The 62,402-nt window shown below is 41.5% G+C and overlaps 1 protein-coding gene and 1 long non-coding RNA gene across 4 annotated transcripts; both read right to left on the minus strand.

The window, feature by feature from the left end:
- Window positions 1-16,251: 16,251 nt before the first annotated feature.
- Window positions 16,252-44,128, minus strand: b3gnt2b (UDP-GlcNAc:betaGal beta-1,3-N-acetylglucosaminyltransferase 2b). Of its 3 annotated transcripts, XM_037124032.1 has the most exons (4): window positions 43,796-44,128; window positions 42,803-42,875; window positions 28,843-29,004; window positions 16,252-21,617 (listed from the first exon to the last, which is right to left on the minus strand). In XM_037124032.1, exon 4 carries the CDS (start codon window positions 21,579-21,581, stop codon window positions 20,388-20,390), a length of 1,194 nt encoding a protein of 397 aa, XP_036979927.1. In that variant the 5' UTR covers window positions 21,582-21,617; window positions 28,843-29,004; window positions 42,803-42,875; window positions 43,796-44,128; the 3' UTR covers window positions 16,252-20,387. The 3 variants fall into 3 exon arrangements, with proteins under 3 accessions (XP_036979927.1, XP_036979926.1, XP_036979928.1); XM_037124031.1 differs by lacking the exon at window positions 42,803-42,875; XM_037124033.1 differs by lacking the exons at window positions 42,803-42,875; window positions 43,796-44,128 and adding an exon at window positions 32,327-32,458.
- Window positions 44,129-50,238: 6,110 nt separating this feature from the next.
- On the minus strand, window positions 50,239-52,239 carry LOC119033779. The gene is made up of 2 exons (XR_005079369.1): window positions 52,169-52,239; window positions 50,239-50,584 (listed from the first exon to the last, which is right to left on the minus strand). It is a non-coding gene; the product is annotated as an uncharacterized LOC119033779 (long non-coding RNA).
- Window positions 52,240-62,402: the final 10,163 nt, after the last annotated feature.

The following is a 62,402-nucleotide window of genomic DNA, read 5'->3' on the forward strand; positions in this document are numbered from 1 at the left end:
TCTGGGAATGTAAACGTCTTATCCATGAACAGGAAAACAGGACAGATCTTCTCTTCATCACTAACTCTTATAATCAGAGCATCTCAGATGGATTAACAGTTTAACAGTGGGTTAAAAACATCTCCATAGTTTTCCATTAAAGACACATTTTCATGTCTGTATCTACTAAGACAGTGTCTCTGCTACAGTTTATGGACACTGGGTCACAGAAGTCTTTGCGGCGGTGTCACACCACTCTGGTCAAAGCGCCTCGATCTGCTACATCACTCCGAAATGAGAATTGAATTAATCAGTTTTGCCTCTGCTGAGGAGCGGCTTTTCAGGGAGAGCAAATTACCCATTTACACTCATCTGGGCGGTAATCAGATCCTTGTCTGTGTGAAATTAAACCGGCATCCAACCAGAAAGAGCCTGGACTGTGCACAAACTGCTCAACGATCCCTGGTTTGAAGAATCACTTTTCCTCAGGAGAAACATGGTGCTGATTACATACGGCCTGCTAGCTGCTGATAGTGAAAGGCAATACATCACATTCTCATTTTTATGCTGACTGTGAGAGCGGTAGCGATATGCAGTGGCCGGTATTTCTTCACAATGATCACAAAATAAATGTTTACTCAAGCTGTCATGGTTTGAAATCCCATCATCTGCTGAGTGCAGCGGATCTGAAATGTGTGAGTGACCTGCAGTGAGGAGTTCAAGGTGCTTTTTCTTTCCCTCCAAAACTAGAAGTGACAAAAATCCATTAAAGGTCAACACAGTCAGATTAGTGAGTCTTCAAAATGGTTTTAAAGCATAAGTCAGTCATTTGTTTTCATTCAAAGTGGTCAGAGTATTTATGTATAAGCACAAAGCAAGCAACCAAATAATTGTTAGCAGCTAATCACTTTACATTTCTTTATGCTGAAACTTTACATTTATTTAGGTTCAGTTTCCAATTTTTTTCTTGTGACATCACTGCACTCATGGCTTAGTTAGTTTTAGGCACAAAAAACAATTTGTTAGGGTTGGAAAAAGATCATATTTCAGCTCGGAGTACCTGCTTTTGTCGCTAAAAACAAGGCTGGAGATGTCAGAAAAATAGCATTTTTTGTTACCACAAACATGGCTAGAAATTGTCCTGACTCCAGTAAAAAATATAAAATATTTGAGATGAAGTGTTTGTGGCTTTAAACACATCAGAAGCCCTCCACACTCTCCTGTTGGGAATCATGTAAGTGAAGGAGAAGGGTCAGAGAAACGCTAACGTGTTAAATCACAGCAGTATGACGGTGGAACAAGAACACGCCTGCACCGTTAACCTCCCCTGGCTCGGCGAGATGAAAGAGACTGAAAGGGAACAACCCGGAGAGATGTCAGTGGATCAGCACGCTGCTGCGAGATCATTAGCGAGCAAGCGTCAGCCACTATCAGCTCTCTGAATGAACAGTGACAGTCCAGCAGACAAGTCGCTCTCCAGTTACTCTCCCCGGGAGAGAGAGCCCTCCACTTCCATTCACACAACCTGAACAAAGGCTAAATTAGTCTCTGAATGGCTGTCTTGGGGCTTTTTCGGGAACCCGGTCAGGCGAGGTTGAGTGCAGAATGACTTCCCTGTGAGCTCGACCACCACCAGCCTGGATTAGACTCTTCTGTCTGCCTTAATAAATAGCTTGTTAATTAGCAGCAGGGCGACTGGATGAAGTCATTAAGACGTTCGCAGCGGGAAGTCATTTATCAACACCGCAGGGCTTGTTTCAGTGTGCTGAAATCAATAAAGCCTTCGCTTCTCACTGGTGTTCTTTATTGGTTTTGCTTCTATGTTAAGTGGAGCTGATCTGCTGCAGCGTTTGAGGCAGACTTTCAGGATTTTCACTGTGTATAAATGTGATAATGTTCAGGCAAGTCGTGTGGCTCCAGGGACGGCACTGTGAGTCGAGATCGTCCAAACTGAGGCATCGCAACAACTGCACAGGTTGCTTTGAAATCTCGTACAGACATTCATGGTCCCCAGAGGACGAAGCCGACTGTTGTTGGTGATCCCCTGACTGACTTCTAACGCCTCCAGGAGTCCAGCATTTAAAGTTATCACGTGAAATATCTCAACATCTTCTGGATTGACTGTCTGAACATTTTGTGCAGACAGTCATGGTCCCCAGAAGCACTGAAGCATGAACGCACAGTTTGTGGTTTTCAGGGTAAAAGTCTCAACAACTATTGAATTTGGCGAACACATTCATGAATTACACTGACATCAGGTCAAATATTTACTTTGTCTACTATTATGATTTATCACCCAAAAACCTGTAAAACTAACAACGTTCCCATCAGCCTCAGCTGGTCCCTTGAATACTGTTTGAAGGTAGAAAGGTGGCAGGGTCCGCCAAATATAAAGTCTGTTTTTCCAGTTTATTCAGCCATGAAAACAAAGAGAGGTTGTTTATTTAATTTGTTTCAGCATGAATAAAAAAAAGAATCAGTCAATGACAATCTGTCTCTTCCACAAAACGACAGCATGCAGCTTTAATCAGGACTTGCGAACGATATGATTGTGAGCATGTTAGCATGCTGACGTTAGCATTTAGCTCGTGCTACTGTAAAGTACTACATAGTGGCACAAAACTGCAGGAGTGGCTGCAGACAAAAAGCTTTAGTGTGTAAGTCGACATGGATTTTAATGAAAGCTGTCAGAATCTCACACAGATATCTGAGTCATGTTTGCAGCAGCAGGAGCACCAGTTCGTTAGGAAGAGCTGGATTGTTGGTGTGACTTGAAGAAAGACCGCAAAACACAGAAACACATGAATCATAGAAGAGAGGCAGCGTAGCAATGACTGACAAGAAATCTGATAAGAGTTCTTAGCGCTTAATGTTACCAAAGTGATGATAAAAAGCACAAAGTTCTTACTATAATTTAGACCGAAGACATTCAAAGAGGACAGTTTGTTTACTTCCACTTCCACGACAGGAAATAAAACTCAATTTGAAGGAGGGAAAATTTGACAGTTTGATGAATATCTTGCATTAACGATCAGCTATTAGGGGGCTGATCTGAAAATGCATCCAGATGTGAAGACGTTGGTTGACACTTCTGGGCTTTCAGTGCTTATTAATGGGTTTTTGTCTTAAACGTCTGACTGAGAACACATTCTTCTGCTGGAGGAGGACGTGCATTCATGTACCAGCACCCGGGGGCCCTGCAAGTAATTGTTTTGGGACGGGAGAGTGTCTTACATATATATTGGTTTCCGAGAGAAGAGGAAGAGTTACCTGTTTTATTTTCACTGATTTCTACACATTTGAAGAGGTCGGTCACGAGGCTGCTCCTCTGTTCTCTTGTTGTTCACACCAAAGTGCAGAAACCATTAAATTCTCAACACTGGGAGTCAGCTGTACTCATGTAATTACCTCCGACACTGCAGAGAGTTTGCCAACACAGACGTCGACTGCTGGAGGTGAAACAGAAACAGTTTTTGTCTAAGAACCCGTGAGAATGTCTGCACTTCAAAAAAATGGAGGCACAGAGTGGGTGAGAAACACAAGAATCAGATGTCAGTCGAGTTTATGTATTGCTTGGATGTCAGGCTCGGCGCGGCTGGCTGTGAATTCCCTTTTCTCTTGTTGAATTGGGCTGAATATTAGACTCCTGTCTCGTGTTTGTTCTCCACCCGGCTGGTTTTGTCAGAAAGCTGCACAGAGGGAGAGAAGTTAAACTGTCTCCTCGCTGTCAACAAGGAGATGAAGAGCACTTCCTGTCTGTGTAGTATTATCTGTAAAGCATTATTCAGGCATGCAGAGAGCAGACAGTGATTTACGATGTGCAGCGGAGGGAGTGGCAAACAAATTGTGTTTGAGCAGCAAATACAAAATCAGAGCAAAAAAAAGGTTTGAAGCAACAGATCGGAGCAAATCCTCCGTTTCCTCATTTCACTGCGGTTGTGAAATATGTCAGTTTGTGTTGCTGCAGCATCTTTGGAAAGGTCACCAGTTCACAAGTTCATGAAGAAAAATACGTCCGACAGTTTAATTTAATTTGTTTGGTTAAAGAAGAACTTTGCAGATTCTTCAGCCAGCTGCTGTTGGCAGCAATTATCCATGTTTCTGTTACAAAACAGACGACAAGAGAAGAAAACAATCACTTTCCAGCCGTCACCCATCAGTGTGTAAACTGGTCGCAGTGAAGGAGCTTTTTAAGCACCAGACATCTTAACTTTAGTTTTTATTTCAACCCAATTGCCAGAATAAATGTTGGCACTTATGGAGTCTTGGCGTTTCTGCAAAGCTCTGAAAACTTTGTGCTTCTGATCTGGTTGAGCTAGTTAAAGCACAAAAAAACACTTGGTTCAGGTCGGGACAAAGATAAAACAATATCTACAAAGATGTCTGGAAAATGTCCCGAAGTCTCACTAAGAATATCTGGTTTTGTTGGTTAAAGCTGGAAGCGAGGTCTCGAACTGTGGTCACCTGAGCTTTCACAGCACCACCATCCTCTAATTGATTATTGAACAACCAATTAAGCTTTTGATCGATAAAATGTCAGAAAATACAGAAAAAGCTCATGATCACTTGATTAAAGTCCAGAAACTAACGATAACACGCAGGTAAGAGCCACAAAAGACGTTTAAAAAGCTTCATCTGGAGAATGTTTTATATTTTGATTGATAAATGTCTGAAACAGTGAATCTAGATCTAGCTGATTTTCTGTCAGTGGAACATGTTTCACTGGTGCAGATTTCAACCTGTGAAACAAAAGTTGAATCCTGAGTTTGAATATATGATGATTCAGCAGTCATGGTCGCTAATAAGATATTTCGTAACGCCGCTCCTCATGAAAGCCTGCTTCTGTTGTGCACAGTCTGCAAAATCTGAAAAGTTGCTGATCTTCTGCAAAGAGCTCGCTCTGTTCTCTCACACAGTGAGACTGGCACTGGGATAATTGATTTGTTCTGGAGTTTATTATCAGGAGTTTTTTCTCTCTGGCTGTCCAAACATATTGAAGGCAGGACGGACGGGTGGAAGACTTAATGGTCTTGGCAGCGTTTCCACAAGGAATAAATGCAAGTAATTTAAGCAAAAACAGGGGGAGACTGAGAGGAAAAAAGAGAAGAAGGAGGATGCAACAAATATGAAGTGTGAGTTTATGTGTCTTCAAAAAAAGCCGAAGAGCAAAAATAAAAGCTGAAAAAAAAGATGCAACAGGGGAGCACCGAGTCCTCGTTACTGTCAGACTGCCCCGGAGTGAGACACTCAACCCAGAAACACAGCGTCCGGGCTCATCAGACCGCCTTTGATGAGATTTTATATAAAAAGCAGAAGCAGGAGAAAAAAAAGTAGCTGGATGAGAAAGAAAAAAAGAGGAGGATGAAGAGAGAGGGAGCGGCAGTGGGAAGCATAATATGCTCCTCGGTTGATCTCCAGTGTGCAGCGGATCTCGCTGGCCCACTCATTGCTTGCAGGTGTAATAACATGGACTGATCCAGTGCCGGGGTTGGGGGTTCAGCAGCTCACAGAGAAGATATTTCTACTCCCCTCTCCTCCCTCTCCGCTGGAAAACAGCAGCTCAGCTGTGGCCTGCAGTATTTGTAAGTCATTCCAGGCAGCTCAGCCAGTAAAACGCCTCATATCTCTGCTTCTCTCTGCCGCTATGAAGACAAAGACATCAGCCATTAGGAGATGAGCCCAGATACGGACTCCGCTCCAGTCCCGTTTTATCACCACTTTCACGGCTTATCTCCGATATTAAATCATGTTCAGTGGACTCGAGGCCACAAAACTGCAAGTGTAAGATCTTCTGTGGCGCTTTGATGGGCCGTGTTTAAAGAAACATTTTAGGATCTAATATTAGAGGAGAGCTTTTAAATCCTCAGTTTATTGTGGTTCCAGCTGCAGATATGAGGAAATTATTAATAATATGTTGACGTCCCATCGACCTCTGGAGGGGAATTCTCTCCCCCGCTGCAGGTCAGAGGTCAAAGGTCAGATCGAGGGGCTCTGGTTCTTATTATGAAACAATCCAGCTGCACGGATGCTTTCAGATTAGGATCTTGGTTTGTGCTTACGTCGTTCTCTGCTGCATGTTCAGGGTCTGTACTCTGCGTATCGTCTCCCGTCAATTATTAGCGACAGTGACATGCGAACGACACTGTGTCAGAGTCTACAGTTCACACAGAGGAAGAACATGTGGCATCATTTCACCAAATCTCAGGTTTAAGTTACCAGCTAGCAATAAGAAGCAGATGAGCAGATAACTAGTTCAAACTGAACTGAGGGAAATTTAAACCAGATGTTGGTTGACCCCGAAGTTAACGCACTTCACATCTGTAACCTGACGCGCCAGATGGTTCGTCACACAAAACCATCTGGGAAGTCAACCATGTTGAATATTTGCCACTGTTGATTTCATGTTTGTGTGACGACGCCCTGTTACCATCCATCCTCATCATCATCATCATCATCATCATCTTGGGTTCCAGTCTTCTAGTTCTGATATTACTGATGCTACAGCAGCGTCTCAGCTAACTCCTTCAGGAGCCGCCACTCTTGTTGTCTGGAAAACGTCTTCCCGAGTTCAGCTGATGTCTGACAGCTTGTACTTTGAGATGATGTAACTGGTTTCTGTTATCTGGTAAACATATTTACTTGACATTTGTTTGCTGATTTATGTGGCATCATCGTGCACGCGGGGTCACACGGCACGCTGCGCAGGACTGCAGGGAGTGTGTGCACTCTGATTTCACTGCAACAAGATTATTACACATGATGGAGGCTGGAAACAAGTTCCCCTGAGTTTAGGAGACTTCCCACAGATTTAGAGCCAAAAATACCACAGCGCGATCGCTCTGCTCTGGACTCGGATCATTAGTTCAGGGTGGCCGGACCGCTGCAGGCTTCAGCTGTCACACGGCGCTTCTCTTTGTTGCTTTTTCTGCATCACCACGTGTGTCTGAATGTGTCACTCTGTCATTATCATTCTGACAGAAACACATTAAATCAGCACTGAGTGAGAGATGTTGACTCCACCGGCTCACCTCGTGCTCCCTCGAGACGCGAGCTCCTGAAGTTCTGCAAAAACAACAAATCAGCACAATTATGCTGAGCGTGCAGTGGCGTCCTGGGTAACTCAATCAGAATAATTCAATTCATTACTTCTCCAAACAGAGGACCCCGCTGCTGTAAGTGAATTTACGACAGTTTACACAACATAAGTGACTGACAGCTGACACACAAGTTGACAAATCTGCATCAGCGTCACTCAGTGGCAGCAAATGTTACACCTGTACAACAGTTGTAAGCGCGACACCACTGGATATTTTCTAAGGAGACCTTGGCGGAAATTATTGCTTTTTTTTTTTTGCCCTTTTGTAACCCAACAAATAGATTTTGTCCCTTAATCTAACCGGAGCATAAACACAGTGTTGTGACGACATTAAATCCAAATTTGAACCACAAATGACGCAAGAAATATAAACAACCTGAAAACAGCTGAATCATCTCTCCTGAATCCTCTTTCAGACGGTTGGTGTTTTATGCTGCAACCCCCAAAAAACTACAGTTGTTTAGCTTCTTGTCAGAATATCTCTTTAACCCTAACTCCCAAAAATGAAAAATTCAGAAGCCCTGAGATCCCAAACTGATTCGAAAAGACGCTGATTCCTCCTTTTTAAAAGCCGAAACATTCACCGCAGCTGCTAAACTAATGACAGCCGCGGTGTGATCACAGAGAGGCTGAGGTGACAGTTTAGCATCGCAACACGTGACATTATTTTCACATTTATTCACTCTGGAGACCAGTTTCACCGAGAGACTCAGAGACGGAGTGACTCGTTCGAATAAGAGCAGCTGCAGCAGCCTGATTGATACCTGATACAGATCTGACGCAGGCCAAACTCTCCTCTCTGTGAGATCCATCAAACATTTCTCCTGTCAGGAGGAGGATTTAGAGGAGCAGTTTGGAGCATGTAACGCTGAAATGAAACACCGCAGGTAGGCTGAACGTGATCCTGTGAGATCCAGGAATAAGGATGAGCAGGCAGAGATGAAGGAGGAGAGACAAAGCACTGAAGGCTGAAGTCAGTTTTTCCATTTGGGATTCTGTGCCACCATTTTCCTCCACGACAGCGTAGACGCCACATCTGTTTTTGATGAGGGAAGATTAGGAGACAGCTCGCTTTACTGTGTTTGTTTGGTTTGATACGGAGGGAGGGCCGTCTAACGCAGGTGGAGAGGCCCGATGAGAGAGCGATGGTATGACAAACAGTCCTCACACCCTGCAGGTCGGATCATCTGAGGCCAGGAGGGGGAAGAGGAGAGGGGAGAAAACAAACACAGCGCGGGTAAAGTGGTTTAAAGAATTTCACTTGGTTTAAAAAGAGGAGGAGAGAGGGTGAGATAAGAGGTAAGAGGAGAGGAGGAGAAAGAGGAGGAGAGGGTTCATGCTGGCAGAGGACAAGATGAAAAAAAACATCCAGGGCATATTTCTCAAATCATCAATAAATACGACGGTGTAAAGGGGAAATTAAAGATGTTGCGATAAGGAAATACTATGAGTTCAAAGTTAAACTTAACCCCAAAATCCAAAAGGAAACACGTGATTGTTTCACAGAAGAAGTCCTGCACGTTCCACATGAGGAACTGATAATAATCGCTAAATACCAGCTGATCGATCATTGATCGTCCAGGTGCAGAGACGTCAGCTCTTGATATTTACTGCTCCGGAGCAAAAAGCTCCCTTCACAATCCGGCATATTCAGCTGCTCACTGATAAAAGACGTCACAGTGAGTCTGTCTGTCGCTCTGCTAACGCTCACACAGTGCAGCTTCTCTCATTGACTTGAATTCAAACAGCTGTGAACACAGGTCACTGTGGCTAACGAGCAAACGTCAGCTAACGAGTAGCTAACGTAGTGCGTGACCTGTAATCTAATTCAGATGATTATTGATGTGTTTTATTGAACTGGTGGTCGAGGTAAAGAAATGTGTGACACAACCTTTGAGGGAACTGGATCATGTGGATCAAACCATTGTGAGGTAAGCGGTGGGGGACGTGAACTTAAATTTAAAAACTTACTGTTTTAATTAACTGTCTTTAATTGGGAAACACATCCTGATTTTATCTGATTTGCCTGCATGTTTTATCGGTTTTGATTTGTTGTTTGTTATTTAATATTTAATATTTTAATTTTGCTCCTCTTGTGTCTTTTTTATCACACTTTTTAGTATTTTGTTTCACTCCATGTAAAGTGCTTTCAGAGTTTATATTTGTTCTTATTGGGGGGACAAGTCATAGTTTTTCCACACTTGGGGGTCGTGTCCCCTCTGTTCCCCCTGGGAGTTTTTCTCTGAGCAGCCAACAGCATTGTTAACATTTTATATGAAGGCCAGATTTCTTTTTTCCTGCAAGATTTCCAGATTAGAAAACATCCCATGAGACTGAAAATGAGCCTGAGGACTGGACCAAACAGCGAAGGAAACAGCTGGATCATTGTATAACTCTTAAATCTGATTTTTGTTTAGATTTGCGTCTATTTTCTGCAAAAGCACTGATTTCTCCAAGCGCTGGATAATTGGGCTTTGTTTGTTTCACACGGTTGTTTCGGGCGAATTTCTGCTCATCCTCGCCAGAAAATAAAAATAACAAAGCAGAATTTGTGGTTTGTGTTGAGCAGAAGTCAAAGATAACAAACACACAGTGATGTTCCTGCACACTTTCTCCTTTCTGTTTGAAAACCTCTGTATTATTTGAGTCTGTTCAAAGGGCCCGTGGCAGCAGCACCAGGCGCTTCGTCGTCCATTAGAGGTCACAGAGTTTTTAACATTTCACCTGTGAGCATCCTGGATCATGAGTCTCGTCTCCTGCTGTGCTGTTAACTTCAGTATAACGACAGAAAACTGATCTCCTGCAGTCTTTACATGTCGGTGAGGTTTGTCCTCTCCTGTGTGCAGCAGCAGGGTGGAGGCTTGTCAGCAGCACATCGTTAGCTGAGCTCTGGATTGCCAACTTTGCATTTTAATATCCTCTTCCTCAACCATTCAGGGTGAATGGTCTTCAGCTGCAGCTCTCCCAGGAGGCTCTGCTTATATCCTCATCCTTCCTCTCACCATCTCCTCTGACTGCGTTCTCCTTTTTTTCCCCCTCATCTTCATCACGCCACATCTCCCAGGCTCCATCACTGCTGCTTCTCTTTCCTCTGTATCTCCTCCCTCTTTTACTCCCTCCCCTTGTCTTTTCTCTTCTCCCCAAAGGACACAGAGAATTAGAGCACAGCATCCTTCCCCCCCCCCCAGAAACTCGGACTGGGAGAGCTGTGAGCTGTATGTTCATTAAAACCGGGCGGTACGTCATCCATCATAACTACCTCCACCTCCAGGACACTGTTTCAACACAGCGCCGCAGTAAATTGCCCTTCTTTCCCTCTCGGTGCCCTCCTGTGAGCAGAGGCGCTTCACGCTGACGCTCGGAGCAGTTAGCAGTAAACACCAAGGGTTTGTGTTCCAGCAGGTCATTATTTTTATTACTGGCAACACTGGATATTTAGTTAAGCGCTTCTTTATTTTGGCAATTATGTTTGTTTTGCATGAACACAGCAGATGTGTTATTATATATGTTTAATGTCTTTGTTTATAGGACGTAATGAATATTTCCACGGTGTATTTGTCTAAACTGCTGATTGCGTTTGGGTTTATCTGCAACTCTTTGCACACTAAGCACAAATTATCAATCACACAGACGCGTATTACCCCAGTAAACATTAATATATTGTTTGTGTATTTATAAATTATCACATAATGTTTATAAACCTGCTGATAAAGTTTTATTTTTCTCTCCTATTTCTGCTGCACTGTCACCAGCACTAAAACAAAGTCTCTGCACAAACGTACACGGGGAATAAATAAGTGGCATCTAGTGGTCAGCTTACAGATTGTATAACCAACTGAACACACCTCGTCTCACCTCGTCTTGGTTTGTCTGTTCGTGGCTACGGTGGGAACAGAAAACAGCGACCTTAATTTATCTTCTGCAGCATCACGTACGTGCACGCATCATTTCCTGTGAATCTCTTGGATGTGAGTCTGCAGTTTGAAACAGCAGAACAGCTTTTTTCATTTTGAGCCTGGGTCACTTTTGTTTACGAGGTTTGGTTTGATCCTAACCAGACAGTTTGACTACGTAAACAAACCAAACCTCGGAATACGAGAACTTTCCCAGGAACTGTATCTTTGGTATGAAAGCTGTTAACAGTCACACGTGATCGTGGAGAGACAAGTTGCTGCAGTTGAAACTAATCTCAAACACAGTATCTGTCGGCTGAAGCACTTCACCTGTCGCTCGGTGGCATTTAAACATCAACAAACAGACGATTCCTGCATTTTGGTGGTTTAACTGGAAAGAGGAGATTTGGATCAGAGCGGTGACTCACTCCCTCCATGTCACGTCCTTCACTGGGCACTGTGACCAACAGTTTCCTCCACTTCCACGCTTGTTCCAGCACGGAAAAAGAAAAAAATACTTGGATGTGTTTGTCCAGAGGAAACCAGGAATGAGACTCATATTGTTTTTTAGATACATTTTTTTAGATAAAAGTTCAAAACTTTGGGAATATTCACACACTCGTGTTGATTTCACAGCGTATAAAAGTGCAATCAGGCATGAAAATGTTCTTTTCTGCTCCTTTTGTTTCCTCTGAGTGCTGCTGGACTAATGGAGGAGTCTGAAGTGTGAATAATGACGGATCCACTTCCCCCAACAAGGTGCAGCAGGAAACAGAACCACTGAGCCTGAAGGACCCACTGAGTCCTCTTCATTTTTTTATCTGCAGGCAGCAGTTGTTGCTAAAAGCTTCTCCAGCCTCCACACGCTTTAAAATGTATGCTGTGTTTGCATATGTGTGTATGTGTGTGTGTATTTCTGTGTGTGTGTGTGTGTGTGTGTGTGTGTGTGTGTGTGTGTGTGTGTGTGTGTGGGCTCATGGTTGACATCAAGCTATAGGTGGTGCTTCTTTCATCCCAGAGAGATTACATTCATTTAGATGACAAATGAGGCCTTCCGGGACCATGAAGTACAGATCAGCTCATCAGAGAGAGAGAGTTTGTGTGTGTGTGTGTGTGTGTGTGTGTGTGTGTGAGAGAGAGAGAGAGAGAGAGAATTGCTGCTCCCATCAGTTTCCCAGAACTTTAGCTCCAGTTTATCATCCTGGCTTCCCGGCAGCGTGCTCATGATGTCATTTGTGAGTCAGGATGTGGTCGGTTCTCCTCCGTTTAGTCTCGTCCGTCACCTGCTGCAGCCTCCGATTTTCAGATAGTCGCCCCGTCACATCCGGTCAGAGTGAAACAAACACTTGTGCAACTCTGAGTATTTTATATAAAACTCACTGCAATTTTCAATTATTTGCCTCATTATAATGAAAATGAGGTTTTCATGTCCCCGATCAGGTTATAATCTGTCTGATGCTCTTCTGTTTGTTTAGTCTCTTTCATAGTGGAACAATAAGTGCAACATAATCAAATTACATATACACAAATGCACATACATGCACTGTCTATATGCAAGTCACTGAGCTGTGAGCATCCTGTGATCCTTTCTGTTAGCCTTGTTCATATTTTTGGGTTTTTTCTTTTCTTCTTTATCAAAGATTTTATACTTGCACCTCTGATTATTTATATTTTGCTCTATTTTCATCTTTGTACTGTAACTGCTGCACAACAAAGTGTCAAACTTGTCCCGACACTTTCCCCCCCATGACCTTTTACTGTAAAACAGTAGACAGAACCAGGGAGAGCCAGAATGAAGCTCAAAGTGGGCGGTTGACTCTGCTAATCACAATGACTGAACCAAGCTAGTTAAACAAGTCCACCGAGCTGCCTGTGTTCACAGTTAAAGAAAAAAGCCACTCACGAGAGTTTGAGCAGGTTTACTTGCCTAAGATGCTGTTTAATCTCAGATTCTGACTGATTTAAGAACAGTTTAAACCGATGAGTAAATCAAATCAAAGACAACCCACTGAGGAGGAGAGCAGAGCGAGAGAGGCCTCACTAACTGGACCGAGCTCAAGAACAAATACCGAGCTTTCAGAAAATGTTAAATGTTCTGAAAATCGTGGCGCTGGAACAGAAAGTGGAAAAGAGCTCAGCGGTCAGAATGACTCAGCTGTCGCCGTCTCATCCAGACCCGGATCAGACCTGGATCAGACCCGGATCAGAGAGCAGCTCCAAATGATTCTGGTGCTTGTTGGTTTTTTTATCCTGCAGACAGAAGCAGGTGGGTGGAGTTCGTCCTGATCCAGAAGCTTCAGGTGCTTTAAGTAACGAGTAACGAGGAACTTTCTGCCGCTGCGTGTCTGGAACATCATTTATACTCCTGCTGGTTCTAACATACGTACGGTGAACAGGAATGGAGCTTTTTGTTCTCTCAGGTTTAAACACATGAAGAACATCTGAACATCAGCAGCAGTGAAACTGAATCTGCACTCACTCTCTGTTTAACACTCGCCACAGCTGCTTTTGTTTTTAAAGTTTGTCTGAATCCTTATTGCTTCAGTTGGCACACTTTAGTCTTTTGGATCTGAAACAAAGAATCGTTGTGTTTTTGTCACCTTATATATCAACAGAGGGTATAAATTCTGCCATGTTTAAGACCCATGTTTCTACGGTAGCCCAACAAGGACACACTAAATATATTAACCACCGTGAGGCCGGGGGAGATGAGGAGTGTCCAGTCGGATGCGATCTACAACTTGGATCCTACACATGGATGCTTTAAGATCTTGAACAACTCCATCTTTCTTTTTATCATTTTTTTTTTTTTTTTCAAAAAAAGAAACATGTTGTCTACATCATTGTCTATTGATTTAGTTTTGCTGTTTGCATGTTTTGCTTCTTCTTGACCTCTCCTGACACATCTGTTTACTGATCTGATTTTATCTAACCTTATGTGTGTGTACATGAAGTGAAGTAAATCAGGGTTGGGGTTCTTTGTCAGGACAGGATGTGGCACAAGGAGGGAAGGAGGGACGGTTCAAATGTGTCAGAAGTTTTAAAAATACTGAGAAGACACATGTCGGCCAACAGGATGCAACCGTGGAGTCCAAAAGGAAAAGGAAACAGTTTGAAGGTTGGAGGCATAAAAATACACAAAGACACCAAGATGCCTCTGGAGTCACTGAGTCAGCTGTGAAGACTTCAATCATCTCGTCACCTTATTAAGTTTTAATACAGTGAAGCAGATCCAGGCAGAGAGTCCTGCTGTGTGAGGTTCATCCTGAAATAATCAGTAAAATGTGCTCTGACGTAACAGAGTTTGTTGCGTACTTGTTAAATAGTTCCACACACTTCTACAATAAGTTGACTTTATAACAATCACAGTCTGGATGTGATCTTTCTCCTGTGTGACGCAGAGTCTTACAGGTACAGACGCTTTGTTTCTTCTGGCTGACAAACTTTCACTCAGACTCAGTTTCTCTGCTGGCAAAGAACGAGATCTATGAAAACTGAGCTGGAGCCCAAAAAACATGAATCTTTTCAGATGGTCTTCTCCTTAAAAGGGCGTTGGAACATTTTCAGTGAGATGACAGGACGCTGTGAACACACACACACACACACACACACACACACACACACACACACACACACACACACACACACACACTGTATATCCCTCTCGAGAACCTGTCTGCACTCCCACACCTGCACCAGAGGACGACCTCCACCACCATAGGAATACGGTCGTCATGACAACAATGTCCCATCTCTCCCGTGTGAACACTCAGGAGATGAGAGGGCAACGAGTTTGTCCCCAGCAAAAATAGACAAATAAATAGATAAATAGATAAATAAATAAATAAATAAATACATTTTAAAAAAAGCTGCTGACGTCCTGTTTATGTCTGATCATATACATACAGTCACATGTCGTCTACGTACGTGTACTCACTAAGAAATGTCCTTTCTCTGTGTGTATCAGTCATGTGTATGTATGTAAATGATTAAATAACCTTAACAATAACCTCGCATTCTAGTTAAACCTGCAAAATCTGCTCTGCTGAAGGGATGTTGAGCAAGGCACTGAATCTTACTAAAGCTAGTCCAAGCTCTCGATGGTCAAAAGATGGTCAAAGAACACTTTCTCCTCTTGACGATCGACTCTACAATAAATCCTAAATCACATTTTTTATAGTTACTCTGCATTTCCCAGCAAACTGTGATCATGTTCTAGCGTAACAGATGAAGACATTGAGGAATGAATTACATTTTATCTTTGTTTTTGATTAATTCTGCAGCCTGTTATTTTATGGAACACTGAAACAGCTGGTGTCATTATTGAGATTTTCAAAATAAAGTGTTCACCATGCACACATTTGTATTTATAAATCTGAACATCCTGGTTTCCAAATGCAGTGAGACCAAATGAAGTGTCTTATATGTTATATACACTATCTACAGTATATTAACATTCTATAATGTCACAATGTGCTGTTTTAGCAGCTGGTACACACAAAAATCTGCATATCGACGGCCGAAGAGCAAAACCTTGTTTTCTTGCAGAATGCTATTTGTTAAGGATACCCAATACATAACATAATACACTGTTTTTATATTATATTACTGTGTCATGTATTAAAAAGACCAACACTTGTAAAGTGCAGATAGGAGGTTTTGGGACTCAGTGTCGTGTCAGTGCTCTTTATTCAGGTGACAGAGGCAGCTGCTGCCCTCTGCTGTTCAGATACGTTCACTGCACAGGCTGATATGAACGATGGCTTGCAGATTTCAGTTTACATGTGACTTAATACTCAATTGTTTTGTTCACACCCGTGTCTGTGTGTCGGTTGGTTTGTGAGCAGGATTACACAGATACTACTGAACAGATTTCCACAAGACTTGGCTGGAGGACGAGTTTCAGCGCAGAATAGACACATTAACTCTTGGTGTGGCTCCAGATAGAGATGAAACGTTGGAAATCACTCGTCTAGTTGCTGCTAAGTGACCTGACACGTGGAAAATATGAATAATGGTCAAATCTTTGTAGTGTTTTATATTAACCTAACGCTAGCTGAATGGTACCAATAGAGTCTTTTTCATCCTATCGAGTCAAAAACAATGTGAAATACAGTCTTATTTTGAAAATACACGGGCCATCAGAGGTGAATTGGGGGTTTAAAGCTGCGTTCAGCACCAAAATTACAACTGTTCAGATGATTGTTATAAAAAAGTAAAAAGCAAAACAGAACAAATAAGAAATAAAGTGAATGAAACATGTATTTAATTGATGGCAACAGATTTGATACTTCACATAATTTATTTGTTTGTATTACAATATGCATAGAACAGATATACAAAAACAGCAAAATATAACTTTATTGAAACAATCAAGTCATTCTCGGTATTAAAAAAAAAAGCAATCGCGCTGAACGTGGTTGAAGGAGAATCTTGAACATACGATACAAACAAACATCAGGCATACATTTGGTAATAATCTCTGACTAGTGCAGGTGTGTGTAACACAGTAATGACAGGTTTATTAAATACAAGTTAACAGAAGGTTAACATCAAAATGTAGAGTGAAAAAAAAAAGAAAAGTGGATTCATTTGTAAATAATTAGTTTGAAATATTTCTCTCCGGGTGATAAAAGATAATCTGACAGACAGCGATGAAACAACACTGAGCTGTTTGTTTTCAGGGTGACTTCAAGAGAAGAATATGTCCAGAAACTCAAGTATTAATCACGTAAAAACTGGGAAATGAATTAATATTCATCGCCCCTTTACATTGTCCTGTGTCTTACAATCCTGGAGCTGGAACAACAGACACTTCACTGCATTTGGATGGTGATATGAAGTCTTTCTATAACTCTCTTCCTGTTCTGCCTTGAAAAACAACACCAGCATCTAAATAAGCTCCAAAAAAAAACAAAACAAAACAAAACAAAACAAAACTGACACATCCTGGCTACCGAGACCAGAGCAACACTGACTGTCAACACACAGCTACGTTGTGCGCCTGAAACAAAAACAGGAAAAAGTCCTTCAAAGGAAAACTGTGACCAAAAAAATGCAAAAATCCCAAACATTTTGACAGAATCAAGCACAGTGACGGATAAAAGGTTCAATTTAAAACAGACGAAGCAAGAAGACAGAAACGTCGGACAGTCACCAAACATAGGTAACAATTATAGAAATAAGTCATGACTTTTTAAAGCATGTAAACATTTCAAGTAGCCACAAACTGTGTGCAGCGAGGACAGAATGCAACCTGTTATTGTGTGAGTGAGCGGCGAGGATGATGAGGACACGTGACCTCAAGAGAAAAGGCGACACTTGGACTTAAATGTTTCAAGATAAAACAACCTCCACTTGGTCCTCAGCTCACATTTGGTCTCCGTTTTAAACGTGTTTGTTTAATCCTACATGGAAACAGATGGCGTCCACCACAGGAGGGGAAGTGAAATAGCATCCAGCGGGTTTGTAATCCCAAATAAAAAAAGAACAAACTCAACCTTTAGGCGCTTCTCTGTGATTGTCTCAAGTGTGTTTTGTTGTGTGGCGCGAGTCCCAAACTATCTGACACCAATGTAGGCAAAAAAAACAACAACAACAACAACAAAAAAAAGCAGTGAAACAGAGAGATAAGTCGCCATAAGTGAGGATTTGGAGTATCTGTAGACTGAAAGACAGAGATAATGAATGGATGGTTAAAATATTTAAAAAACAAATGAGGTCTTTGACTACAGTTTTTGTCAGTGTCTGTCTCAAAGCTCTGAGTCTTACAAGCTAAAAGATCACCGTCCTGACCAGCAGGGGGAGCTCTAACAGAGGCAAAGGAACATCGCCTCTCTTCTCTCAGATTAGGAGTGTAACAACCAGGTTCAGGGTCAGTCCAAACAGCCGACTGGAGTCAACTTACGTTCAGTATCGATTTAACGGACTCCTGCGACATTCTGTGAATACTGAAGACTTCCTGGACTTGATATCTGTGAAAACAATGGACGTGGATTGACCCTAAACCCGAGCAAAGATACATTCAAGAAACACACTCCTCCGACCTTTTCTATCTGTCGACAGAAACACAGAGCGTCTCCTCGTCTGTAGTCGTTTAACTCTCTGAGACTTGAAATATCACACAGGTGCATCTGAAACCTCTCCACATGTTTCAAGTGTCTGACTGAGTCTCACATATAGATGAACATTATGTAACATACACGCAAAGTAAATATGTGCAGGAGTAAAGAGACTTAGCGTTTGTGCTAAAGCCATGAGCCGAGCGGTGACCTTCAAATAATAAGAAGAACTTCATTTCTAAACGAAAGAAGGTTAAATAAACGCCTGAATGTGGCCGGAGCTACGAACTATCATGAGTCATCTTCCCTCTTATCTGAAATACTGTTTATTTATCTAGACTGTTTTGGAACAGCGAATGGCGAGATCAGCTGTAGTGATGTCTGCCCTCTCTGGAATACAATACAACTACATGGAACTCGACTTGTGGTGTTAAAAGCATCACAAGGGACATCACAATTCAACTGGACCACTGATTTTAAAGGTCACAATTTGATTTTCTTTTTAGGAACTGAAATTGTAACACCCCTCGCTACAAGTACGAAAAAAAGATTAAATATAAAAACTCAACAGAAGCGTCTCTTCTTAGAAATCCTGACCCGGTTACTGCAAGATAATCTGCAGACCTCGTCGTGAGCAGAGCAGGAAGGAATTATTTTCATTCACTTCTGTTGAGTTTTATTGATGTATTATTGAGTGCCATGAATTTGAGAGAAGGCCGACATCTCTACAGATGATGAGTCCATAACTTGGCAGCCCGCACCTGAACTATATAGAGGGATAAATAGCAGTTCAAGTAAAAGAAAAAATATGTATTCAGGTTGAACTCTCCCTTTAATGGTTCTTATGGCTGCATCATCCCAAAACAGGAAGCTCAGGCAAAAAGAAAACTCATCTCCTCCAGAAATGGATGTGTAACATTTTGAAATGAAGCCTTCAAGATGATCAGTGAAGATTTCAGAGCCAAGTAATGTGTCAAGTATGGAAAGCTGAGACATGATGTTTCACCATGTTCCACCTGTGTTTTAAAGCATTTTTTTCAACTCTGACCCACTGATATCACAGTAAAGCAACATTAAACAGCATTCAACACTTCCACACAACAGCTGCACACACTCATGAGGCAAGTTATAGCAAGTATTTAAAATAGAAGCTCTACTCTGGCAGCTGGAGATAAAATATTTCTCTGGAAATGCACTTGAAAGTTTATATGAGCAGTTTTTTTTTCAGAACCTGAAGCAGAATTAGACAGCATTTGGATTCCTCTATTCATGTCAAAACCAAGCCCAGACCTGCTGAGCTGTACAAAGCCGGAAAGCAAAGTGTGTATTCACTCCGCCAAACACTCCATTTCAACGCTGTATCATGAGCCGTGTCGTTACGAGATACGTCTACCAGTTAAAGAAATGACACAGCAAAAATTTTGGTAAAACAGAGAAACTTGGAAGAAAAGGAGCAGAACCTGTGGATTTTAGGTGAAACAAACTCCTTCTGAAGGTTGCATAAATGGTTTGTATGTAAATGATAAATTAATGTAAATCAACAAATGCAAACGGTGAACAAAACACCAGTTTCCCCAAAGTCTTTATCAGGAGAAACTGGTTTAAGTTTGAGTTGGAGCGAGTCACAAGTAAATACTTCAGGGAGTGTGGTTGGGAATAGCAGCACAAACTAAGCCTCCAGCAACAATTACTAGGAAGTGTTCACCAGGAAGCACTTTTAAAGATCGCAGCAATAAATGGCTGCATGTGGGAACCACTGGGTGTTACAAAGAAGTGAAGTTCAAGAGCTTCACTCTTTTGTTTTCGTTTGAAATTTTAGACACTCGCAAGCGCTGAAAACGTTACGTTTTCATCGGTGTCAATAACCCGAAACATTTTCATTTCCCTTGATACAACAAAGAGAGTCCCAAGTGGACACATCCCAGTTCTTTCTTATTTATATAATACAGCATTGACACGCTCCATCACAGAGCTGACACACAGTGTTAAAGCATTACAAAGGCCATATAAATAGACGTGATATAAATATGTGCACGCAAAGACAAAGACACAGACACGTCACTTTGGGTGAAGCTCGTCCGACAGTAAAGCAGGGTTAGCTCGTCTATGGAAGTCTGACATCAAGTCAAAATACTATGGTGGCCATTTTGAACAAAGCGTCCTTCCTCTATTTTAGAGGTACAATGAATCAGTTCCTCCAAGCTGAGGCACGGACTGACCATTACAATAATATCTTAACTTAAAGCTGCCAACTTTTATGTCATAACCCTGTTCAAAATAAAATATTTGTCACATTTGACCATTAGAGAACAACATCAAGGTATCTTCAGTCAGTCCCAGACTGCTCGCTGTAGAGTCTCACTGGCAATTCAGGGTAGGACTACTGAGCCACGCCCAGATCTGGATCATCTCCTGCGGGGTCCTCGGGTGAACAAGCATTAAACTCTTGTAGGCACAAGGGTTAGACCTGTACTTCTCCTCTATGTTAAAGGTCCTGAAGCCTTTGTGCTTCTCGGGGGCTAACCCTAGCTTCCTAAGACACATACCTGTGTACACATCATCTATCGGGTAGAGCGTTACATGCTGCGACACGTTGTGTAAGCGAGCAGCAATGTTGCCGGAGTAAAGGTACCCTCCTCCTCCTGCGTACGGAGGGTACGTCCCGACGTACATGCTCTCTGGGATGAAATATTTGACCTTCTTGTCTCGGTGAGGCCCAGCGTTGGTGATCACGTCGCCTACAAACAGGTCCCTGGCTTTGGGCTCCGAGAGGCCCTTGAGGAAGTCCAGGATGCGGTAGGTATTGACGAAGACGTCGTCGTCGCCTTTGAAGATGAAGCGAGCACCCGGGCAACGAGTCTGGATCCATTCCAGGAACAGAACTTCCTTGACAGTCAAGTTGAAGAATGAATCCCGGTAATCCCACTTGATGATGTCTTTATGACGGGCGCTTTCATAGTGCAGCATCTCCGACAGATCCGGGTGGTGGTCCCCAGGTGTGGCGTTGCCGAGAAGGAAGATAGTAACAACTGTCTGATTGGCTATAACTCCCGCCCGCCCCCAAGATTGACGGATGGCCTGGCGGCGGTCGAAGTGTGGCGCCAGGGATTTGACAGCCAGGAGCAGAAACGGTGGCTGCTTACAGATGTCAGGCTGGTCCACCATGATCGGGTAGGAGCGGCAGTGCATGTACAGCAGAAAGTCCTTGAAGCGATGCGGTAGGGAGTTGTAGTCTTTCACCTGAGTTGTTACCCTGTTGTTAGGCTGGCAGGGGTCAGAGTTTAAACTGGTGTCGTTGAGCCAGTCTGGCATGTCTGCGGAGCTGTAGTTAGCCACTAAGATGGGATTGTTCTGAAGGTCCAGAATCTGCTGCTTGAGGTTCCAGTAAGCCGCGCTGGGAACCACTTTGGACCAAAAGGGTTTGGAGGGGATTTGGACCTTGTGATGTCCATTTTTGTCTTGGCTGCTGTGTCGGGAGATGATGATGAAGATGAAGAGGTTGACCATCATCACAGTCACCACAAGCTTCAGCCTCCGCCGCGGCAGCGCCATGACAGTGTCCTGCACCGGTCACCACCGGAGCAGAAACTAAGGAAAAGAAATAAGAATATTAGAGACAAGAAAACACCTTATTTCACTAGTTGCATTCAATATCTAATTTCTAGTTTCTGGTGGACAAGATGGACTTTCATTTGAAAGAAGGCATTAATGTTGGGGGAGCTCGTGAAGGGACATCAGGACTTCCCACCAGGGCTTCTGTCCTCTGTTCTGTCAGGAGAGTTGCTGGGATTTTCCACTCATAAGTCAACATAAATAACTAACTATCTGTTCCTGTGCATCTGATTCCAACATTAACACACAGTCACTTTGATCCCTCTGTAACTTCGAACCGCACTGTTCCACAAATAAATACAATAACAAATAAGGCATTCCAATAACCCTGTCAGCCTCAGTTATAGATTTCTACTGTAGTAAACATGTTTGCAATACATCTTCAACGCAACGGCGCCTTTTAAAAGCTTTGTCAGTCTCGATAAGCAGCCCTGGTGAAAAAAAATCAATTGATTTTTCATGGTAATGCTCATGTGCTTTCCATTTCAGAGGAAAAACAAGATTGCTATCTCTGTTTTTATGGCCGGTTACAGGCGGCACAATGGTGAGGTTGTCTTCTTCTACCATATCTATCTCTTTAAAAGAATTGACTGCTGAAAATGAGTAGAAAGTGATAAATATCAGCCACAAGACTACTGTAACACAAAGTCACATGAAGTTGTGTTTTTTTTAAGTGTTTTATTTACAGCTGCTGGAAACTACTGAAGAAATGAAAAAGGTAGAAATCTAAATCACATTTCTACTTGAACCTTGTTACACCAATGCAGAACAAAGAACTACTTAAGTCAGAGCTGGGGGCGGAGTTATCATGACCAAAGACCAACTCAAACCACTTCTGATTGCTATTTTTAAAAAACAGAGCTACTGTAGTGTGTTCTCAAACATCCACGGGACAGCAAACTCAAGCTTTTCACTCTGGACACCAAAGGACAACACAGTTTGTTTTACTTGTTTATATATTGTTTATCTTTCTAGCTCCAAATAGTTAAGTTCTAGGGAACTTATTTTCCTCTGAGAACAGTTACATACGGCTCCTTAAAGTACCTCCAGTGGTTAAAACAGTCTTCTAATGGAAAATTGACCAACATATTCCTTAAATTCTTAATGTTGAACCGATAATCTGACTGTCAATTAAAGATAAATGCTTAAAATTAGCATCTCCACACAGGACTCGGTTGTTATGACTCTGTGATGGCTGTATTTCTGTTTGCTGTAAGATCAGAGGTCAATGTCAGCTAACAAACTGCATTGCAGGAAGTGAGATATTGCTCAAAACTAGAGCTGTTGTCTGTAAAATCCTGCTTCAGGCGGGTGGTGCTAAGCAAGAAGGCTTAAACCTGTTAATCACAAAACAACATCACAACTGCCCTGCTACTATCCCCTGAAATCACTCATCACACAAGACAGATAATCATTCTGAAAACTCTGAAAATCAACAACCAACAGATGTTATTCAGGTTTCCCAGCAGGTTGTGTGTGTGTGTGTGAGTGTGTGTGTGTGTGTGTGTGCGCACGCTCTGGCAGTTATCACAATCAATAAGCTGCATGCGCAGATAAACTGGAAGTTCAGGCCTCAGTCCAAACTAAATACAATAAAACTGTTACACAATTATCCACCATAAAACGGTTCACGTGGGGTCAGGCTGTGAGATTATCCTTTAATAAACTAAGATAGCATGCTTCGTTAAGCCTGATTAGATTAGTCAGTCGAGCTGCAGCAAACAGCTACGTGTCTTTTGTTTGCTGATGATGTGATATAATTGAAGCATTATAATGTCAGAGGACAAGTTATTAGATTACTGATGGTTAGTTTGGATTTGGTTCCATTTAGCTGGCGTCAATTAACCCAAAAAAAAAAGGAAAGAAATGAGCACAGCATGGGAGTAGAGGGTTTGAACAGACAATACTGCCATTCAGGAAGTTTGAGAGTGCCTCAGGTTTCTTCTTTGGCAGCCTCACACATCCTTGCTGATAACATCTTCTTTGCCATGTCTCACTTTCTTTTTCTTCTTACTAAAAACGTCTGCGTTGAAAATGTCTTCCACACTCTTTCTGGGCCTCTCAATCCCTGTTATTTCCTCCTTTTGGTGCTTGCCAAGCGAGGCAGCCACATCCACTCTGCTGGAACCACGGTACGGTTTTAATTAAGTAATTGATGAGCTGTTGATTGAAATCCTTGTGGTACTTTGAGCAGATTTTGGGCATATTTTTCCTTTATTTAGATTGCAGGCAGTATATGTGCAACAGGAAACAGGAGGAGAAAGAGGAGGGATGACATACATAATGATCCACAGCCAACTGGTGACTATATGGTCATTGTCTTAAACCCTGAGGCTATCAGGACACGTCCTTTGAAACAAGTACAGCAAACCAGATGAATAGATGATAACATAAATGTAAGTAAACACGCAGCTTTTGCTCTGAAACTGAGCCAACAGGCCAGAGGGGGAGCTCTGAAAGCCAAAAGTCTCAGCATCTGGGAGATATTATGGTCATTTGGGGACAGTGCGTGGTTTTATACTTTTACTAGAGTCTTTTTGGAAATAGAAGGAAAAAAAGGGGACGACAGACATGCCAACAGCTCTGCAACACAGGATGTAAACATACTCACAATTATGATACCAACTTAAGTTTAGCAGCATTAAATGTTAGCATATTAGCCATCTGAGTGTAGCATGTGTTTGATAAATGTTGCCATGCTTACATGAGATAATTAGTACTTAACATGCAGCTGATAGCAGCGTCATTAGTTTTGCAGACTGCTGATGGCACTATATGAAAACTGAAGCAAGCATCAAAGTTTGTGCAGTTCATCCTGAGACATGACTGCGAGCACACAATTTCATGGCAACCCATCCACTGAGATATTTCACTTGAACACGGGAAGAAAAAAAACCACTAGGCTTCATCCTCTGGGGGCAATTTCTCACACTACTTACATCATCATCAAACTTCATCTTTTGTTTGTTTAGTACTGTGTGTCTCAAGTTTTTGCTCTCTGACACTATATACAAGTAATATAATTAATATAAATATATACATATAATATACATGAAAACATTTGCTTGCGTGGATCCAAGATGTCTCCAGGGATGACACCTCAGTGCTGCAATCTCTGGTACATTCACATGTCTGTTTTTTGATATGCTTGAGGCTCTCCCATCTCATTCACAGCGAACAATCCACTGAAGACAGACTTGGTTTACATTTTATGCCGATGGCCAACGGTGATTTGTTCACGCTCCTGCACCACCATTATTTAACCTCTACCTTTACTATTACTGTTCAGCTTTTGTCTTATTTTTAGATGCATGTCTATTTCTGCTACGCTCACACAGGAATATAAATTAGAGTCGGATTCTTGGCCAGTAAAGCTGATTCTGAGTCTAAACTTGAACACTTTAAAAGGTGAGCCATCTCTCCCTTACAAGTTAAAATGGATAACCGACTCGTGCTTCAGTGGGTTTGTCTTCCTCTCCACCGCTCCCTGTATCATTCCTGCCTCTGTATCATGTTGCTCTCCTGGCCTCCTAGCAACAACTCTGCACTGCTGCGCCTCTGTTTGCTCTCCTTTCCTTTCCTATCCTTTCCTATCCTTGATCCCTTGTTCACCCCACCTTTTTCCCTCACCCTCTCTGCTTGTATTCTTCTGTCCTTGCTCTCTTTCCACCTATAACCTTTCTCTTTACATTTTGCTCACATGAAAACGGGGGGAGAAAGGCAGGCCACATCCCCACAGGATCATGTAACATAATCCTGAAGGAATATAAGTGTTATATTACTAACAAGGACAAGCACAGACATAGACTTTTCTCTTCAGAGCTCCTCCTTTCTCTCCCTTTTTCTCATGGATAATTGAGCTTTCCTGTTCTCTGCCATCGCCATACAAAACAAGGAGACTTCTGGGAAATGAGTGGGTGGGGGAAGGGGGGGAATCTAAAGAAGGAAGCTAAACAACATGTTGACTTCAGACCTCAGCTTCCGGACGTCTAATTAACCATCAGCAACGCCAATCTAAGCACAAATGTACCTGAGCACGCCTGTAGGATTTCCCCCACCTCTATATTCAAATGCAAAGTACGTCTTTCAGCTTTGTTGCTGCTGTGGTTCATTCTTCTTTGACGATGTTACAAATACACAGTACATAAAAATAGATGAAGATGCGGCTCTCACGTGGTCACACAGAGAGCACAGCATGTTTTTACTTAGGAGTAGTAAACATGCTCGTAAACTGCAAAACAATAGAGGAGGGAGATTCGTCTGCTGGTTCGTCTGCTCACAGGAACATCTTGGCTGACTTTTCATGGTGAAGAATTGTTTGATCTGTACGTGGTAATGCATGATAACACAGACAGTTGACTTAAATGTTTAACTTGCAGACTAAACAGAAACAACAATTTCCTGTGGCCATGGAATACATGTATGTGTTTAAATGTCCTTTACCAAAATCATAGTGAGACTCTTCCACATATGTTAATTTGACTGTGCCTACTCTGACGATGATTATTAGCTATTTGAGTGATGGCAACAAGTAACAGCTGTATATGTCAGTCACAAAGCTAAATAACTGCACGTGGTTGTTCCTCTGACTGTACGTGATGACCAGGGTTGTGGGTTATGCAGAGATCAAAACTAAGCCCTTCAGGTAACAAGTAGACTCAGAGTCATTTCTTCTTGGTAAGTAAAATCCTTAGTTAAGACAAATAAAGTCCCAGGACGAGTAACTTACTTCACCCCATGTTACTGCAGAAACTGATAAAGAAACAACACAAATAGTCGGGGCTCCTGACTGCGACCATTTTTGGAAGCCGTCCGACTAAATTCTATACCTACCAGTACACCTTGCAGATACTGTGGCCCCGTACACACGAACACAAAGCTTGTTTTGTGTTTTTCGTTGGCCTTTCGTAACAATGTAAATGAGGTCAGTGAAACAGGACATTTCAGTAGAATAAATGCCAGCAAAGAACTAAACTAAAAAAACTAAAAAACTAAACTGAAATATACAATTCAAGTCTTTAACTTCCAAATCCAAGTTGAGTCTCAAGTCCTTTAGTTTGGTCAAGTGAAGTTGCAAGTAATCCAAACAGCGACTCTGGTTACAGTGGATGCAGTACGGCCATACATCTACAGTGTCTCTTGTTGTGCAGCATCTATGGTTTCTTTCACTTTAAATCCACAGGGCTCACAGCTCAGTGAGTAAATCATATTAAATACTAATGTTGTAAACAATTCAATCACAAGCAACATCCTCCATTAAAGGTGAATTAGTTTAACCTAATTTTAATTCAGTTATGAATCAGCAGCCTCCTCTTGAGTTATTGTGTGACACATTGATCAGTCAATAAACTGTCTTCTGTCAGAGTCCTGAACTTCCTCACTCTATTTTAAACAATGCCTACAAACAACGCAAGTTCAGACTAAAGTAAATGTATGAACAGTTGATGTTGACAACGTAGATCAGGGGTGTACAAGTACATTTGTCCAAGGGCCAGCATGTTTCATGCCATGGTCACACTATGCAACCATTTACTTACAACTGTGAGTCTTGCAGTTGAGGTTTTCACCGTACATGACTGAACAGACAACACAGGAAGGAAGTTGCCCAAGCAGTCCACGTTGTTTGTGCGCCGATTTGTAGCACAAAAAAGGAAAAAAAGAAAACGAATGTGTGTGAGAGGATGGATTATGATGCTCAGGGAGCGAGGGCTGTTTTTACACCAAAAACATGTAACTTCCTGCTGGTATTGTGGTTCAGGGAGGACACATGGTAACACGTATGGACTGCAACCCTGTGTCTAAATTCTGACATGAACTACATAAACTAGCTATTATCAGGCGCCTGTTAACTTCATATTCAAAACAGACAGCTGGCAGCATATCACAAGAGTGCTGATAATAGTGGCTGCCTTTTCTCATTAGCTCAGTTAGCCATGCAGCTAGCGGTTCAAACTGGGAGTTGCTGGGGCGTGTTAGTGTGTACACTGCTAATACTGGAGCTTTGGACAGGGATGGGCTGGGGCTAGCTGGTTAGCATGCTAATGTTAGTATACGTCTGTACAACACAACACATACATCATTATGTCAAAACTGCTGTTTATTCACATTCTGTAGATAATCTTAGTTAATTTCTGAATCTGTAATAACATTTTGTAACAGATACAAAATTAGAAGATGTTCTCAGACAAGCCAAGGAGACTGATCACTGAGGAGCTAATTAGACTAGTTTTCCTCTTTCTTTCTTTGAGGAGTTTCAGTTGTTAACATGAGTCAACGTGATTGAACATGGCTGCCAACTGACCATGAGACTCACGCTGTTGATACTTTTCAGACTCTCTGACGCCATGTGTGCATTTTCTCATGCAGCGGCAAACTAATTTATGAATGGTATCAACATGAAAACAGGATGCTGTGGGTGTAAAAAGGGTACATATTGTGAAAGGAAGTATGTTTCTATATTCTCCTAGTTTTAGTTGAGGCTCTGTCTTTGCACCTCGAGCATCAACCCTGAACATTTTGCAAAAAACAACCCGAGATTCTGGTATGTTTTTACAATAAACTGATCTCAAATTAATCTGGAGACAACACTTTGAGGTTAACATTTTGCACATTATCCAAAATCTAACAAAAGAGTTGATAATCCTTTTAACCCAGCAGTATTTGCAGCTACCTGTTGGCGCTTTTAAGTATGACAAAATATTTAGTTAGATCCTGGCAACAATAGCGTGCCAGATGGACTTTGATGCCGTTTTCAGTTTCATTGATCAGGACAGAAAGCAGCTCTGTGGCATAACGATTAAATCTGGCAGTAATCTACTGGACAATGCCAGGCTGTGTTTGACCACTGTGGTTTCCATCTGATAAAAAGGTTCAGTGAGGTGAGGAGTCTCACCTGTGAGGGGGGATGGGTTAGAGACAACAGAAAACAATGGTAACAGCGATCAGTTGTAAATGAGTTTCAGTGTGTGGTGAAATCTGAATACCTCACTGTGGAGTCAGGTGGAGTCACATAAGCAGAAATCTAGTGAGATTTAGACATTTTCTTGAACACACAGATTGAATGTCATCAAAAATTCCCCACTTCTAAAAACCATTGCAGACTAAAAGGTGAATGTGACCAGTGACAAATGTAACACGACCTCTATGTGTCAGCTCTTTAAATGCTGTGTGTAAGACGTGAGTACACATTGTGCGATCTTACCTGTGCAGGTCCGAGGGCCTCCTTAGCTCGTGTTGTCTTGATGTCTCCTCTCAGCGCTCTTACCCCATAGTTAGCTCCGCCTTCAGTGGAACAGCAGCCAACAGGGAGAGAGGATCCAGAGGGGAAGAAATTGTGAGGGAGGGTAGTATGTGAGGGTTGACCCTGCAAATATAGGAAGAAAAACAGTGTGTCAGCAGCTGTGAGGATCAGTTTCACCTGAAGAAAATGACTAGACGAATATCACGGGGAGCTCCAAAAACAGCTTCTGTCGGTAAACACATAGCTTCTTTGTGCTAACAAAGCTAACAAATACCAACAAAGGAGAGAAATGTTCTCTCTGAGAAACAAAAAGGAAATGCAAATGAGCAACTACTTCTGTGTTTGTTGGCGATCGTCTCTATTTTAGGTCATTGATCGATGGTACCAGATATGATCTGGCGATGCGGCTCACATGTGGTGTCAGTGCACTCCCACAGCTGAGCTTCAAGTCTGTTAGAGAGACCTAACTGTGCAGCGCTTAACATGTACTGTACATACTGTCTACCTGCGATGCATAATCAGTTGACATCAAATGTATCTACACTGATTTTGACAGCTGGTTCCAGCTTCTCAAATGTGAGGATTTCATGCTTTTCTTTGTCATACAAAACTTTCAAGGTTTTCCTGTATTTATCACATGAACAAGACAGACAGGCAACCTGAAAACATAGAGCCTCCAGCCACGGCTATCACCAGCGCGGTGTCATAAAAAACACAAAAACATCAGCTTGTTAAAGCGTGAGGAACGCATGCTGCAGACAGTTTTGTGTGGCAGGTCTGGATAGGCTCAGTCTGATGACAGAGTTACAACACAAAACTCAAGGATCAGTTTCAGTTTCAGTTTATAATCTGAAGTTGAGCCGTTACATGACTTAAACACTGCACTCCTCTGTATTTCAGCCTGGTTAGTTATCCAACTCCAAAAACACAACTTCACAACAGTCTGTAAAGAAGCAAGCACACATCAGAATTGCACATGTACTAAAATACAGAGTTACACATTGCATTCTATGACTAGTGTAGGAAAACAGGTTTCTTATATACATTATATCAAGCAAATCCGATTACTGCAGAAACTAGACTGGAGCCTGGTTACCTGTACACCCAGACAGAGTCACATACTATGTCCTTCTCACCACAGATCCCAGAGTCTGCTCTAACTGTTGTTTTCAGGGATTGTCATTAGTTTACATAGATTTGTAATGGCCCATGTCATTTTCCCTCCCCAGGCTTAGAGATTTGTGCTTGAGCTTCTCGTACTCATGTCGACATGCTGCTGCATGCACGTCTGCTGTGCTTCAGATCCATCAGAGAGCTGAAAGATCCCAGCATTTGTTCTGGCATCACCGTTGTCCATTTTCTGTGAAGCAGCCCAAAAAACGGCCGTATTACTAGCAAGTGTACAAGATCCTGTTTAAACCTAGTGTTGTCAAAATTACCAAAAAGTGATCTAATGTAATATACTGATAAAGTAAAGATATTGTGTTAAAATAATACTATGGTAAAAGTAAAGTTCACCAATGCCTTATGATTAGTACTTAAATAAAGTATTTATAGATATATTTACATGCATGTTCACACTGTATACTATGAATCGACTTATTACTGCCCGACTGATCATCAGATCTGATACTCAACATTTTTATGATTATTGGAATTGTTATTTTACAATTATATTATTTTAGGAATAATTATTTCAGCTTTAAATTGCCATTTCCAATGAAATACATATATTCAAAAACACTACATATCCTATTTGAAAGTTGACTTTATTTTTAAAAGTCGGGATGTGATTACTTAAAACAAACCATTAAGTTTAAATTTAACAAGCTAAATTGTTTTAACAAGGACATATTATTAGTCTACTTTAATTGGCAATTTTGAAGTAATTGTTTCTTTTACTTCACTTTGTAGCTGACAAGCAGAATCAAAGCCCACTGTAAAATCTCAAATACATTTAGTGGAGTAAAAATGACAATATTTGCTTCCAAAATCGCATTGAGTGAACATGCAAAGTAGCAGAAAATGAAAAGGTAAAGCACAAGTTCCTCTAAATTATACTAAAATACAGCACTAAAGTAAATTTACTTAGTTCCCTTGTATTATATTCAGATCTATCTAGGTTGTGTACATCTGTGTTGGAGTTGTTTGCATGTCAAAAATTCAACTGGTCTTCTGCAAAAGCAATATTCAGTTTTTCACATTGATAAAAAAAACAAACTGTAATCTTTAGCTTGATGCAAAAAGCTCAGCTTCAACATCGGCCTGGATTGTGTTAATCATTAACAAACTAGTGTGGCTGGTGAGATATTAGAGGTCAGCAGGTAATAAGGATGGATCACCTTTCACTGTGAGCTGTTAATGTACAAACTGCCTGAAAAACTCACTGAGAGATTATCCAACACCCAAAAATGTTCAATATGAGCAGAAGAGTTAATCAACACAAGGAATGTGTCTAAAGCTTCAACACGCACTCAGTGACTCTAATGTAAATATGACCTGTGTACTCTTCCTCTGTTTGTGCTTCTTTCTTTACAGAGGCAAAGTATTCCTCAGACTCAGACTGTTTGACTTGCTCAGTGACTCTCCATCTTTAATTCCACGCTTATATTTCTAACTGTTAATCAGAATTAAATGCCACAGGCGTCTTTCTACACATTAATGATTGGAAGGTCGCTGGTTCGAATCCCGGCTCCCCTGGGGCGGAGCTGAAGATACTGAACCCCAAAATTGCTCCTGATGTGCAGATGGCACCTTGTGTGGCAGCCTCTGCCATCAACAAGGGCCCTGCGATGAGCTGGTGACTTGTCCAGGGTGTACCCTGCCTTCGCCCAGTGAGATAACTGGGATTGGCTCCAGTAACCGCCGCGACCCCTTGAAAAAGGAGGGATAAAGCGGTTACATCCCCGCAACCCTCACGGATAAGCGGTTGATAATGAGACGAGATGAGACGAGACGAGACGAGATTCTTTCTACACTTTCTTTTATATACTGCTTAATGTAAGTGTTTGTAGAGGCTAGATAAAAACAAACAAACAAAAAAACAACATAAAATGTCTCCATGCAGCTCGCCCAGCGTAACCCAACTCTCTGGAAGCCCTGAGATCCCAAATCGATTCACTCAAACTCACACATCACAACCTGCCACAAAGAATTAAAAAGATATGTTCAAGGTGTGTGAGGTTGCCTGACATCTCTAATAATTTCTGGCTTGTTTCACTGCCACGGCACATTCAGCATAACTGATCAGCTACAAGCTGCAGGTAAAGAAATACAGCACAACTGGAAATTATATTCAGGTTCATAGTCACACTAACTGCCATTTCTGTTTGCAGCTGAGAATGAAACTAGTCGAGCTGAACTGACCAGTACAAACCTGCATTTCTGTATGGACAAACTGTGAAAATAGGCTCAAAAATTATAGAGGTGTATCATCTTCACTAACCTGTTAATATCTGAGAGCCAAGTGTGCGGAGTTTATGGTCAGCTCTTGAGTAAATGCAGTTGGTGCGGCATTAATCCTCCATAAAGTCCTAAATTTACGAGTGTTAAAGAGGTCACTAGAACAGAGCAAGAGATGTCAGCACAGACTCGTATTCCTGAGTTCTGTGAGAGTGTGATAGCAGATAAGGAGAGTGTGTCTACCAATGAGGGCACATCAGGTCTCAACACAGACAAGAAGCCTGACTAATCAGGGAAGAGCAAATAACGATCTAGAAGCCATTTTAGTTGCGTGCTGAACATTAAGGCAAAATGTTCGTGGCACTTTGGTTTAAGCATTTATGTGTGGGCGGTTACACGAGACAGAAAGTCTTAACTACGGTTGAGTTTTAAGGTCTGGCTCTGATTATAACAGGTTACCGTTACCTGCCAGCTATCTGACACAAAATGGTTCTCCCATGTTCTACTTCTTAAATTCCCCAGTGGAGTTGTGATGTGACACAATCAGCCATGCTGACAAATACTGTCAGCATGAATGTCCTACAAGTGGTTTAAATATATATCATTATTATATATATATAGTTTTTGTACAAATAAAGAAGAATCGTTATTAATATCTTTCATCAATGAGCATCAGCATATCAGCCTAATAAGGTGTTTCACTTTCTGTTTACTATTGTGAATCTAGAAGTCAAATCTGTTTTAACTTTTTAAAGCAACATTGTGTAACTATTTAATCTTAAAACTCTCTAGTTCTGTTCAAAAGCCCAGTCAGACCATTTCAGCAGAGGTTTATCTGGTATCTTGGTCCAGCCAGGTATTGTTCTGTCTGGTTCAGGTTATGTTAGCTGTCTGTTCCAAGCTGTGTGCAATGCTTGAGCTGACTTTGACTGCTGCATAACAAACATTCCTGAGCATGAATGTTCATCTCAAGACATTGCAGCATTGTTTTGATTTGCTAAGTTTTGTTTGTGGTCAGCATGTAACGCTACATTACATCTGACAAATTGTTATGCAAACCTGGAATTGGTACAGACAGTTGTGTTGCACTAAGGAACAGTTGGTGGGCGCCAAATCACACTAATAACACATATTATTTTCTACATCTTAAATCATCATTTTCTTAAATGGATTATGTAAAGGACTTTGAACAGACTCTGAGTTAGGGCTGGAAATATGGTCTTTAAACTGTCTCAAACAAAATCTCTTTACGAGGTACTTTCACAAAGTATGAACACAACTGATAAATAACATTCTGTCACACCCATATAATGACTAGGTGTATATAGGAAAGTATTAGAGCAAGAGAGCAGTCTGGTAAGTTCAGAAAAATGACACCACTTTACTGTACTGCAGCCATTAAAACCAGGAATAGACAACACTCATGTCATATCACAATCTAACAAAGTTATGCTATAAAAATAAACTTTCCCTTTCCTTGTGTTGTAATGTGTTGCAGACAGTCCTCCAACCTACACCTGTCTAGATTACAACTACCAGTGAGATATTTTTGAGCACCACTTGGCCCGGGTCAGAAGAATATAAGAGGATGTTACGGCATGAGGGAACGTGGGCCTAATAGCACCATCGTGCAAAGACAGAGCGCCATAAATAGCCTGAGGGCTGGAGTGGAGAGAGCTAGAGTCTGCCCACTAAATATCGACAGTCAACACAAGTATTCACAAAGGGCTAAAGGTTGCACGTCAGCTATAACAGACACGTGGGCTTGACTGATTATATCTTTAGCTTCTGAGACCACTTCTGTCATTTTAGTGCTCATTATTAGTCAGCAAACTACAAGATAAAAGCACAAGAGGGTCTGTCTGAACATTTAATGTATGAGGATCCACAGCAACTTTTAACAGGGGCATAATTTATTTGATGAGTTTTTTGTATAAATTTACATAATTTTCTCCTTTTTCTTGATAATGGATTTCTTTGAAACCTAAATATTCAGTTGCTTTGACAGACCACTGACTGATTGTGGAGGTCTGCTTTGCAGTGACTCAGTGTGCCTACAGCTGATTGTGTCTGGCTCAGCCTTCAGCACGTGACAGAATCCCAAACATAACAGGAGAGTTTGAACATGTGTCCTTCTCACTCGATCTTCTAAATAAACACAGATCTTTAAAGTCAAAATGACAAAACGGTGGTGCAAAAAAAAAAAATCTTCCATCCTATGACACACTCGCACACACACGCTTTAAAATAGAAAGGAATTTCTAATTATCAACAAATACTTGTCACTCTGACTCTGCAAGCTAAAGGTCAGCTCTCTCTCTGGCACGACTCGTTCACTCACACTCAACGTAATCTAAACGTAAAGCTGTGTGTACACACACACGTGTAACTGTCTGTTCATGTCAATGCTCAGCTAATGCATTACACAAACATGCCGAGTGTATTTCTGTCACATGACTCACAGTGTGACATGATGAGCAAAGACAGCGTGCAGATATCTCAGGCTGCAGAAATAATGTACTGTATAATGTCATGATTATATAGTAAAAATAGTTTCGAAGATCATAACTTGAGCAGTACCCAAAAAATGGTCAGGATTACCATTCATGGTATTAGCAAAGCAGCATTACACTGATGACAGCAGTCGCATTACTGAAAATCAGTTTATAATGTACAACCAGCCTGTATGAGACATGATATGAGATATGAATAGATATTAAAGCTGCTTAGAATAAAGTTTAGCTCTCGCTGTGGTCACCACAAACTAAACTCCCCTCCACTGTGGTGGCTGGATTTTGGTGCTACTTTGGTTAAGTAACCTCTTAACATGCAACAGGTCCATTACTGGGGTATTATAATCAAACAATCAGTGATGTAGAAGTTTAAACTTAATGTGGAAAATATATACTACAGTACTAAACCGACCTGATAAATTTATGACGAACTTGTGCTCCCAATGAAAATCTCTGGTCACTCTTGACAAATTTATGGGTTGTGACCGAAATAGTTGCACCCTGGAGCCTGTAGAAGCCCGTAGAGCTGACAGGAAATGCAGATTCTGGTGTCAACTGGATGTCCTTTCCCACAAAAATAATATCAAAATGCAATCAATTTGAAAACAAGCACAACTGTGGTAAAAATGCAATCTGATCTTAGGGTGTCAACATTTATGCAGCCTTTCTATGTGCTGTTCGGGGCAATAAAACACATATCTACAAGTAAAAAAATAGAAATTTCTGGCTTTACTCTTGCTGATTTTTCCGCTGTCATTAATTTTATCCATTAAAGACAGACTGACAGAGAGCCTCACTGCAGCTGTGGTGGCAGCGGTTGTCTGCCTTTGGAAAATGGCAACTAATGACAGCAGTTAATACAGGAAGGAAAACAGACTACCAGAGAAATACAGTCTCTGGGTAATATGGAGTACATCTTGAGGAAAAACAAAGCAGAAGTGCTGGAAAAATCAGAGAGCTTATAAGATAATGCGCGGCAGTATATGAAGTGAGCGTCAGGGAAATAACACACAGTGCTCATATTAATGCAACTAACACTAATCGATTGAGGGAGGCAACAGTCTCATTAAGCTTTTGAAGGGATGGAGCATTTGGACAACTCCCCGGTTAATTCCAGTTCAGTAAACATCAAACAAGTCAGTAACACCTGAAGATTTGTCAGCTATTGTTAAAAATCTGCCCTTCTTCACTTTTCCAGATAATAATCTATTTTTACTCCATCACACTGAGTGAGACACCCCCCCCAGCACACTTCCCTTCTTCTGACACGACACAATGTGCTGCACACATGACCGCATTTCAAAACAGGATACTGAAATGTCTATATGTTGAACAGTTTGTTTCTACCCCATTGTGTTGCTGCCACTGCACAAAAAATCAAAATCACATCAGGATGATCAGATTATGGTTTTCCTGTACATAAAGAAGGTACTTAAATACAGGACACAGTCGCCATAAGTCAGACATAATGACACTGGAGCCTTGGATAACCTTTCAGTATTCGGAAGCTATGGAGTTCTTAATGGTTCCTGTGCAACCATCAGAAAACTTGTATATCTGTCATCACATCTGGATTATGAACTGTAAACAGATAAGTATGTTGCACATCCTTAGGGACTGAGGGCAGGAAGAGTGTACTGGACAGGGGGAGGAAGAGCGCAGACAATGGTACAGACAAGGTTGCAACCTAACGGGGAACTGGCGTGTCCTACTTTCTGGTACGAGCAGCAAGAACCTATTTCTGTACATGTTTAACCTTGATTTCTACATCTGTAAATTCACTGTAAAGAAAAAACTTTAAAGAGTCCGTTATTTCATTGCAAAAGTTTCAAAGACAAACTGTGCTTGTGACATCGTTGGATGTAAAACTAGTTCCTCTGTGACTGTGCTTCATCCTTGTGCGTTCTGCCTAACTCTCAGCAGTCACATCCTGTTGCCCAAGCATGGTATGCTGCCTCATCAACCAAACTGTGTCACCCCTGACAAACAGTGAACAGACAGGAGAGACAGAACCACGAGCCTCCCAACAAACAGCTGACAAATCTTTAGTCTCATGAGGCATGTTTCCTCTTTATTTAACGGAATTTTATATTAAATCTAGAGCTGCCTATAACCTAAACTTATGACCTTCACATCAAACTCAAGTGTCAGTCCGAAATCCCTCAATATCCAGTTAAGATTAAAAAAAAACAAAACAAGAAAATATTCACATTTAAGAAGCTGGGATCAGAGATTTTTGTTTTTCTTAGATAATCACTTAAACCAATTAAACAATTATTAAAAAAAGTCTTTGCAGCTCCAAACTATAGGCAAGAAAAATAATGTTGCAGTTGGTTCAACAGACATTGTGATAGGAGTCACTGTTTTAGTAGGAATGGTACTTTTTGCCATCATTTTCACTGATAAAAATATAAAACTGATGATGATAAATAGGGTCTGTCCCAAACAATCATATCCCCTTTATGTCTGGAGAACATGGTTGGTGGAATAAGGTCTCTAACATCAAAATGTTTCTCATATAATACACTTCTGTCAAAAACTGCCCTCTCGAAATCCAAATCTTCATATCATCTAACAGCTATACGACGGCAACCATACGCATGTCCTGCATTATTAATTGCGGTGCTGTGTACAAGATGTTGCATGTACGCCCTCCTTTCAATGGGAGGATGGAAGTTAGATTTAGTATTGTTTCCCGAGCAGAGCTGAAATATAATTCCAGAAAAGTGTCCCCAAAGACAGCAGAGAACAGTGGAGACAAAAAGCGGAACAGGTGACAATGGCTACACTTGAGGTTACAGGTTCTTTAGTTCTCCCATTGGACTGTGACCAATTCTGCAAACTTGCAGCACAGCAGAGAGTATGTTCCTTCAGTGTCCTATAGACATGGTCATTATTTCGTTCAGGGCTGCACTGCTGAGTGACCTCTTGTTGTCATATTCATGTCACACTGTGCAAAATACCCCTACAGTTTATCATCCCTCCTCAAACGTTCCGACTCCCCGAGATAATCTGCCGGAGGTCCATTTCCTCATTTCCTTTCCACTCGTTCCACTCGTGTGCTGGAAAGTGACTACACACATATGCACACAGAAGACAGAAGTATCACGGACACTCATCAGGAAGATACCAGCTGCATACTGGTGACATCCAAGAACTTATCTGATACAACAACTATGATGAGTTAGAATAGTGATATCAGATCTTCACTTGAATTATCCAACATTGGGTCATAAAAGCCAGAGATAGAGAAGGTAGACATCCTGTTTGATGAGTAAAACTTAGGGAGGCATTCCACCACAGGGTGAGTAAATACTGGACCATATAAGTCACGGTATAAAAACTATGCCAACAGTCTGTGTGACCTGCTCTCTGTGTAACACTAACAGGGGCAGGCTTCATGGTGCATTCAGGTACATCTTGTAAATTCAGAAATCTATATTTGTATGCCTTGAAGGCTGTCTTATATGTTAACGTTTCTATACATTTCTTTCTCTTCTTAGAAATGTATAGGCCACAATCTGTCATTTCTTTTTGTTTGTACACAGCACCATTTTTGATAATTAGCTTCTAAAATCATTACAGTATCTATTCATTTTTCAGATATGTACCATTATGCCCTAAATCTATTGATTCAATTCTCACTGTAAACATTAATATTCTCAATAATGTGACCTGCTCGAGGGTTACTTGTACATAGGGCTTGGTGACACAACACTTTTGTCAATATCAATTTTAGGAAATACACTCTAAGAAAAGAGTCACACAACCACGTGGTGAGCTGCGTCTCTGGGCGTAGCCTAGTGTTTTTCCTGTATGCCTCCAGACTGCCAGTCACCAGTACTATTAGACCTTCGCACAACAAGCACGCTGCATGTTTATTGGCCCCATGATGCTGATGAGATTAACTCCTTAGGTATTGAAATGTTGTATTAAAAGACATTTTTCAATACTTTTAAAGGCAATTCAGTTCAAGTTCGATATCCACTCATGCTTGTACAATTTACAGCTGCTTTTTCAGAATGTACATAATTTTCGAGCAAAATTGTTACTCAACCTGAAAGAACCCAAAACAAATCAAAATCGAATCAAACTAAAACTGTAAATCAGTGGCGATACTCACGTCTAGTTTATTATTGTTTTGAGCTGATTTCAACACATGTGAACTGTAAAAATATCGACAAAGTGCTGCCCACTTAGTCCATACACAGTGATCACATCCAAATTGGTTGAGTAATGTAGGACTTTGGCCAGTTTCACACACACTGCCCAGCAGGACAATTATCTCAAAAGGTACAATTAATGGAAAATGTGGAAAATTTGCAACAAGCAAGAAGTGAAGGTAGTTTCCAGTGTCGAGTTGGCAGAGTCTGTGTGTTGAAGACCTTTACCCACAGAAAAGCATACACCCAAACTTTAAAACCACTCTAACCTCTGGGGCACAGAGCAAACACAACAAACACAAACAAACAAACAAGTGTCACTGTCCTAAATGCACTTAGCTGTGCTGAATACATGCAGTAAAAGTTTTTCCCCCCTTGTCATTAATGCCTACACAGAGTTTAAACCCACTGATGAATTCGCCATAGTCAGGAGCTACTGCTGTCGGCAAAATTACTGCAACATTACTGTTTAGTTGTGTCTATACAGCAGTATATCCCTGTAAGCCCTTTTTAATGGATCTCGGAAAACAGTGGCAGCCAAGCACTTTAACAGCAGCAGCTGCCTTCGACTTTGGGAAACACACACTTGGGTTTAGACTCCGTGAGGGCACTATTAGCAATCTAGAAGAAACAAAAACTGCCCTCTCTGGCCTGGCTCTCTACTCAGGATTAACTTTTATCTTATTTTGATATGTCTTTCTCTGAGATCACAGTGGCCAAAGTCTATCAGAAGAGACAGTACTGAATTCTGTATCCTTCTTAGGTAAACTTTAGCCAGAAGAGATGTTAATGAATGGAGTTGAAGGGGTAGAGTGTGGGTGAGATTATGAATAAGCCTGTTTCAAATCGTGACAGGCAGCAGGGTAGTAGTGCATCCTGAAGTATTGCTCCAGATCTCTGTCAAGTTTATCTGCTGCTATAAGGGGTAGGGAAAAAAATCTAAGACTGGGTTATATGTTCCTTACAGCAGAAATAATTTAAATGTAGCAGACGTAATGTGCCTCATGTTTACGTTCCAGGCTAGGCTGCATCAACAAACATAAGGGAAGTAAACTCATCTGCTTCTCTAACTTATAGATCAATACAAATACAAGTAAACAGTAAAGGCCTTTGCACATCAAGCCTTTTTTTTCAGTTCGTCAACCCTTTAAATACGTTACACAGTATCTCTGTTTTCACAAAATTCAACCAGGTCCATCCAACCTGCCAACAAGACAAGATAAAGAGAGTTAAACCTGCTAAAAAAGGAGCTGCCAGGTGTATTTCATGATGTCAGTGGTACAGTTTTATATGCTGCGAGCTACATAATTGAACCCCACATTATTATGTATATTGGTGACCAACTTAAGGTCTAAAATGATAAAAGATCTAAATAAAAACAGCTTTAAAGTTACTGATAGATTAAAAAAAAAAATGCAGCAAAGAATGATCAGTGCCTCACACCATTGCTGGTTGTGTTACCTCCTGATTGTTGGTGTGCTGGTGTCATAGCAGCATTTACACAAGCTGGACAAACTCAGTGAGCCAAATAAGAGTATCTCTGCTCTGGATGTCCACTACTATTAGATGAAACTAAGTTATTGTGCTGAGTTTCATCGACAAATAGATAATGTTGGTGGGAAACAGGAAATGAAAGATTCCTTCAAAGATTAACCAAAGGAGACAGCCAACACCCAGAGGAACATTAGAGCTGGTTAACTGCTGAGTGTTTCTGTAAACCAGTGCTGTATCTGTACACAGCCGGCTATGCAATAACTTTTCATTTGCTCATGTTATTGCTCAATGTAATACAATGCAGATGGAGTTAACAAGGGGAAGTTCATTATATTACTGTAGCTTTCCCATCTGCTCAACTGTCAACATTTTTTTGTTGTTCTGCACTAAAAATGTGCAGACAAAGACTTTCTTGTTTGCAGATTTGTTAGGTAATCTTACTGAAAGGTGGAAGTGATAAGGAGCTCGGGCTGCCAGCCAGTAAAACACATTCACCACATAACGTACAATTCAACCTACTATTAGGGAGTGGGTGACAGGCTATTCAAACGGGACAGTGTAGTTTTCTGTGTCAACATGAATGATGACAGTACGGTTACTGGTTATAGTACAGACCTAATGGGATGTCACCATAATTAGCAGAACCCCTGGGAATCTCCACATCTCCTGTTTGGGATGTGCTACTTTTAATGACCTTGAATTGAAACAAAGCGTAGTGAAGAGACTGATCGTTACAAGCTGTGCTGGGGTATTCAAACCAAATGAGCCACTACAGCAACTGACAGAGTATCATCGTTTGGTCCTTGAACTCCTCCTAGAAAGCAACCGGTATCTGGCTGAAGAGCAACAACACCTTCAGAGAGGCATTGTCCATCTTCAACAAGTTTGCAGAGTTTGTTTACCCCTCCCTATTGGTGCAGTCTCCTGGCAGCTCATTGTGTTTTGGGGTAACATGACAGAAACTCAGGGCCATTTCTCTAAATGTTTCAGCGTGTGGTTTGTTTTGGCCTGTATGTGTTAAGTCATGTCACTAGAGCCTGACCAATACTCCATCAGTATCTCCAGGGCAGATACTGATGTTAGGGAGTTAAAAAAAACCCAAAAACCTTATATTATATACACATCGACACTCCAAATGAATGGGAGGACTGATTTCATCTGAATGGGACCTTGTCCATTCTTCTGAAGATTGTGTATTTTACAAGTTACTCCTTTAAAGACTTACAAGACAACCGTGTTGTTTAAACAAAGTCTCTCTTTACATGGAGCCATTTCCAAAATTAATTGGACTGAACGCCCAAACAGACTCAAAATGCTCATATATGCTCACCATATAACCTTGTTATTTTTTTTTTCACCCACTTTCTATGCATGTCCTCCATCTAGACATAGATGTGTAGTGGTGTACGTTCCTCCATATCCCAAAGGTAGAGGCTTCTAATGTGAACTCTTGGAGAACTTAAAATAGTCGATGCTAGATATCCATCTTCAGGACATGGAGCTGATCAAACACTTGCCAAAAGAGATAAAATATCCAACGAGGAAGAGGAATGCATGACGTGACACCACTTTCGTGCATGTCTCAGAGCTGTACCAATTAAATTTAGTGTCGCGTGAAAGCACCAGACGCTATTAATCCCCTCCCATGTTAAATGTTGGCCTGAAATCTTCAGTAAGATTTGATTTTACTCTTGGCGAGTGTGGTACACCAGCACGAAACTTGCCTCTCTGCAGAAAGAATGTTTGGAATACTAATGAGGAGAGACATACATGAGACTGGATAGAGAAAATGGCCGGTGTGTAAAAAGGTTGCTGGTTTGATTTAATCAACAGGTGAATGCACATGCTGTGACAGTCAAAGTGTCCTTGAGCTGGAAATTGGAGCTGCTCACTGAGTGCCACTGAGCTAGAGAGACCATCAGCAAATATCTAAAAGTAAGCACTCTTTATACACTGTGGAAGAAATAACTGGGAATTTATGCAGAGTGCTGAATGTGAATGGCTTGGCTTGGCTGTTAAACCATTTGACCAACTCTGTCTGAATTAAAATGGAAAAGAAATATCACACAATACAACACAGCTCTGGCTGCTATTGTTTGTTCTTGGTGATAATGACATAAAAACATGATTATCTCTACCACAGCAACTTGATACTGCAAACATGCTATTCCCTGAAACATCTTTCTTGCAGTCACAAAAGGTCTCCATGTATGTACGACTCTGTATCTGTCGACTTGCATCCCAGCCACTAACCATGCAGGGCAGGGATTAGATGCAGAGTAAACAGATTAGCCACATCTGAGAGTCAAAGGAAAATACCGGTAATGGAGTCATTATCATGTCTACAACCTGGCGAGCAGAAGAGGAAGCTTGAAAATGCGCCGACTTATGAATCCAAGACGATATATAGATGATTGCAGACCTAAATAGGAGACAGACCAGCAAAGAGGCCAATCATTTAATCCAGAAAATTAGTATTTTTCTTTACTAAGTCTCTGGTGTCTGGTTATGATTTAGCTACAGTCAAACAGAAACGTACCCCACACTAGATGAGGACGACTCATCCAAAGTGTGGTTTGGACTCTTCAGTCTAAACATAGCAAGCTACTTGACACACACACACACACACACACACACGTACATCTGTTCACCAAACCTCTGGAAAATGTTGCTCATATGATCAAAAACTTTATCATGGCTTCTGTGAGAGAGAAGAGGATAGACAGAGGAAGAGGAGTTGACGAAAATACATTTATTCAGACCCTATGAAAAGGCAGCAGACAAAGGCTCAATTCAGAATTTACTCTGTGTTATCTCACTCAAATATTGGATTAGCGTCACCATGTGTTGATGTTTGCGTCTCTAAGGTTTCAGGGACGCTTTGTGTGCAATAAGTCGGTCCTGTATTCATTCATTTACCACGAATAGCCTGATAAAAACTCTGCCATCCAGTTTTTGTGTCCCAATAACCTTAAGACTATCACTTCACCTCTAAACGTAATCACACAAAAACAGAGAAAAGTCGCTGGTATTTAGCTGAAAGAACCCTAAAGCAGTGAATGTTTGGTGTTTTCGTGCCTTTAATCGATCACCAGAACTGCTGATTAACTTTCTATCGACCCTTTAATCCGTTTTCCACCTCTAGACTTCAGGACAGGTTTGGATAATGCTGTAAACATCGCTCCAACGTATCATGTTTCTCCCTCAGGAGTTTAGCAGCCACTTACTCCTGACTTTTGCTAGTCTTCCTAATGGAAAACATACACGTTTTAACCACACATCCCCTGCTTTTATACACACATGTAGCCTGTTTGCAGATTTAACGGTAGCTCGGTAACTCACGTCTGAGAGCTGTTAGATGGTCGCCTCGGATATGCAGTCACCCCTGACAGGAAAACTCCTCCAGACCGGGTAAAACTCACTCGTCCGCCCAAAGTCGCTCCAACAAACCTGGGGCTAAGTTATTTAATCCATGCGTGTCATTCGGCGGGCAAAAAGTCGCGTTTTCGCCGTCAGTTTTTGTTGTTTTCGTCCCGCCGACCGAAGAAGACTGTGGTCTGCTTCACAGGACCGACTTCTTCTCTCAACGGTTGCAGTCAGTCAGTCAGTTAGCGGCGATGACGCTGCGCTGCGCTGCCGGCGGGGCGGGGCCACACACACACACACACACACACACACACACACACACACACACACACACACACACACACACACACACTACTTTAAATTATTATATTATACATCAATGGGCTCCTATCCACATTACATTTTTTTCAGGCTCGTTTCATTAAAACACTTCCTGGTTCTCAAACTGGAAGGCTGACCTGGCTCGTTTCTATGGTGATGATGTTTCTTTTCGCATGCCACGCCCACCGCGTACTGGAAGAACTGAGCTAGCTTAAGGCTAATGACTTTCAGTTAGCAAACAAAAGCTGTTTGGCATTGGAAAACATAGATGTTCTACAGGAAATAAGTCAAATTTCTTTGTGAAGTGTAAACATAGTCACAGCCCTTCCGGTGACCCCCCATGGGCATTATTTTGTAAAAAACTTTGTATGACCTGAGATCCCAAAGCTTCAGTACTTGATGGGTCAGATGCATAAAATCAGCTTTTCCCTGCAAAATCAGTGGTGTGGACCCCATAATTCTATCTAGATACAGCTTCAGTGGTGCTTTGAAGACAAAAAAGCTCAACTTCAGCAGGCCTGCCTCAGCTCAAAGCAATTGCCTGAAAATGTTTTGGCAAAGTACAATCCTGCAAAACCATAGATAAGTTAAAATGCTAATTTTCTTTATACTGCAACTTTCTGAACGTCCAAATTTCTATTTTCCTTGTCACAACATAATGCTTATATTCTGGTTAGGTTTAGGCACAAAAACCACTTAGTTGTTGTTTTACGAAAACTTCATGCTTTGGCTCAAAATACCTCTTCTGGTCCCAACAAACTGTCAAGGTCTCATTAAAAACACCCAGTTATGTTGGTGCAAACATGGCCGGAGATGTCTCAGCATTCTGTAAATAATATATGGTTTTTCTTGCCACAAAAATGGCTGAGAAAGTGTCATGCTTCAAAATGGTGATCGCAGATTTGAACTGCGCTGCAGCCTCCTCCCCTGTAACCCCACCGATGCCCCCTTTACCTCCTGGTTTGAAAGTGTATTTGTCATGTGAACATGATATGACAGGTTTTGTAGAAACATCCATATGGTACTTAGCCTCTGACTTGTGCTTATGGATGCACAACCTTATAACCCTTTGAAGGAAGAGTTAGCTGTGTCACCCCACAAATCTAGGGTATCTTTTGAGCAAGCATAATCAATCTTCCCTGAGAGAAACAGTTGGACATTTTGGGAAATACACTTAATTCACTTTTCTTTGGCAGAGTAGGATGAGAAGATCAATAACACTCTCATCTCTCTGCATTAACTACGGAGTTAAAAGCCGGGAGGCAATTAAGGCTGGAGAGGAGTATCCCTCCAGTCATCAAAGATGATTCGTCACAACAGTGATCAGGCTGACATATCTTTTGTCTCTGTGTTTGCTAAATTAAAAACAGACGCAGTCATTGTTACTAACTCTAAACTGAGACAGCCGGTTACACATGTTACCGTCCAGTGGGAGATGCAAATTTCATACAAAGGCTTGTTTTTTTGAATAAATGAAGAAAAAGCTCCATCCCCATTAAAATGCCTGTGTATTGTCTCTTTTTGTCTCGTGCTGGTTTTTCTTTATATTTGTGTTTTTCAGCAGAACTTGTAGTCAACATCTCTGAAGGGTCCAAACAAGACGCACCCAGATGGCAGTTAGAATTTGGAGGTATGTCTCTGATGGGTGTGGGGTCTCCAAACAGCAGGGGGCCAGTCCCCAGGCTGTCTAATGACCCAGTACAGGACAAAGGGGGTCCTCTGTGTGAAGGACTGGAGGCTTTACGTCTTTTCAATGAAACAGACTCACAGCTGGCCACCCCATGGAAACAATGGACACCCAGCCTGTGCTCACCAATAATAATCCTGAGGTTCACACGTTATTATACAGTCCTTGAACACACTCTGAAATCTGACTGATAGATGTGTTTTCACTTTTTCTGTCTATTTTGAGGTGGTGTTATTTCTCAGAGCTGGTTGGTAGTCAGAATCTGAAATTTCAGCCAAATGTTTTGAATGTCAAGTTCACTGTTACCCATTTAACCTCAGTGGTTATTAATGCCACGCATAATGTTGCTCCTCAATGGATTACATGTGACAGTTTTCAAGAATTACATAGATATTTCATTTCATTTTGTTGTGATCCACACTGTTTTTCTTCTAAGTTCTTCCCAAGACTCAATGGCTTCGTGGTTGTGGCAGGCCCTGCTAACCGCTACAGTCTACAGTCATTTGATTTTTGGACAAAAAAAAAAGCGAGAAATGTTTTGAAGTTCAACTGACAGGCACTTTCCTCCTGTTGGGAAAAAACAGACAACAATCTCTCAAGAGACTCTTAAAATACCCTGGTAGTCTGCTGGACAACAAGAGAGAGGAATGTGTGTTTCCGGCTGTCTTCCCGTGTTCACACACTACTCTGGGTTTCCCCCAAATTAAGGCAGGACAACCAGAGGACAGGAAGTAGTTTAGTGTGCAACGGTGGATTTACTGTTTAGCCACACCGCAAAAGAGAGAAGAAATAGATAGCTAAGCACAGCAGTGGTTGTCTGGTGTTAACGCATTGTGCTCATATTTTTCTCCTGGTTGGTTCGAACAGCTTGAAGCCAATGGCAGAGCAGATACAGCGGGTTGTGAGATGTAGTTTTCCTGGTAAACACATCGACCCATTTGATTGTTGCTGCAATGTGGAAACTATTACTCATATAAAGACGCGTCAGAACTGCAGGACAAATAACTTTGCCACCTTTACCAACTTTGAAATGAACTGTGGTTCAGAATTGAACTTGACAAATACACTATCCCCTCCTGTTTATCTAAAAATACAGTGCACAGCTGTTTTTAGTAAAGATGTACATTGTCAACAAAAACCAGTAGGCCCGGGGCTGCCTGTCACAGGACAAGGACTAACACATGGTTTTGGTCTTTTCATGGAATATTTTAAAACATGTGAAATAACACCATGCTTTTTCTTTAAAGCCGTCAGGAGCAAGCTAATATATTTATATAACCCCAAACAGGATTAATGTTGATATGATGGATTACTGTCATTCTCCTCAAAAGAAAATGATTCCATTTATGCCAGTCTTGAAATGTAATTCCCACCTGGTTGTAATTGCCTCATTTTTTTTCTCAAATTACTGTCATTCACATGCATACATACGGTCCACACCCTGCTGCGGGCCAGGGTTAATTGCTGCACGCACAATAGAGCACTGCACCAATCACTGTGTCATCAGAGCTAATCCTGGCTAACCATGTTAACGAGACATGATAGGGTGACCACGGTGCGGCGCGTGCGAAGGAGCCCACAGACCGCCAGGACTCAGGTGTCTCTTCCATCCTCCTCTCGGAGTCTCAGGTGGCCAGTGAGGCGTTGTTTTCTGTGTATGTGATCACTCAAGGGTGTCCGCGGAGCACACGCTGGCAGTTCTACCGCTGCTGCCACCCAGATGCTCATGTATCAGGTTTAATCAAGACAGGGCTAACACACGCTGCTGTTAATGAGGCGCAGGGAAGGCGAGTGAGGAATAAAAAGGGTCTGATGAAACAACTGGTTTGAAAAAATAAATATGATTTGACAGGTTAAACATCCAGGTTTTTTAAGGAGTATCGCGGTAACACACTTTGAGTTTGCTCACATTACAGTTACTCACAGGAAGACTCCTTAGCTTTGTTGACACTGGATACAACATGGAACAAATGATGTGAGCGGGGCTGATGATTAGCATAAGAAAGAGTGGACTTTTATTCAGCAGCAACAATGAGGATGTTTCAGACACATAGACTTCCCCAGCATAACCCAAGATAGAACCTTATTTATTGTCACAACTGGACAAAAATGCAGCACTTCGATTCCAGCTGTCAGTCTGAGGAAGCATCCTTCATTTCCTTTCTTTTAGGTACAAAACTCTTAACCATTCTTCCATGTGAATACGTATTTTCTCGGTGACTTTATTTGCCACCATTTGTCTGTATATATAATGAATGAGATGCTGCTCTGCTCCAAGATGGTGTGGGTGATTACAGCCTGCAGTGTAACTGAGCCCAGACCCAACACAATGCATGTTTACACACACACAAACCCACACACACACACACACACACACACACACACACACACACCCGCCTACCTTATCGTCTCATCAAGAAGTAAAGAAACTCACAGTAAGCAACAACAGGGCTTACTGGAATATAGTGGTCCTGAACTAGAGAGTCTGTTTATCCCTGCTGTACCTGAAGAGACGATACCTGACCTGAACCTGTCAGGACCCTTTGGCAATTATGTTGAAATTTGATCTCGTCAGTGAACTGGTGGTTTAAATCTATTCTATTGATAATATTGTGTAAAAAATAATGAATAAATGAACAGAGTGCAAAAACCTTAAATACAGTGGAAAATAGACAAATATAATATAAAAATGTATAAATATAGCAGAAAAACAATAATGTAACACAAACTCCGAGCTTCAGCTTACTTTAAATGTGTCAGGCTCAAATCAGGCTTTGGCATAAAAAAACAACACCAATTTCAAATCAGGTTAGGTTCTCATGGACTTGGTCGGGTTCTGACAGAAGAATGCATCCTGAGCTGTCCTCTGATGTCTGTCTGCATCAGTGTCTGACAGGGTGTTACTCTAAATTTATTGAAATAAAGAAAACCCCTACACACTTTGTGTAGTCTGAGATTATAAAAAATAAGCAAGCACACACTGTTCAGGACGAGGTTTGGTTTGGACAACATGTCATTTAAACGTCTTTCAAAGACAAACATATAAGTTCAGTATCCACAGAAGTGGGTGAAAGTTTAGCAGACCATGTGGATCATATAAAAATAATCATTACCTCATTGTTACAGTGAGTTCACAGACATACTGATAAAGAATAGATTACCAATGCTGAAAAGTGCTCATTATAATAATCATCCTGATAAACAGTGAGCTAACATAGAGCAAAGGTGTGAGCTGCCCTCATCCAGTGTGTTTATGAAATAGAATGATTGTTGTGACATCATAGAGTAACAATGTAAAATGCTACACCTCGGTGCAACGAAAAGTTTCCGTGCCAAAAGCAGCCCTGCACTGACTGCTGAAGAAACACTTCAGACTCCTGGCTCGCACTTCAGTCACTGAGTACGAAGAATTTCATCTGACATCATGAGTCAAAGTGTGAACTTCCTGAGAAGGAAGTCGAGATGCAGTTGCTGAGAAATGAAACTTTAAATGGGGCTATTTGAGGCTGCGTAGAGTAGACACAAGCTGAGCACATGGTGATGGTATCACATAAGCATGTTCTACAAATGTACTTTAGTGCAGTTAAAGCTTTATTGCAGTCTGTATCTAGAGAACATATGAGAGGAGCTGCAAGTGTTTAAAATAAACTGGCGATAGACAGTTTCTTATACTGGAATAAATACTGATAATGGTCTTGTTTTTAAATGTAAGAAAACAAACACCTTTGAGGTCGTGCATCCACTTCAGATGGGAAACATGCTAACGCTAAGAAGCCTAGCAGCTACAGTGACTATTTCTGCTTTTAAAAGGGTTTAAATATCGTCTTTTCAAATTGGATGTTGGGGTTTCCAGAGACTTGGATAATACCGGGTGAACTATATGAAGCTGTTTTACATTTACTGGTTTATTTATTAAAACAACACAATCTATTTCAGTTGTTTAGGAGAATGCTGTGGCACTGTTTTGTTGTGATATATTTTCTGGATGACAAAACTTAACCTGACTTTCCATCCACATGGGTTTGAGTAGATAGATTTGTATTCATTTTTTAGGGAACTTATCCTTTAAAATGACCCATAAACACAGGAAATCAGTCCATGACACAGAGCGATATAGGTCATCTGAAACACAATAATTGTTGTAAAACAGAATTATCCATCCAATCTCATGATGGGAAATTCCAGACACAACTGTGTGCAGCAGAGACTGTTCTGGGTCAGAGTCTTCATCAGCTATGACACCTGTGTGGTCACAGACACGCACAGATATACAAGACAGATAGAAGCTGTCATGGGAAAATACTTTGCTTAGTGCTGCATGACAAATAGCACAACAAATGATACAAATCAGTAAAAATCAACAGTGAAACCAGAAACACAGTGCTGCAGAAATATAACTCATGCAGATTCATTAAATGGTTCTTAGGAAACTTTATGATTTAATTAGTAAAAATACAATCAGTGTTTTCTTTTATTTCTACAGTAGCTCCACTTGGATGTAAGGGGAGGGCTGGTTGAAATTCTTTGTCATTTGTCTGCTCGAGGTTCCTCTCCGACCAACAATAGCGGCCTTGTCGCTCTTTGCCCAGATCCTGGCAGCGATGTCCTTGGGTCCTGTGACTTTGGGTCCCGGGCGTCCGTCTGGTGGCTCCGCTAACACAATCCAAGCCCTCTTTTGCTCCGATTGGTGCGGGAACATCAGACGGCTGTCTGACCATGGACGACTGATAAAACATATTACTGATCAGAGCGTCCTGCTGCAATAAAACAAAATTATTAATACACCATCAACTCTCTGCCATTCACTACATATGAGACCTGTAACACTCTCCATGCAGGTACAGGTGGAGGAACATTCAGAACATGATGATGTCACAGGGGAGATGACCTTTGAACCTTTTGATAAAAATTGTCATCACATTCTCAGACTTTGATCACACAAATTGAACGCCATTTATAAGCACTTTTACTTGAGTAAAATCCCCAGTACTAGAGAGAGTGCTCTGACACTGTGGTATTGTTACACTTTAGGATCTTAGCACTTCTTCTTTGCTCTTTAACGTAGTACAGTTGTGTTTGAATCCCTGAGAAGCTGCTTATGGAGCTGAAGGGGGAAGTGGAAGGTCATACAGAAGTCAGGATCAACGACCAAAAACTGATTAACAGATTAAGGGAAGAAAACGGCATCAAAATTGCGAGAGAGAGGAAGTTCGATACAGATGGCGAATGACTGAGGATAAGAGCGTGAAGAGGAATTCACTAAAAGCATAAAAAGGCAAAGAGATAGAGAAGATCTAACCCTAACCCTCTAATTCAACTTTTGCTCTGTGAAAAAGGAACTCTGACACTATTCCTTTAAATAATGATGACAAAATGCACATTTTGCAATAACATGACTCACATTATGACATTCTTTATAGTAGAAATGTAATAATTAGCATAAAAAGCATTTAAATGATGATTTATTTAGAGTAACTGAGCAGGAGGAGGAGGTCAGTCTTGTCAGTGGACATGATGTTATGAACATGTTGCTCTGATGGACTGTGTGTGCAGATTATTATCTAAGCATGTTCCCAGAGTTGGAGTTAATCATTAGCTGTGACAGTAGCCACTGCACATCCTTAGAGCAGCACTGCACAGGATGTCCTTCCATGCTGGTTAAAGATTATTATTATCACCGCATGCATCATATATTCACAGCAGCTCAACAGAGAACAAACACAATTTTTGCAGCCAGTTTCAGAGGCTCAGAGAAAATACGAAAGTCAAGAATCATCTCTGCTGATGTTTGACCTAAAGGGTCATGGGACACGATCACCTCAATGTGTGGAACTTCTCATGACTTTTAGTTCTGATGTGATGCATGCGGAAGTGCGTGTGTTTGTCTTCCCCCACAGTGTTACACACATCCTCTTTGGTGAAACCACAGGATTAGTTCAAGCACGAGGCAGACCAGAATAGGCAGAAATGAAAGTATTAATTTCCTTTCGCACCGAGTGAGGAATCACGTGGACAGCTCACATGCAGATGTCTGTTGCAACGTCACGTCCTTTATGTTAGGGAAAGGAGAACTCTACCGATTCTGCACAATGTGAAAAAAGTTCACACAGGAGCTAAAGTGGAGCATTTTAGACCGACTGGGAACGCACTGCTGCTGTATGAGAAAACTGATGTGTTTTTATTGAGAGAAAAGCATTTAAAGCTATTCTAGTAGTAACCCAAAACAAAATGATGATCCTGAAAATGATATAACGTAATATAAGTCTCCTTCTAAATGTCTAATAATGTGACAACAAGTATGAAAATCTGGGTCGTGGAAGTAGAGAAAGAAGTGAGCTCACCAAACTTCTGCAGCCAGCCTCTCATCCCAGCTTGAGGCTACTGCTGCTAGCTTACCACACCTGATTCTCAGACTGAGCTGTAAGCAGTTGAGTTGCATTCTGGGTAATGTAGGCACTGGATCTGACAAAGAAGGTATAGAAACCTACAAATATTTATTTCACAGTGTACTGTCATCCCTTCATCATAGAGGTAAGTTGACCTATCTGACCTCTCTTTAAAGACAGAAATAATGTTTATATATATTATATGTTGTTTATATAATGTTTATCTACTAACTAAAGAGGAGGATTGCTGCTCAAGTCTCTGACTTACTGCCTTATGTTTTAATACCAAGTCGTCTTTCCATGAAGCTGAACTCTGATCATGTGTCAAACACGGCACACAAGAAAAACCTGCACAAAGCCCTTAATTTCACCTGCCATTAATGACTAATCCCGTCAGGTCATGTAACCCGGACTAACCTGGGAGAAGCACTGAAAGGAGACCCGTCACTGATGCTGTAAATGATGCCTGCTCTCATATTACTGACGGACAGAGTTGAAAGGATTTGAGGAGACAACGGAATGTGCCACAGCTCACTGAACAGCAGTGAGTCATACCTGTATAGTTTATGTTGGCCTGCTGCCGTGGTGTGAAGCATTTACCTAAGCGTTAACTTAAATCAGGAAAGCTTTAAAAGGATTAGTCCTGATGAAACTGGAATATACATACAAAACATAAAGCCATTCATTCTGAAATTAGATATAGAGAGTGAATCTGATCTAATGCTGTCTAGTGCTTTAGCTTTTTCAATCTGGTTAGTTTTGCGGATGATGATATTATTACCTACGTTAATGCAAATAAACTTGACCTCCCGGACCAGTGTGCTCCATTTACAGCACGCAAATGTCCTTGATTTGGATAGGAAAATGTACGTGTGTGTATTACATCAGGTCCAAGCTTAAAGCAATGTAAAGCGTTTGAGTGTTTGCATGTCTGCAGTGCCCTCTGTTTCTAGGACAGGCAGGGATGGGATTTCCATAGAGATGTTGTCATTCGTTGAGGGTTAACGGAGGTTTACTGTGTCAGCAGCAGGACAGATCGTTGTCTCGTTACTGAGTGTCTCTTTATCTCAGTCGTGCTGCTGCTATCACACGTGAGTTTATGGTCCTGCTGCCATAAACTCACCTGTTACCGTAACATTAACTAAACACTGTAGTGACAGATAGAAGATACAATCAGCAATAAAAAACAGGTTCCCTTCAGCGCATTGTAAATGTTCCTCCTGTACCTGGAAGGTTAGAATAAATACCTGCAGTGAAAGAAGAGATGATATTCCCAGACAAAAGAACAATAATAAAAAAGACAAATAGGTATTTTTTTGATCTTCATGGAGAGGGGGCAATTTCCTATTGAAAGCCAGATCCCCTAAATCCCCGGGGGGCCCCCAGACAGCCCCGGTCCACTCTGTATCAACTGGTTTGTTGCACAGACCCTGACACACCAGACGAAAGACATAAAAGCACAACTCAAACAGTTCAGCTTCTGGGAAATCTATTCTGAAGGATTGCTCAGTTCACTTCATTCCCTGCAGCTTTGTGTTCTCTGCAAATGTTTGACCATATGAATACAGTGTTTCACCTGAAGGCACTGATTACAGTACACTGGTTATTTCCTCTAGTCTAGAAGGGTCTATATCATCAGCTCACTTATATTGCAGGGTTTTCAAATACATCTTGTAACAAACAGGGAATCAGATACAGTTTTTTTTCATTGTAGATTCAGTTCTTCTAAACAAAGTAAACAAACACATACATTTTAAACCTTTGCCTCCATTAGAGTTCCTCCTCGTGGAGGAAATGCCTGAGACACCACCTACCAAACCACCAACTGTCACCACCACCACGCTTCACATGACTGTTTGCATCTGCGGTCGTCCCACTCTCCTGGAGGCTCTGCAATTATCCATGATGGGCCTTCCACCACCGTTATCACATATGTTCTGGAATGCAATCTGGAGACAGAGAGGGGATGAAATGGAGACAGACAATTTTCACATCTTAAAAACCAGTGTCGGCCTAAAAAATGTGAGTAAAGAAAAGGTTCAGTGTCATACATGTGTACCAATAACAATGCATGTTGTGCGTTTCTGGCGGATATGGTATCTGGTTTACACAAACAGAATGCAGAAATCAAAAGGTTTTTCATGGTGACAACATCACATCTCAGCCTTCATCAAGACCTTTACACTGGAAAAAACATGCCACTTCAAAAATAAGTAAACAAAGAATGAATACAAAGTGTTTAATGAATATAGACAAAAACAGACTTTTTTAAAAGGAGCATTTTTAAACAAGATTTTCTATAATGACGTAAAGTAAATGATCTGTTTGAAATGAAGGAAAGATTGAATTATGAAGAAAGATGAAATCACATGTCACAGTGCTGAATGTTGGCGTGCTGCTCCGAGCGCTTCTGTGTGTTGCTGGTGTTCCTGCTGTTGTCTGCGATACAGACTCTCACGCGAATAACAAAACAAATCAGCACCGCCCTCTGCTCCAGAGACACCTGAGGTCAGGTATAACCACCTGACATTCACACAACAATGCTCTGTGTCCCCTGTGTGTGTGTGTGTGTGTGTGTGTGTGTGTGTAATAGGTGGTTGGCTTTTAGCAATATTGTCTTGTTTTACCGTTTCAACTGATTCCCGCATGACTTCATGTTTCCTTTAGCTGCAGGCACTCAGTGGAGGTAACGTGATGCAGGTAGCTCATGCATGGAGCCGTGATCATATTACATCACACTGCACCCTGTGTGCTTTCACCTGTCAGGGGAACATCCAGCTCTGCCTCTAATTGTGGTGTGAATATATGTTTTAAGGAGAGGACCATTCAACCTGCAATGTACGATCGACCATATGTGTTTTCATTACAGTCCTTACGAGTATTCATATTCAAATACTGAGAAACAGATTTTTAAAAGCCCTAAAATCAAAGCTGCATTAATCTGATATAACCACAAAAACATTTAATGACACACAGAGGGAGATGAAATGAATGAGAACAAAAATCAAATTGTAAGGAATAAACAGATGAGTATTAAAAAAACAAACAAAAGCAAACCAACATGCTTTTATCATCTTGTCTATGAGCCCTCGAGGGAACAGTAGCTGCCTGACGCTGATCAGAAACATGAAACTGCTCTGAGGTGCAGAAAGGTGCTGCATGTTTTTTCAAGAAGAAACTGCTGACTCCGGGGGAACACGGGCAATCCAAGAGAGAATCACCTGCTTTAGTGCTGCGTGGTATGTCTCCAGCTGGTGAGGTGCTGCCTGTCCTCCCCTGAAATGGAGGTCATGGAGGCTGAGGTGGTTGTAGCCTGCAGGGCAGACAGGTGTCTGGAGAGTTGACTAGCTGAATGCTAAGACAGTCTTGCCTGCATCCCAGAACCCGCTGTAGCAGGGGCATCTTTGCACAGCCTCCATCTGGAGTCCTTCCTGGTGTGGTAGACTCCGGCCTCAGCCTGTTCCTGTGCTGCCGTGATCAGTGCCTCTATCAGGATACTGGTTTTGACCCTCTCCAGTCCTCGGCCTCCTTCCTTACTCTCAGTGAACAACCTCTGGATGCTGGAGTTGGGGTGTGTTGTGAGGAGCTCTACCTCTATCATCTCCTCTGGCCAGTTTATTATGCCAGCGTGGTGTCTGGTGACCGGCAGGGAGCAGGTGTTTAGGTGTTGACTGCTTGGACCATTTAGCTGACTTTTCAGGTTTTGCGTGACTCTATCTACATATTGATCCTCATGGTTTCCTCGTGTGTAGCCTTGTAGCCGCTCTCTGTGATCATCTTCTTGGTATGGCCTCTAGATTGGTCTCCCACAGTTATTATACAGTTCCAAGTACATGTGGCATCGAGGCGTAGGCTTTGTTGTAGACAATCCAGTCCATCTGGTCTTGCGATCTTGGGTGACTCCTCTGTCAAACCGGTAGCAGACGTCTTACTCCTAGGGTTTTGCCAGTCCCTTTATGAGCCTGGCTCACATATTGAGTCATGCGACTACCTATTCTAGCTGCAGTGATGTTATGCAGAGGGAGGATTTTCCAGTATCGTCTCCGGTTCCTCAGGTACTTGGACAACTTGTAGTGCTTCTTAGGTAGCTTTTCTTCGACACACCTTTCTGGCTAAATTCTTGTGGTTTTTGCCTATTGATCATCTTGTAGCCAAGAGGTGTTTATCAGCCTCTTGGTTTCGGTTATGGATTTAGTTGGTATTCACTAGTTGGTTTTCTCCACTCATAACTGAGGTAGGCTGGTAGCTTAAAGGACCATGTTGACAGATTTACTCTGATTCTAGCTTCTCTTTCTATTGGCTTCCAGTACCCCTATTATAGACCTCATATATTTACACTGCATCCAGGCGCATCAGACCATCATCTCAGCTTAAAACTTGGGTCAGATCTGCTCCCTTTGTCGACTCCTTCAAGTCTTGGCTAAAAACATACATTTCCACAGCAGCGTTCAAGTCCTCCTGATCAGTAAAGGCTGTTTGTTTACAGCGTTAGTTTTTTTCTATGTATGTCTTATTCTGATACTTACTCTTATTCATAGACTTTGGATTTGCTTTATAAAATACTATTCATGATAGAGTGTTTCCTGGCGTGAAAAAAAAATAAATCTTCTAGTTACTTCAAAAAAACTGCCTTTTTATTCCAGTCCATCATCGATAAAATCACAGAGACCTGACATTTTCCTGATTAATCCCCAAAGAGAGAGAGAAAAAACACCCTCAGTCAGTATTTTGCATTTCTACTTTCTCAATTAACCAGCTGTGTGCTGGAAGAGTCAAGACATTTCCCAGAAACTGGCCTTCGACAATGAGTTCATATGCTGGCAGAAGACCGGGTGATGCATGAAACCAGCTCTTTCACACATACAGATGTCATAACATCTGTGGCAGGTTACTGGCACTGATGGTTTACCAGTTAGAGGCTTGTGTGTTGAAATAACTTCCCTCCTGAGTGTCTGAGTGTTCGGAGGGAGGATAATGAACATCAACAGTTTTAAAGAAACACACTCGGGCTCTACTTCTCAGGAAACAGAAACACACCAGCACAGTGGAGTAAAGGCTCTCTGCGATCGACTGCCACAGGAGGAGATGCACTTTCACTTTAAAAGTAACGTTTTCATCACATCATCTTGTTTTTACTCAGAAATGAAATTTGATTTTACCGTAAACTGTGGGTGTGTTGTCTGGAGCGTGAGCTTCTGTGCTCGCTTCTGTTTTCTGTGGGGAGGTTTTATGAATGGTATCACTGACAGTTTAGCTAAATATTCTCACATGGGCTTATTTTTTTTGCTTGCTTGGTTTAGACGCTCTGATGAAGTGTTGCCCCTTTAATTTGTGAGAGAAGAAGAAGGATTCATTTCTAACTTGTAAATGGTTTTATTAAAGTATTTTAACTGAACTGAAAACCACCTACACTTCTGCTTCATCCTCCCTCTCATGCCTCCCATCTTCTGTCTCGCCTCTGATATATTTCACGTACTGCACCTCGATCATTGTTACCTTTTGTGACATTTTAAACACATGTCTGTGCTGTTAATGCCAGGTTTTACCCCAAAAATCCCCTGAAAATCTTACTTCATGTCACAAAAAGCAGTATCAAGGGATGTTGATGGTTTTTATCAGCTGATACTTCGCTGTGAAATGTCTGCCTCCGCTCTGATGAAGTGGAGATGAATGGAATTTCCTTTGTGGTGCAGAAAGTACAGAAAAAAATGACATTTTCAAAATTCATCAGAAATGTGTCTTTCCCGAAGTATGTCCCTTTGTATGACACAGAGGTGCATTGTGGGTTTCTGTATGCTCTGATTGTGTATGTTTGCTCTCTTTGTATGAACTTGTCATCATCTTACTGTGAGTGATATTTGTCCGTTCTCTTGTACAGTATCTTTATTCTCTGTTGGCTAAGTACGTTTCTGCAAAACTACAGATACGTTAAAACTTTCTTTCTGTTAACTGTTAACATTAACACAACATCAGTATTTTGTTTTCTAATATCATGGTTATCTTAGACTATCATCACCTAGTTAGACACAAAAAAACAGCTGGAAATTATTTCTGACATCTGGTTAAAATGATCCAGTGGCTGATCATTGTACAGACTGTTTATCATACGGTATATTTTTTGGAAGATCGTAAAAACGCCGATTTGACACGCATGAAACATGCAAGTTTTATGTATCTGCAGTTTTCAGAAGCAGTCTGTGGCCACATTTTTATTGTGGCGACTGGACTGGGTAAATCGAGTGGCTGCATTTTTTATAAAAAGAGCAAAAGAGAAAGTCAAATAATACATATTGTGTTACAGAATGTCCTGCTCTGTGTGTTATTCTACAAGGCATACACAAACGTAACTTGTGAGGTTAAATACTGTGAGGTGTGAATGAGAAAATAGCAGTTATTTGGGTGAAATGACCCTTTAGTAAATCCTGATTGAGATTAAATGTAAAAGCAGGCAGGTAAACACTGGCGCAGCAGCAGCAGCAGCAGCCCCGCTCGTCCAACACATCCGATAATATTCTCCCTGATGGTCAGTAAACACATCATGACACAAGCCAGGCCCCACAGACGTAGGTACTGCGCGTAACAGATTTTTAAAAGACGTCCAGTGTGATCATGCGTCGGCGCAGACTTTGTGGCTCTGCCAGCAACACACAACAAGGAGCCAGGCAGTCTAATCAGAGCAGGAACAGAGCAGTCAGATTGTGTTTTAGAGATTAGAGGAGGAGATGAGAGGAGCAGCACGACCGGACCGCAGCGTGAAACAACGCTGGAACGGCATCAAGGGCCTTTTGTCAAGAGCCCACAAACACACAACAGAGCTGCTGGGGGATACTGTATACACACACACACACACACACACACACACACACACACACACACACACACACACACTGGGAAACGTTAACATTCCCAACAGTGCACGCGTACACACTGAGTCACACAAACGCACATTCCCAAACATTTACGCACAAACAATTTCAAGTCAAACCACTGCCTCTAATAGGCCACTTCCTCTCTGCCTCCCTGACTCGGACTCTCAGGCTGTTATCAACATTTCTGTGGGTGTGTCTGAACAGAGTGTATCTCTGGAGGGACGTCACAGGAGGAGATACATACGCCGTCTCCATGCTCACAGAACCAGAACTCACAGAGCGTCACACTTAGTATCGAGAGAAGAAGACGTTTCCGTCGATTACGTTGCTGTTAGTGTAACATAATGCAGCGTGTTGTGTCAAAAAATGAGTGATTTCATTCAACATTCAAAACTTAAAGGAACGCCATGAAACTTCCGTGTTGTGCTGGAAGCCGGTCGTTAGTTTATGTTTGAGGTCTCCATTTCTAAAGCTAGCTTGCCGCTGCTCTTTGTTAATAAATAACTTCAATAAAATCATCCACAGGCTTGTATAGACAACCAAGAGAGAAACGGCTCAAATTGAATGGAAATTTTGAAAAAAGATCATATTTGTAATTCACTGTTTTCCAAGTAGATGAGTGATGTTGTGTCACGTCCTGAGTCAGATGAAGGGCCCAGACACACCAAACTGTCTATGGCTGACTGCTGAGTCACGTCACATCGCCAGTGTCTCTTCCGAGGAGCTGCACCTGAACTCACCATGAATACCACAGCTTCAGGTGTCATTCAAAAAGGGAAACTGTGGATAAACGATCTGTGGAAGGAACTGCGCTGAAAGGGGCTTTCCTTTTCCATTTTCCAGCGTCAGGGCCCTTAGAAGTGCTGATAGGTGGATTTTGTAAACCTTGGACGGAGCCGGACCAGCTGTCATCTGCTGGCTGTAGAAATATAATTTGTGAACAGACTGATTAAAATTTTCTTACTTCCAAAATATCAAGTAAAAGAACAAAACCAACATGTTTGTTCATCTCTCAGGAGTCCTTAAAAAAACGTCACAAATGAATCATTTAATTTCATTTAAATAATTATGCGCTGTAGTTTTTAGCAAGTATTACTGACACTGGAGTAAATATGGAGAAATAAGCTTTGGATACACAGACGTTACTAGCAGCAGTTCTTTGCTGGTTTTTGTCACCACACTTAACCTTTAAACATTTGCTTAAACAGAAGAAAGAAGTTCTATTGCAGAGTTATTGTTAGCTCTGATTTATGAGTAAATATCCCTAAAAGTCATCGCCGTGACCCTTCACATGGTCCGGTTTGGAGGAAGGGGAAAGAAAAGTATAAACACTGTGAACACTTTTGAACTTCTGCTGCACTCGATCTGTCGGTGCATCGGCGAGGGCCATCCGAGGACGGAGGCAAATTCAAGATTTATAAACAAAAGCTGTGCAGAGCGAACATTCCTGTGAAATATGGAGAGCAGAGAGTATGGGGCTGAGAGGATAGACTGCACTGCTGCCTGTTACGTTTGTATCTGACCTCCGCTTGTTTGGACGAGCTACTGTGATGCCTATAAATGGGAAAAGGAATTACTCTCCTTCTTCTCTGTAAAGGCCGAGCAGAGCCTCCCTCGCTCTCTGTCTCTCTCTTTCATGAGTCTAAGATGGCTGCTAAACTGATGATTGTGTGAGTAAACGCATTCATATCTCATTTGAACAAAACGTCCAGAATAAATGTTTGCAATGCACGTTTCTCCAAACTACGGATATGTTGAAAATGTACATTTCTTTAGGTTTCATTTTTTGATTCCTCTCTGGTCACAACACTGTGCTCATGCTCTGGTTAGGTTTATGTGCAACGACCACTTGGTTAGAGTCAGGAAAGCATCATGGTGTGGCTACAAACATCTGTTTTGGTTGCCATAAAAACATCTGGATATGTCCCCACATTTCTTGCATGCTTGTAATAACTCCAGTTCTGTCCCCTCCACGTCCTGATGCTAATAAGTATTTAATGTGTATATGATATGCCACATCTGGATGTGTCTGGGGTTTGCAGAAACATTAACTGCTCGTATTATATCCTGTTGATTTGGCTGGTTTCAGCACTAAAACTACTTTGTTAGGAAAATATCATGTTTTGGCTTAAAATTGCTGTTTTGGTCACTGCAGACAAGGATGTAAATTGTCCGTAGGTCTCGTTCAAATTATCAAATTGAAACTCAGTCTCGGGCAGTGGTCACTGGCTGGGCAGCCTTCTCACCTGCAACTCCACGCAAAAGAAAGTGAATGTTTATTTACAAATAATATCAAAATTAACCAAAAAACTACAGGAGCGTGGAACAAAAAGGCGGAGGGAGTCTGGGACGGCCACAGACAACGACACAGAAACAGAACCACCAGAGGTCCATTCTCATAAGAAAACAAAACACCTGCTGAGGACAAAGACACAGAGCTGCTCAGTCTGTGGAAGAAGAGAGAGCTCCTTCTCCTCCACCCTCCTTTAAATATGGGGCGGGTTAACTACCTGATGAGGAGCACCTGAGAGAAGGGGAGGAGAACAGGAGGAGAAGAGGAGCACGTAACACACATGGGGTTCATTTGAAAAAAACAAAACAAAACAAAAAAAACTCTGGTGAGAAACTGTTATTTCAGTTGCTCTAAATGTCTGCAGTCTGCTCTTCACATACACCAATAATAGCTGACCCTGAAGGTTTGATATCAGATGAACTCTTCATCTTCAGACAATAAATCTTTAAAAGCACATTTCTTTACATACATTTTAACCTCCAACAATCTGTGAATTTGTTAAAAACAACAGCAACAACAAAAACATTTAACAGCAGCTTCGTTCATCAGACCCGCAGCTCCGTCTGTCAGACTTTCAACAGTAATTCTGTAATTTCCCCTCACACTGATCTGTGGCAGAAGTGTTAGAGCAACACCTGAAAATTAAAAAAAAAACACAAGCATTAAACCCGCATGAAGTAAGTGCTATTTCTGGAGAAGAAGCTGCTTGATGCTGATGATCACACGCTGATAAACGGTACACACAGTGCCGCCTGCTTTAGTGCTTTAGAGCAGGGGGGTTTCTTTGCCGGTGTACTGATGTTGCCGTTGGAAACAATGGAAACCTGTAAAGGCAGGTTAAAGACACACCAAAACCACAAACAGGAAAAGACGAAACAGTTGCAGCGTGCAGCTACAGTGTGTTCCTAACGTTTCCTAATCAACACTGTAGTGTTTCACCTGAGCAGCTGCATCTCTGTTCTGTATAAAAGTATCATTTTCAGGTACTTTTTAACTGACTATTTCAATTTTTTTTGCTACTTTTAGC

This window comes from Acanthopagrus latus, chromosome 15, assembly GCF_904848185.1.
Source record: "Acanthopagrus latus isolate v.2019 chromosome 15, fAcaLat1.1, whole genome shotgun sequence".
NCBI classification, from domain to species: domain Eukaryota; kingdom Metazoa; phylum Chordata; class Actinopteri; order Spariformes; family Sparidae; genus Acanthopagrus; species Acanthopagrus latus.

What these genes read in the sequence shown, in the direction of transcription:
- b3gnt2b (XM_037124031.1), bottom strand. Translation starts at nt 21,581, where the DNA reads ATGGCGCTGCCGCGGCGGAGGCTGAAGCTTGTGGTGACTGTGATGATG.